A 67500-nucleotide genomic window follows, 5' to 3' on the forward strand; every position below is an offset into this window, starting at 1 on the left:
GTGTAACATTATAGACGAGTTTATGCCAACATTAAATGCTGGGATGATTTTTGTGGAAGTGCATGCTTTACTAACGTTTGTGGTGTTTTCGGACGCAAATACAAATGGCTACATCAGGAAATATTCATCTCCTTTGACAGGCCGCCAGTGTTAGAGAGATACCCTCCAGTGTTAGAGAGTTACATGCCAGTGTTGGAGTTACCCGCCAGTGTTATAGAGTTACCCGCCAGTGTTGCAGTGCAGAGTGGGAGTTTCCGCTATAAAGGATTGAACATTTAAACACCAATATTCAACGTATTATAATTTCACAGCAGTTTTATCGTATATTAAATTGTGTGCTATCATGTGGCGTTTCTAAACTAATATTTGAGGCTACATCCGAGTTGAAATACCACTTATCGGGAAATAACACAAAACCTATGTTAATTATGTGTGTGGACCGTGACCTGTTAGCATGTGGGGTCAGAGTCCAATGTACGGAATTATCTAGAGCAAAAAAATATTACCTTTTAATAAAGTTTAATCTGCAAGTGGCCATGCAGTGGTCTGGGTGGTTATTTATAGAATACATGTGTGGAATAATTCCTCCAGATGCACCCGCGGCAGCTGTGTGATCAGATGCTGGGCGGAGGAGCTGGCGCTGGGGGTGAAGAGGGGGAGTTGGAGACGGGGGGAGGGGTGAGGGGGGTGAAGAGGGGGAGCTGGCCCGGGGATGTGGTGAGAATTTTGTCAACATGGGCATGGCTGAGAAAGGTCAGTTGCTTAACATATCAGGAGGAAATAGTTTGTTAACTTAACAGATGGAGTGAGTGCTGCAAGATGATGCAGCGGCTAATTCAGTTCAGAAGCTGAGGTTGCATGCAGTATGTCGGAATGTACACCAAACGTAGACACAAAAAGCTGGAGTAAATCTCTGGAGAAAATGAATAGGTGATGTTCCGGGTTGAGACCCTTCTTCAGGTGCATGCAGCACCCCCCCCCAGATCTGTCAGGAGTGCGTGATGTGAACTACAAGGTTAAAGGCTGCAGTGAAGCGGCTGTCTAAAGATAACAACTTTTCACAGATCACATTGCGATGTTTTTCTTTAGTAATACCACATTAAAATAATAAGATGCGAGGAAGAATAGTTGACAAAAAGAACCAAGAAATGGCCCTCTGTCCCAATACTGTTTTGAATGTAGAACAAAATAACGCCATGGTGTACACAGAAAAACTCAAACTTAAAGCCAAGAAAAATGTCTTGCCTTAAAATAAGGTAAATATACCAGCAATTAAACTGAGTTTATTGACTGAAATTTAATGTACATTAGTGCAGGCTTATTCGATCTGCAATATTCTAGAACGACAAAAATGGACACTGGGATTCTGTTAATGATCTCCCTACCGTTTCTAGACCTCGCTATCTCCATCGCAGGTAACAGACTACTGACCGACATCTACTATAAACCCACGGACTCCCATGGCTATCTGGACTACACTTCTTCCCATCCTGCTTCCTTTAAGGACTCTATCCCCTACTCCCAATTCCTCCGTCTACGCCGCATCTGCACCAAGGATGAGGTGTTCCACACCAGGGCATTGGAAATGTCCTCATTCTTTAGGAAATGGGGGTTCCCCTCTTCGACCATAGATGAGGGTCTCACCAGGGTCTCTTCCATATCCCGTAGCTCCACTCTCACTCCCCATCTCCCCACTCGTAACAAGGACAGAGTCCCCCTCGTCCTCACCTTCCACCTCACCAGCCGTCACATACAACAGATAATCCTCCAACATTTTCTCCACCTCCAACGGGATCCCACCACTGGCCACATCTTCCCATCTCCTCCCCTTTTGGCTTTCCACAGAGACAACTCCCTCCGTAACCCCCTGGTCAATTCGTCCCTTCCCACCCAAACCACCCCCTCCCCTGGTACTTTCCCTTGCAACCGCAGGAAATGCTACACTTGTCGCTTTACCTCCCCCCTTGACTCCATCCAAGGCCCCAAGCAGTCTTTCCAGGTGAGGCAGTGTTAAATTACATGTTAATTCACAATCCCTATTCCAGTACAATATTAAACATACTGTGAATGCAATGTAATCACAACCAATGCTTTCCTATCAGTGATCAATATAACCTACCACTTTTCTTCAGTCTAGCTGGATAGCAGTTAAAGGATCGGTCCGAATCAGCATGGATTTACGAAGGGGAAATCATGCTTGACTAATCTTCTGGAATTTTTTGAGGATCTAACTAGGAAAATGGATAAGGGAGAGCCAGTGGATGTAGTGTACCTGGACTTTCAGATAGCATCTGATAAGAGGTCCCACATAGGAGATTAGTGGGCAAAATTAGGGCACATGGTATTGGGGGTAGAGTGCTGACATGGATAGAAAATTAGTTGGCAGACAGGAAACAAAGTGTAGGGATTAACTGGTCCCTTTCAGAATGGCAGGCAATTACTAGTGGGGTACCGCAAGGCTCGGTGCTGGGATCACGGCTACTTACAATATACATTAATGATTTAGAAGAAGGGATTCAAAGTAACATTAGCAAATTTGCAGATGACACAAGGCTGGGTGGCAGTGTGAACTGTGAGGAGGATGCTACGAGAATGCAGGGTGACTTGGACAGGTTGGCTGAGTGGGCAGATGCAGTTTAATGTGGATAAATGTGAGGTTATCCACTTTGGTAGCAAAAACAGGAAGGCAGATTAATATCTAAATGGTGTCAAGTTGGGAAAAGGGGAAGTACAACGGGATCTGGGGGTCCTTGTTCATCAATCAATGAAAGTAAGCATGCTGGCACAGCAGGCAGTGAAGAAAGCGAATGTAAACAATAATAATAATGCATTTTAGTTATGGGCACCTTTCAGGACTCTCAAGGACACCTTACAGTTTAAAAAAGCATGAAACAAAAACAACATATACAGCAACAATACACAATTCGGAGAGAGTTGGCCTTGATAACAAGCAGAGTTGAGTATGGGAGCAAAGAGGTCCTTTTGCAGTTGTACAGGGCCCTAGTGAGACCACACCTGGAGTATTGTGTGCAGTTTTGGTCTCCAAATTTGAGGAAGGACATTCTTGCTGTAGAGGGATTGCAGCGTAGGTTCACAAGGTTAATTCCCAGAATGGCAAGACTGTCATATGCTGAGAGAATGGAGCAGCTTGGCTTGTATAATCTGGAATTTAGAAGGATGAGAGGGATTCTTATTGAAACATATAAGATTTAATAATGGTTTGGACACGCTAGAGGCAGGAAACATTTTCCCGATGTTGGGGGAGTCCATAATCAGGGGCCACAGTTTAAGAATAAGGGGTAAGCCATTTAGAAACACTTTTAACACAGAGACTTGTGTCTGTGGAATTCTCTGCCTCAGATGGACGCCGGTTCCCTGGATACTTTCAAGAGAGAGTTAGATAGGAGTCTTAAAGATAGCGTTGTCAGGGGATATGAGGAGAAGGCAGGAACGGGGTACTGATTGTGGATGATCAGCCATGATCACATTGAATGATGGTGCTGGCTCGAAGGCCTACTCCTGCGCCTATTGTCTATTGTCTCCCAATTCATTGCCAGCTCTTCCCATTCCTTCCAACTCTTCCCATCCCATCCCATCCAACTATTCCCATTGCTTCCAGCGGTGCCCTTATGGAGCCGAATCCATTGAAGGGTCTGGGGGAGTTGAATAAGAATGAAGGGAGCGAGTGTATCCCTCGCTCCTGCATTCCATCATGCCTAATGCTTCCGCCACAGTACTTACTGGTTTTGTATTGGCAACCGCAGGCCATAATTGCAAAATTAACCGTGTTACATATCTGATTTTGCAATTCCAGCCAAGTAGATTCACAAGTGCATTAAAACCATTTATTTTAGCTCCATCCGTCTGTATGAACCACTGTTAGTTTATTGCTTTATGCTACTTTATTATAAAATGAAGCGATTAGCTGCAACCGCATAATGTAGGCACTATACACCCTGCTGTTAGAGACCAGAATATAATGACACTCATGGAAACTGATCATGTACTTAAAGTGACAAACCAGAGCTAACCTCAACCAATATGAAAATAAAGGTGGATCTAAGTTACTAATTTGACATGCGAGGAAATTAAACTTACAAATTAACTAAAAAAAAGCCGGGTTAGCACAATCACCTGAGAGAAATTACATCACAGTGAAGGGGCGAGTGAGTTCCAGCAATATGGAGCGGTGTACAGTAAGACAAAATCCTATGCGATACTTCACTGTGGTAATGGACTCGGTAAGATAGAGAAGTCCTCTATAGGCAGCTTGGTATAACAAGGCCTTCAGCACTTGGTGAAATACTGAATGTGTATGTGCAACTTCAATATAGATACTCAGAGTCCTAGGAAAATAGAATACATTTCACATGAGCAAGAGCACAGGGATGCAGCATAGAAACAGGTGCTTCAGCCCATCGAGTCTGCACCGTTCACCCAGTTACACCAATCCTATATTAATGGCAGTTATTAATCTCCTACATTCTCAATCACCGCCAACCCCCCCACCCGATTCTGCCCCTCGCCCACAGGCTGAGGGCAATTTACAGTGTCCAATCCAGCGACCAGCCCGGGCGCCTTTGGGATGCAAGAGGAAAGTGGAGATCCGTAGGAAACCCACGAGGTCACAGGGCGAACATGCAAACTCCACACAGATAGCACGGTGTCAGGATTGAACCCCGGTCTCTGGCTCTGAGGCAGCAGTTTTACACAACGCACAGCAATAGGATGGCCTTTCAGCTCATCTAGATACACGTTTTACTGCGTCTCCAGGTACAGTCTAACCTACATTTGCCAATTATAAACCGGCACTCCCTCAACCTGCAGATCCTGATCTCAGCTTCGGAGATGTAAAGACTGACCACCCACAGGGCCCTTTCGGGAATTACTAGAATATTAACACAGTCCGTGGAGTTAATCCTTGTACCTCTCTCCGGAAACACTGCCGAACACTGTCGGCATTTTTATTGTCCCGCCGTTATCGAAAAAATACCATTTCTGTCCAGACTTTTACTAATAATGAGACAATATAGAAACATGGAAAGATAGAAAATAGGTGCAGGAGTAGGCCATTGGCCCTTAGAGCCAGCACCGCCATTCAATATGATCATGATCAACGGTTAAGGCAGCACCTCTGGAGGACAGGGATGAGCAACGCTTCGGGACAGGTCCCTTTTACTCAGTGTGTTTTTTTTAACCAGAATACTTGATAGCATATATCTAAAGGCAACAGTCAATTGGCATTGTGATCGAATGCAGTGCATTGCAACCTAGCAGAAGAAAGATGTTCTTAAAATGTTTTAATTTTGTACAGTAAAAACCAGGAGCTGCAGGTGCCGGGACATTTCAAAGGTACATGTGATATTTTAACTTAATAAACAGATCAAAAAAATCACAATACCGCAATTAATAACATTTCAATGCAAAAGATTCCAAGTTATACAGTATGCATCAATTCCTGGCAGCAGCCATCTATTTTAAAAGGGCTTCATCTGCAGAATGTAAGATGAGCAAGCTTTGATCTTTTCCCTGTCAAATAAACTCAAAATGAAGTATAGCATCAAGTCTTGCCTGCAAAGCCCTGATGTGATACAACTACAGATACTTCCAAAATAAAATGATCAAACACAAGTTTACAAAGGTCCAGCTCTAAAACTCTGGTAAGATTCTGCTCCGATGCCCACCTGATACCGTACAGCTCACTATGTTGCACGGCTACGCTCTGCGTTTCATTGCAACCTCAAAGGGATTAGTAACCTCAGTTTGTATAAATCTTTGGAAATTCCCTTTCTTGTCTGCAACTGGCTTTGGTTCGTACCTTTCATACCTTTCATTCATATGTTATTTGTATCCTTTCCCTTCTCCCCTGACTCTCAGTCCGAAATATCACCTATTCCTTTTCTCCTGAGATGCTGCCTGATCCGCTGAGTTACTCCAGCATTTTGCATCTATCTTCAATATAATTCAACAACTTTTTCATATACCTTTGCAGAATTCACGAGCACAGTGTAGCAGACAGAATCCCCATGCTTGGTCTGGAGCTGTCCTTGGTCTAATTCCATTGACTGTAATGGCAGTAAGATCAATTGATGATCTAAGTGGGGTGTAGGATTCAGTCCCTTAGATACTGCCTGGGTGCAGATTGACTGTTTTATGATAAAGCTGTCAGATCAGAGGCACCCTCACAAGGAATGTGCAGCCGCATGTAAGATCACAGGGAATATTTAGGCATCTGAGCAAGTTCTGACAGTGACCTTGGCTTTTAGACTTTACTTTAGCCTTCAGAGATACAGCGTGGAAACAGGCCCTGTGGCCTACCCAGTCTGTGCCGCCCGCTGATCATCCCATATACCAGCACCATTCTGCACACCAGGGACAATATGCAATTTACAGAAGCCAATTAACCTACGTCTTTGGAGTGTGGGAGGAAACTGGAGCACCCGGAGAAAACCCACGTGGTCACAGGGAGAACGTACAAACTCCGTACAGACAGCACCCGTAGTCAGGATTAAACCTGGGTCTCTCGAGCTGTAAGGCAGCAACTCTACCGCTGCGCCACCGTGCTGCCCTTTTGTTTGCTTGAAGGAAATGCTTTGAAAAACTCAAACAAAAGCAAGAATTCAATTTGAATGTAAGGGGTGAGTGAGACGTTAAAGTTTGAATTAGTACATGTAGTACAGTTATTGTACCCACATTGACATTCATGTTCATTTTAGCACACTGCAGCAATTCCTGAAAATCACACCAGTTTGGTTCAGAATATAACAGAATGGTATAAAACAATAAGACTACGCCAGTAACTGATGTCCATGAACCAAACACAATGTGCTCTTTTAATCTTCTTGTCAAACTTTGCAGCCATCAACATAGAAACATAGGAAATAGGTGCAGGAGTAGGCCATTCGGCCCTTCGAGCCTGCACCACCATTCAATATGATCATGGCTGATCATCCAACTCAGTATCCTCTACCTGCCTTCTCTCCATACCCCCTGATCCCTTTAGCCACAAGGGCCACATCTAACTCCCTCTTAAATATAGCCAACAAACTGGCCTCCACTACCTTCTGTGGCAGAGAATTCCAGAGATTCACCACTCTCTGTGTGAAAAATGTTTTCCTCATCTCGGTCCTAAAAGATTTCCCCCTTATCCTTAAACTGTGACCCCTTGTTCTGGACTTCCCCAACATCGGAAACAATCTTCCTGCATCTAGCCTGTCCAACCACTTAAGAATTTTGTAAGTTTCTATAAGATCCCCCCTCAATCTTCTAAATTCTAGCGAGTACAAACCGAGTCTATCCAGTCTTTCTTCATATGAAAGTCCTGACATCCCAGGAATCAGTCTGGTGAACCTTCTCTACACTCCCTCTATGGCAAGAATGTCTTTCCTCAGATTAGGAAACCAAAACTGTACGCAATACTCCAGGTGTGGTCTCACCAAGACCCTGTACAACTGCAGTAGAACCTCCCTGCTCCTATACTCAAATCCTTTTGCTATGAATGCTAACATACCATTCGCCTTCTTCACTGCCTGCTGCACCTGCATGCCTACTTTTAATGACTGGTGTACCATGACACCCAGGTCTCGTTGCATCTCCCCCTTTCCTAATCGGCCACCATTCAGATAATAGTCTACTTTCCTGTTTTTGCCACCAAAGTGGATAACCTCACATTTATCCACATTATACTGCATCTGCCATGCATTTGTGCCCACTCACCCAGCCTATCCAAGTCACCTTGCAGCCTAGCATCCTCCTCACAGCTAACACTGCCCCCCAGCTTCGTGTCATTCGCAAACTTGGAGATGTTGCATTCAATTCCCTCGTCCAAATCGTTAATATATATTGTAAATAGCTGGGGTCCCAGCACTGAGCTTTGCGGTACCCCACTAGTCACTGCCTGCCATTGTGAAAAGGATCCGTTTACTCCTACTCTTTGCTTCCTGTCTGCCAGCCAGTTCTCTATCCACATCAATACTGAACCCCCAATACCGTGTGCTTTAAGTTTGTATACTAATTTATTATGTGGGACCTTGTCGAAAGCCTTCTGAAAGTCCAGATATAACACATCCACTGGTTCTCCCTTATCCACTCTACTAGTTACATCCTCGAAAAATTCTATAAGATTCGTCAGATATGATTTACCTTTCGTAAATCCATGCTGACTTTGTCCAATGATTTCACCACCTTCCAAATGTGCTGCTATCCCATCTTTAATAACTGATTCTAGCAGTCTCCCCACTACCGATGTTAGACTAACTGGTCTGTAATTTCCCATTTTCTCTCTTCCTTCCTTTTTAAAAAGTGGGGTTACATTAGCTACCCTCCAATCCTCAGGAACTACTCCAGAATCTAAAGAGTTTTGAAAAATTATCACTAATGCATCCACTATTTCTGGGGCTACTTCCTTAAGTACTCTGGGATGCAGCCTATCTGGGCCCTGGAGATTTATCGGCGTTTAATCCATTCAATTTACCAAACACCACTTCCCGGCTAACCTGGATTTCACTCAGTTCCTCCACCTCATTTGACCCCCGGTCCCCTGCTATTTCCGGCAGATTATTTATGTCTTCCTTAGTGAAGACAGAACCAAAGTAGTTATTCAATTGGTCTGCCATGTCCTTGTTCCCCATGATCAATTCACCCGTTTCTGACTGCAAGGGACCTACATTTGTTTTAACTAATCTTTTTCTCTTCACATATCTATAAAAGCTTTTGCAGTCAGTTTTTATGTTCCCTGCCAGTTTTCTTTCATAATCTATTTTCCCTTTCCTAATTAAGCCCTTTGTCCTCCTCTGCTGGACTATGAATTTCTCCCAGTCCTCTGGTAGGCTGCTTTTTCTGGCTAATTTGTATGCTTCATCTTTTGTTTTGATACTATCCCTGATTTCCCTTGTTATCCACGGATGCACTACCTTCCCTGATTTATTTTTTTGCCAAACTGGGATGAACAATTGTTGTAGTTCATCCATGCAGTCTTTAAATGCCTTCCATTGCATATCCACCGTCAACCCATTAAGAATCAATTGCCAGTCTATCTTGGCCAATTCACGCCTCATACCCTCAAAGTTACCTTTCTTTAAGTTCAGAACCCTTGTTTCTGACTTAACAATGTCACTCTCCATCCTAAAGGAGAACTCAACCATATTATGGTCACTCTTGCCCAAGGGGCCAAGCACAACAAGACTGCTAACTAACCCTTCCTCATTACTCAATACCCAATCTAGAATAGCCTGCTCTCTCGTTGGTTCCTCTACATGTTGGTTTAGAAAACTATCCCGCATACATTCCAAGAAATCCTCTTCTACAGCACCCTTGCCAATTTGATTCACCCAATCTATATGTAGATTGAAGTCACCCATTATAACTGTTTTACCTTTGTTGCATGCATTTCTAATTTCCTGTTTGATGCCATCCCCAACTTCACTACTACTGTTAGGTGGCCTGTACACAACTCCCACTAGAGTTTTCTGCCCCTTAGTTTCGCAGCTCTACCCATATCGATTCCACATCCTCCAAGCTAATGTCCTTCCTTTCTATTGCGTTAATCTGCTCTCTAACCAGCAACGCTACCCCACCTCCTTTCCCTTTCTGTCTATCCCTCCTGAACATTGAATATCAAGCTCTAAGGTGCTGCTCAGGGTCTCTTCATTGCCACAGACGGCTTTAGAGGCCAAGTTAATGGTATTTTTAAGGCGGGGATTGACAGATTCTTGATCAGTACGGTGTCAGGGGTTATGGGGCAGAGGCAGGAGAATGGAGTTGGGAGGGAAATGATTGAGTGACGTTAGTAGAGTTGATGGCCCAACTCTGCTCCTAGCACCTTATGAACTGATGAACTTTCAGTCAATTGGACTCCAGTGTGTTTAAGAAAATGAAATCACAGATTTCCATGATTTGATAAGGGGAATTCTGTGCAGTTAACAATGAGGGAGTTCTATAAAGATCATCACGGAATCGCAATAACTTGGCTTGTGCTGTGTGAAAGCTTCTCGCCCACAAGATCTGGGAAACTCAATGTTCTCATGAGTTGAGCTTTCATATGAGGTCAGTACTGCAGTAATGAGGTTATTGCAAGGTTTGTGTGACTCGCTTGAAAGATCAAAGAAACTGCGATGTAATACAAAATGGCATATTCTGCACTTCTTCTCTTGCGGACTTGATTTATTTTCCAGATATTAAAGTAGATACTTGAAGCTCCAATGTCCCAGGCAAGGAATGCCACCTTATATCCAAATCCATACTACAATCAATTGTAATCAACCCGACTTTTCTTTTAGTGGCAGCCTGCTTAGTGGTCCCTTCTGAGACTATGGAGAGATGCCTGGTTCAGTATTGGTTGCATGCAGTGATGCTCATTTCTGCACAGGAAGGTTTAAATCAGTGTTGGTCCCCATATTTCCACCGGCAACGCATAAATTCTGAATACTGATAGGTCTTATACTTCTAAGCAGGAATTTCTTGTTGTACAACTTGCTGTTTAGCTTGTGAAGAATGGGAACTCTTAATTTCTAAACACGGCCTTTAGCAGTCATGGTTATTTGCAGAATTATTACTGCACCCATGAGGGGTGCAAATGTCCTGCACTTTCACCTCTACGACATGCCAACCTCCACTGATTCTCAAGAGTGTGGTTCCCAGTTTAGACAATCCCTTCTCCCAATCCTGGGTCAGCTTCCAGATATCAATGGGGCAGGAAATATCAAGGAGAGGATCTGCCCTATCCAGCACTAAATTGACAAATGCATTGCTATTTTGCCAGGACATCCCCTGCTGGATTTATATACAACAACTTCCATTCACTTATAGACACTCAGTTCCTCCCAAACATCTTAAAGAACAATTAAGATGTGGTCTGGTTCAATATATCATCAAATGTTTTTTTTTGTTTGTTCCAAAACAAAATGTAATAGTCAACAAAATGTAACCGGTGGTCCTCTTCCTTCATCACGGCACCATCTTCAAGGCTTGTTTTGTGATGTTTGTTCCAGTAGGGTCTTCCTGTGAGTGGCATCAGTAACACCCGCTTCTCGTAGATCATCATCGGTGATGTCGCTGAGCGAGGGAAGAGATTGTGTTAATGATTTTCAACTGCAGACATCTTCAGTAAAATTAAAACCATTCTTGCAATATTATTCCTCAACTGCTTGTATTGATCACACCACACAAACCCCATGACCTTCAATATAGATCAGCAGATATCACGTGTCTCTGTGCCTCAACCAGGCCTGCAGAGAGAGAGAGAGAGAGAGGAAATAAGAACCCTTCCCGGTATTAGGTGCTCAGTGAAATGGCTGATTGGAGTTGGGGTGAGGCCAGAGGCGTTTCAGAGGCGAGGGAGGGAGTCCACGCTTCATTGCAATGAAAACGCCCCGTGGGTCAACATCGCCATTTATTCTTCAACACATGTTGAGCCCAATATTTATGGCATGATGGTGTTCCGTATGTGTGGAAACTGCAGGCCAGAATAGCAGGATTTGGGAAGACGTTATGTGTAGAGATACAGCATGGAAATGGGCCATTCAGCCCACCGAGTCCGCACCGACCACCGATCACACATACACTCGATCTACCCCACTCACTAGAGACAACTTACAGAACCCTATTAACCTACGAGATGTGACAAGATATGAATGTCCACAACCTGCAGGATGGGATATCAAAGACAAATGGACATAGGTTTAATGTCGGAGGAATAAAGTTTAAAGGAGGTGTGAAGGATAAGTTATATACACAGGAGATTATGGGGGCCTGGAAAGTGCTGGCATGTGTGGTGGTTGAGGTAGATATGATACTGGTGTTTTTTGATAGGCGCATGGATATGCAGGGAATGGAGGGATATGGATCATGTCCAGGCAGATAAGGATTTGTCTTGGCATCATGTTCGGCACAGACATTGTAGGCCACAGGACCTGTTCCTGTACTGGACCATTCTCTGTTCTATGAAGCTGGTGGGTGAAGGATATCCTCATCCCAAGTTTCATGACTGAATGCCAGTATTGAAGAGACCATGTGCTGGTGCACAGAAAAAAAACCGGTCGGGACCAGCCTGCAACACATGCCTTCAAGGTCGGTAGAGGATCGCAGGTGAAGGAGTGAGTGCAGGGATTGGCTGAGGGATTTAATTAGCAAATTGGTAAATTAGCGAATTAGTCAATTTATCAGCGAATTTAAGCAAGGTTTTCTCCAGGGGAGAGGCCTATCGGGAGCGACCTTGTCGAGGGAAGTGCCTTGTGAGAAAAGTGCGAGTCTTTGGCTCGAGAGTCTTCGGCGAGGAGGCTGAGGGAGGAGACTATGCCAAAGGTTGGAGAGGGTGAGAGGCAGTGAAGAACTGACAGGTAGCTGAGTCAGTGTGATGCGTGCAGGATGTGGGAGGTCAGGGACACTGATGGTGCCTCTGGCTGCTACAACTGTGGAGAGTGTGTCCAGGCTCAGCTCCTGAAGGACCGTGTTGGGGCACTGGAGAGGCAACTGGATGACCTCAGGATCACCGGGAAATTGCAAGTTTCCTGGACAGGACCGGCAGAAGTCTGGGGCTCACCCCAAATGGGCAACATGATAATAACTAAAGCACGGAGTGGACTGAAAATGGCGCCAAAACATGGCAACTATTGCATGCGGGATCAGTGGACTATTTGTGTACACTTCCTAACAGGGATGTGCTTGGATATGGCAATGCTCTACTGGAATATTTGTAAGAAAATAATTTCACTGTGCATTTGCACTTCACACATAAAAGCACCATTGAACCATTGGTGTTTTCAAAGTCATTACCTCCAGAATTCCAAGTTATCCCATCCATTCTCAATCAGACCAGCTTCATACTTCTCCAGGCCCAAGTGGTTCAGAAAATCTGAGATGATACAAGAACTATTTCGGTTCTCAGAAGTCTAAAAGAGACAAGGAAACATATTTATAATCTACTGGAAGAAGAAAGATTAACATTTCATAAAAGCAACTTACTTTTTGCATACAAATACTGGTGATGGTTTTTGGTTTATGCTTCAAACAATATTGCCGAGGTTTTCTAAGCACTGTCAGGGTAAAGAGATCTAGAGAGTTAAGGATGTTTATTTGTCACTAGACCAAGTGGGACCCATTGGGTCCTGTCCTCTCAACGCGCGGTTACGGGGGGGGGGGGGGGGGGGGGCTCGTTGAGGGGACGGTATCACACACACACACTAACCACCCCCCACACACACAAGAAGGGGAGGGGGGGGGGGGGGGGGGGGGGGTGAGAGGGCGAGGGAGGGTGGGAGAGGGGGGTGTGGGGGGAGGGGGGGAGTGGGGGAAAGCGGGAGGGGGAGGGAGAGAAGGGGGGAGGGGAGGGAGGGATAGGGGGGGGGGCGAGGGAGGGGAGAGGTGGGAGGGGGGTGGAGAGAAGAGGCGACCAAGGAGCCGAGAGAAAGCTCGGGAGTTTTCTGGAAACCTGAGCCGAGGCGTGAGCGTGCAGCGCGTGGGACCTCGGAAGCGTTCGGGAGCTGCAGTACAGAGCACACTTGCTCGTTCTTTCTGTGTCTTTTAAAGAACTGGGGGGGAGGGGGTGACGTCGCTCGCTGCGCATGGAACATAGGGCAGCAGGCCGCGAGGAGCAGAGCCATTGTGACATCATCAGCGAGACCATCTCGTTTATTTTCCAAGTTATTTGACATTTTTGAACATTTTCATCAATAACTCGAGAAATAATGCACAACATTTTCAGTTAAGGCGAGTTTTGACATCACGGCGTAAATCTCCATCGGAATATGTAAAAATTTCACCGTTATCGTGTTGTGTTTTCGAGGAGATGGGAAACGCACATGAACATCGCACAAATACACACACATCCAAGATCAGAGTTTTATAAGTATAGAGATTTGCACCGTGCTTGAACTGGACCAATGACATTCTTCCCTGTGGTAGCTTTACTGGCACGTTCGAATGCAACAGCAACAAACAAATATACAGTAAATTACATCATTCTAAGTAAATCACACCTTGATATTGCAAGACAATTTGTAGGAAGGAACTGCAGATTCTGGTTCAAACTGATGATACATCTCTGGAGGAAAGGAATAGGTGACAGCATCTCTGGAGAAACAGAGTAGGTGACGTTTCAGGTGTCGACCCAAAACGTCACCTATTCATTTTCTTCAGAGATGCTGTCTGACCCGCTGAGTTACTCCAGCTTTCTGTGTCTATCTTCATACATAGAACAATGCTGGTTGTGCAAAATGCATAATGGTTTGGCGCTGAGGTAGGGTAGTGGTTAGGGTTGTGCTGGATAGTTTAAGAGCCCAATAGTTGATGGGAAGGAAATGCTATTGAACGTAGAGATACAGTTTTCAGGCTCCTGTGCCTTCTTCCCAATGGTAGCAGTAAGATGAGAGCTGGGCCAGATCAACATGAGTCTTTGATGATAATATCTGCGTTCTTGAGACAGTGCTTCCCATCGACAATGGGGAGATCAATATCCATGAAGGACTGAGCAATGTTCACCGCTTTCTGCAGCCTCCTTCATTCTTAAGTGTTTGAATGACTGAACCCAGGCCATGAAGTCTCCACCGTCTGCGGAATTTTGATAGCAAATTTGTATTCGTTAGCAATGCCGAAAATCGTCAATCTTCTGAGAAAAGCGAGTCATTGGTTAGCTTTCTTCATAATGCATCAATGTACTGGGGCCATGACAACTCAGCAGAGATGGAGACTGCCAGGAACAATGAAGGCAGGTGCAGGGTCCCTCAGCTTTCCCATCCTGAAGTTAATAAACAATAAACAATAGACAATAGACAATAGGTGCAGGAGCAGGCCATTCGGCCCTTTGGGTCAGCACCGCCATTCAATGTGATCATGGCTGATCATCCCCAATCAGTACCCCGTTCCTGCCTTCTCCCCATATTCCCTGACTCCGCTATCTTCAAGAGCCCTATCTAGCTGTCTCTTGAAAGCATCCAGAGAACCTGCCCCCACCGCCCTCTGAGGCAGAGAATTCCACAGACTCACCACTCTCTGTCAGAAAAAGTGTTTCCTCGTCTCCATTCTAAATGGCTTACTCCTTATTCTTAAACTGTGGCCCCAGGTTCTGGACTCCCCCAACATCGGGAACATGTTACCTGCCTCTAGCGTGTCCAAGCCCTTAACAATCTTATATGTTTCAATAAGATCCCCTCACATCCTTTTAAACTCCAGAGTGTACAAGCCCAGCTGCTCCATTCTCTCAGCATATGATAGTCCTGCCATCCCGGGAATTAACCTTGTAAACCTCCGCTTCACTCCCTCTATAGCAAGAATGTCCTTCCTCAAATTAGGGGACCAAAACGGCACACAATACTCCAGGTGTGGTCTCACTAGGGCTCTGTACAACTGCAGACGGACCTCTTTGCTCCTATATTCGATTGCTCTTGTTGAGTTTAATAATCAGTTCCTTGGCCTTTCTAATGTTGAGAGCAAGATTGTTGTCCTGGCATCACTCAACCACGTTGTTGATCTTCTTCCGGTACTCTGACTTGTCATCATCCCACGATGGTGGTATCGTTCGTGGTTTAAAGGTGATGATGGAGTGGTACCTGCAACATAGTCTGGGGCATGACAGTGGGCAGGTGAGTTAACATGAGTGAGAGACAGAACTGACGTGCCCCTGTGCTGATGATCAGTGAGGAGATGTTGTTGCCAATCTGTGCTTGTTACGGCCTTCTGATGAGGAAGTTGAGAATCCAGTTGCAGAGGCAGGAGCAGATCTCCAATCCTTGAGCTTGACAATGAGTTTCGAAGGGATGATAAATTGAATGACAAGCTAAAGTTGAAGATCAGCAGCTTGATATCAGTCTAAAGACGGGTTTTGGCCTGAAACGTTGCCTATTTCCTTCACTCCATAGATGCTGCCATACCCGCTGAGTTTCTCCAGCAATTTTGTCTACCTTCGATTTTCCAGCATCTGCAGTTCCTTCTTGAATTGCTTGATATATATATTCTAGTTGTCCAAGTAATCGCTGACCAGGTAGTCAGATCAGAGGGTGACGTCCCGGACTCCATGGTCATTGTTTGGGGGGAACTTTAACAAGGCGAACCTCAGCTGAGACCCTCCAAAGTACAGACTTCATGTTACCTGCCCCACCAGAGGGGCGAGAACACTTGATCACTGTTACACTTCAATCAAGAACGAATATCGCTCTGATCCCCGGTGGCTCTGGGTCTCTCTGATCATTGTCTAGTTCACCTTATTCCAACCTACAGGCAAAAACTAAAATCTGCAATGCCTATGGTCAGAACAACGAAAAGGTGGCCATTGAAAACCTACAGTCCTGCTTTGACTGCACTGAGTGGAATGTGTTCAGGGAAGCAACCACAAGCCTCAATGAGTATACAGACACTGTAACATCATATGTCGGCTTTTGTGAGGACAGTTGCATTCCCCCGGGTCAGTTCGAACAACGCCAAGCCCTGGTTTACAGCAGAACTCAGACGGCTCCGCTAGTCTAAAGATGAGGCCTACAGGAGCGGGGATGCAGACCTTTACAGGCAGGCCAAGTACAAGCTGAGAAGACGAATTAGAGCTGCCAAGGAAAGGTTGAGGAGCAAGTTCTCAGCTAGTGACTCTTCAGTTTGGAAGGGCTTGCAAGAAATCACCAGCTACAAGAGGAAAATCCCCCACTCCTTGGACAATCGTTCGTTGACCAACGACCTGAACGAGTTCTACTGCAGGTTCGATAAACTTAAGCCTGATACCTCCTCCCCCCCTCCCCAACCAACACTTCACGCCTACTCACAGCCTGACACCAGTCTGCAAAGGGAAATGGGCAAGGGAGAGCCAGTGGATGTAGTGTACCGGGACTTTCAGAAAGCATTTGATAAGATCCCACATAGGAGATTAGTGGGCAAAATTAGGGCACATGGTATTGGGGGTAGAGTGCTGACATGGATAGAGAAGTGGTTGGCAGACAGGAAACAAAGAGTAGGGATTAACGGGTCCCTTTCAGAATGGCAGGCAGTGACTAATGGGGTACCGCAAGGCTCGGTGCTGGGACCGCAGCTATTTACAATATACATCAATGATTTGGATCAGGGGTCGGCAACCTACAGCCCGTAACCCCAAAACATCCGACCCGCAAGCAAATTTTTTCCAGATGGGACAGAGGGCAGGGGGAGGGGGAAAGAAGGGGGGGGGGGGGGGGGGGGGGGGGGGGGTTGTAAATGATGACCAGGGGATCTCTAGCTTTGTTCTGAAGATAGACTAAAAATTGCTGGCTCAACAGGTCAGGCAGCATCTCTGGAGAAAAGGAATGGGTGATGTTTTGGGTCGGACTGCTGTAGGGTTTGGGTTGGGTTCTTCAGATAGTAGAACTCCTGTCGGAGAGAACTTCTTCAAAGTAGACATAAGAAGAGGAGATTTCACAGTGGAGCAGATAAAATGTGTAGAAAGGAACTGCAGATGCTGGTTTATACTGAACATACCTGTCATTGTTCAGTCTGGGGGGAAGGGGACTATGGGACACAGAGGAGATGCAGGAGTGGGATCTATCTCTGACACCAGGTAGGGGAACCCATGTTTACTAGAAAAAGAGGACTTCTCGGATGTCCTAGAATGGAAAGCCTAATCTTGGGAGCAGATGCTTAAATTTAAGATTATCCAGTCCAGTTGTTAACAAAATGTCACCACACTACAGTGCTATGTTTTTTCACCACTTTACAGGAAGCAACCTCTCTGATGTATATTGCGAAATAATAGCATTTACTCTGTGATATTCTCATGCGTCATGGAGTGATGCAGTGTGGAAACAGGCCCTTCAATAGGAATTCATACTGCTGGGGTGCAAGCTGCCCAACTGAAATATGAGGTGTTGTGCCTCCAATTAGAGTTTGGATTCACTCTAACGATAGAGGAGGCCCAGGACAGAAAGAGAATGGGAGGGGGAGGTGAAGTGTTGAGCAACCGGGAGATTCGGATAGGTAGGTAGGTAGGCTGCGCGGAGGTGATCAGCGAAACGATCTCCGAGCCTGCGCTTGGTCTCGCCGATATTTATAGGGCACACCTGGAACGGCGGATACAGGAGATGAGGTTAGTGCAAGTGAACTTGTGCCTCAGCTGAAAGGATTGTCGGGGACCTTGAGAAGGACTCTGACCCCGTTACAACTGGGGGGAGAAGGAGCAAGAGTGGGGCTGTGGGGTACCGAGGAGACACCTGTGAGGGCCTCATATATGATGGAAGAACGGAACCCCCATTCCCTAAGGAATGAGAACATCTCGGATGTCCTGGTATGTAACACATCATCTTGGGCGCAGATGCAGTGTAGATAGAGGAATTGGGAGTAGGTAATAGCTGTAGCAGTCAATCGGTTTATAATGGACATCGGTCGATAGTCTCTCTCCTGTGATGGAGGCCATGAGATCAAGATCCTGCACAAATAATCTAGTGAAGCTGGTTAAGGGCTAAATATAGTTGGATATTAAAAATCCCCCGATGGACATAAAATGCTGAAGTAACTCGGGGGTCTGCCAGCATCTCTGGAGAGAAGGAATGGGTAACGTTTCGGGTTGAGACCCTTCTTCAGGCTTCAATAATTGCCTAATAGTTTTTAAACCAATGTCATGGAATTTTCTGCCTCCACCTAAGTGGCCAGGAGGTCATTGTGTCATCTAAGTATTGGCAGACATAAACAGACAGTGCAGCACTCCACCAGTGCTCCTGGTTCCATGTTTTGATAAAGGGAATGAAAAAAGGATGAGTTATATTAAAAATGAACAAACAAAAAACATATTCAAACACGTCGTTATGTAGCGGAAGTAACTGGTGATGCCGGTTTAAACTGAAGATAGACACAAAATGCTGGAGTAACTCAGTGGGACCTCTGGAGAGAAGGAATGGGTGATGTTTCGGGTCGAGAGAAGGGTCTGAAGAAGGGTCTCGATCCGAAATGTCACCCATTCCTTCTCGCCAGAGATGATGCTTGTCCCACTGAGTTACTCCAGCATTTTGTTTCTCACGTGGTTATGTAGAGATTTATTGACATTAAAAACAATTTGCCAGATACACACATTTACACACACACACACTAGGTGCATGCACACACAAACTCACACTACAAGTGCACAAATGCGCACACACACCTATACAAACGTGCATGCACACACACACTTACACACACAAGTCATGCACGTAGACACATGCACATCATGTCGTGACCAGGGATAACAAGGCTGCATAATGTGACTTCTCTCCAGCCAGCACCTTTGAGTTAATTTACTGCATCCAAGTTGTTGATAATTTTGCTTCTTCATTCACACGATGTGGGCGTTGCTGGCAGGGCCGGCATGTTCACCTACTTACTGGGTTACTCAGCTACTCAAGGAGGACATCTTATGAGTCAACCTTATCTGCGTCAGATAGCCCAGGTATGTTGGTGACGTTTTACAACAACCCAAGTGTGCAATTGTAATTTACCTGATTCTAGGAACTTGATTCTAGATTTATATCATTACATTTATAATTCCCCAACTACTGCAGCAAAGTTTGAGCCATTAGTCCAGATCTCTGGATTAACCCAGTGATTTGATGGCTTTCCCACAACATCATTATCCTACTGTGATCTTCAATTGATCTCAAATTAGAGACTGCAAAGGGTACAGAGAAGATTTACAAGGATGGTGCCAGGATTTGAGAGCTTGAGCTACAAGGAGACGTTGAGCAGACTAGGACTTTATTCCTTGGAGTGCAAGAGGATAAAGGGTGATCTTCTCGAGGTGCACAAAATCATGAGGCGAATAGATCAGATGAATGCACAGAATCTTTTGTCCAGAGTAGGGGAATCGAGAACCAGAGGACATAGGTTTAGGTGAAGGCAGAAGGATTTAATAAGAACCTGAGGGGTAACTTTTTTACAAAAAGGAGGGTAGGTGTATGGAACAAACTGCCGGAGGAGGTAATTGAGGCAGGTACTATTGCAACGTTTAAGAAACATTTAGACAGGTACAAGGAAAGGAGTGGTTTAAAGGGATATGGGCTAAACACAGGCAGTTGGGACTAGTGTGGATGGGGCATGTGTGTTGGCGTGGGCAGGTTGGTCCGAAGGGCCTGTTTCCACACTGAATGGTTCTATGGCTGGTCAAATTGTTTTGCATGTTAGTACTATCTGGGGAAGCACACACACATCCACAAGTTATTTGTGGAGTTACATTTTAATTTCTAAATGTTATATAAATTTGTGTCTGGATGGAAGACAGATTCAGTGGGTAATATCGTGCTTGATTCCAATCCTACCCCAAACTCCATGGTCCTGCTCTTGACGGGCAGTGGTGGAGGTACATTCAGGTGCCCGTGATCAGCCCGTGCGGGTCGAGGTTGAACCTCGGGCGCTTTGTTCCTCGCCGGCAGTCGGGGGCTTTTGGCCGGACGTTCACGAACTGGAATGGGTAGCTCGCTTCTGTTGGTCTGCCGGTCCTTATCGCTCAGTGACTTTGCCGTGGGGCCCACAGAATGTTCCTCTGACCTCCTGTCACTGATCTTGTCTCTGACCTCGCTGATCAGGGAAGCCTGTGGCATGTTCTTCGCCGCCACTGGGGGCTTGATTCTCGGGCCTGCCGTGCGAGATTTGAAGTCAATGAGGTCCCTAACTGGTGCCGTGTTCTTCAGCCTCTCTTGCCCCACCTTGACCGTGGCAGCTTGGGCTGATTTACCCCACACGTCTTCAGAACTGGCATAGAGGGGATTGTTCTGCATTTCCACCTCCACCATTTTGTGGAACATGTGTTGGTTTTGATCATAAGGGCCTTCATGCTCAGAGGAAGCACCTTCGTTGATTAGATGTCGGAGTGAGTACTCCTTAGGCTTCTCCATTGGCGTTGGAGGAAGAGGGTGCGTTTTATTCCTTGGGATAGGTTTCGACACCGGGTTCCCTGGATTTTCCTGACAGCCCGTTCCAGTGTGGGAGTAAGAGAGCCCCTCGAGTACAAAGTAGGCCGGGTTGTTGAAGCTGTTTGCATGGGGATCATCATCGGCTGTGCAAGTTGGTTTCAGCCTGAAAACACAATATAAAAGTTATTGTCCAGGTGAGAAACACCATCTTCAAGGAGCGTAGTTATCAATTCCCCTTAAGTCAAGATAGTCTTGAGGGAGCGGAAGAGTTTTGCATCAGTTAAATGAATTTTAAAGGAGGTCTGGTAAGTAGACAAAGACTACAGTGTGGGGTAGAACAATAGTACAGTTGGAGGAGCTGCTGTTTTACTGCGTCAGAGACCCACGTTCGAACCTGACTTTGGATGCTGTCTGTATGAAGTTTACATGTTCTCCCTATAACTCTGGAGTTTCCTCAGGGTGCTCCAGTTTCCTCCCACATCCCAAAGACATGCAGGTTTGTAGGTTACTTGGCCTCTGTAAAATAAAATCCCTCTAATGTGTAGGGTAGGGAATGGATGGGAAAATGGGATAACATAGAAATAGTGTGCATAGGTGATCAATGGATGCCCTAGACTTGGTGGGCTGAAGGCCCATGTTTCCATGCTGTATCTCCAAACCAAACTAAACCAAACTAAATACCAGTGGAAAGCGCTCCTGCATACCAATCCTGAAATACTTGCCAGAATGCTGGCTAGTGTATGACCCCTCATAATGCCTCATAACATCAGCCCCATGACAACCTGCCGAAACCCAACATAACAAACATGCATTGCTGCTGCTTCCTACCACTGCTATCTAAAGAAGAATATTGTCAAATTCTCAAAGAAAACGAACTCAATGTTAGCATTTATTTCAAGGTGGCTTGTATACAAAAACAGGGATGTAATGCGGAGGCTCTATAAGTCGCTGGTCAGGCCGCATTTAGAATATTGTGAGCAATTTTGGGCACCGTATCTGAGGAAGGATGTGCTGGCTCTGGAGAGGATCCAGAGGAGGTTTACAGGAATGATCCCAGGAATGGGTAGGTTAATCTATGATGAGCGTTTGTCGCTGGGCCTGTACTTGCTGACGTTTACAAGAAGGAGGGGAGACTTCATTGAAACGCACAGAGTAGTGAAAGGCTTGGATGGAGTGGATGTGGAGAGAATGTTTCCTCTGGTGGGGCAGTGTAGGACTAGAGGACATAGCCTAAGAATTAAAGGATGTTCTTTTAGGAAGGAGATGAGAAATGTCTTTAGTCAGAGGGTAGTGAATCTGTTGAATTCTTTGCCACAGAAGGCTGTACAGGCCAAGTCAGCGGATATTTTTAAGGCAGAGAGAGATAGATTCTTGATTAGTACAGGTGTCAGAGATTATGGAGAGAAGGCAGGAGAATGGGGTTAAGAGGGAGAGATAGATCAGCCATGATTGAATGGTGGAGTAGACTTGATGGGCCGAATGATCTAAATCTACTCCTATCACTTATGACATGAGAATGTATGGTTACTTAATGTTACTACATCTTCAGCATTGTAGTAACACATCAGTTCTCCGAAGTACCCGTTTACTCAGTATGCGATCAACGCTTGCCAGGCAATTTAAAATGTGAAGATTATGTCAAAATATAAAACTTTGTTTCGATTGACTTTGCTATCACAGTTCTTGTTAAATGCACAATGAGGTACATCTAACAAAAGCTTTGCTTATTCTGACCATGGTCTCTTCGGATTTAATCATGTCAAGGTAGACCTTGCCTTAATCTGCATTAGTTAGTGTCAGCTAGCAGTGAGGAATCTTATCTCTGATACTCATCCAATTATTTTTGTGGGAAATACATGTGGGCTGCAAGGGAGCTGATGAGTGCACTCTGGGCTGGGAGCCGCTGAGTGCAATAGGCGCCAGTGACGGGAGACGTTGAATGAGTCCGGAGCCGGGTCCTGGAGCCGGTGAGTACGGTGGGAGCCAGGAGCTGCTGAGCCCCACCCCCCCCCCACCCCCCCCCCCCCCACCACACACACACACCCCCCCCACCACACACCCCCTCCTCCCCTCTCACATTCAAACACCCTCCCTCCCCCATACCCCCCCTCCCCCACATCTTCTTCTTCTTGCGTATGGTGTGCACAGCCTAAAGTTGTAGGATTGATTGCATTCGTCGACACAGGGCGGACCACGTGAAGGTTGCAATCTCCCACCCCCCTCCCCCACATCATGGTGGAATATTGCATTAGGGGATGGGCTGCGTTGACCTCCCGTGTGGCAGGGACCCAACGGGTCCCACTTAGTCTAGTATGGGTTAACAAGGAGCTACCCAGCCCATCTCACCTCCCAACCCCTGTACCATGGCTCTGCACAATTCTTCATGTGCATGTCCATGTACTTTTGCAAACATTTTCTCAAAAACAATGTTATTGATTTAGTATTAGCAGAAAGATACATCTTGGGGGGAATCTAGTCAATAGATGTAATTGTAAGCAGGTACAAGACATCATCATGTGGCTTGACATAATGAAGTTATGAATATGTCCAAAGGCTTGTGGTGTTTTCATATATCTGCTCTTAGGACATAGACTTTGTTAGCTCGGCCAACATAATTGCCCATCCTTCATTGGCCAGAATAACCAATCCTGAGAACAGTTAATGATCAACCTCTTGGGCTGAATTCACAATTACCAGCCTGGCCAAAAACACCAAATTTTGTTCTCTAAAGGGTATGAAGTAATCGGATGTTTTCTATTCATTCAATGGCAATCCAATAATTCTGTAGACAAAGTTACTTATAGATATACTCCCAGAGGTCCGCTGGCATGCAGGGCAACAGGGAGAGCCCACCAAGCAGGGCCCTGCTCCTCCTCCAAAGACCAGAGGATGGAGCCGGTGAAGGGGACGGACGCGATCAGCGCAGAGCGTGAACGGCAGGAGAGGGAGGGAATCAGGGACGGGCCTACCAAGCACTCATAAGGTCATAAGTGATAGGAGTAGAATTAGGCCATTCAGCACATTCCGCCATTCAATCATGGTAATCTATCTCTCTCTCCCAAGCCCATTTCTCCTGCCTTCTCCCCATAACGTCTGACACCTGTACTAATCAAAAATCTATCTATCTCTGCCTTATAAATATCCACTGGCCTGGCCTCCACAGCCTTCTGTGGCAAATAATTACATAGATTCACCACGCTCTGACTAAAGACATTTCTCCTCATCTCCTTCCTAAAAGAATGTCTAATTCTGAGGCTGTGACCTCTTGTCCTAGACTGTCCCACTAGTGGAAACATCCTCTCCACATCCACTCTATCCAAGCCTTTCACTATTCTGTATGTTTCAATGAGGTCCCCCCTCATTCTTGTAAACTCCAGCAAGTACAGGCCCAGTGCCAACAAACGATCATTCAATGTTAACCTACTAATTCTTGGGAACATTCTTGTAAGCCTCCTCTGTGCCCTCTCCAAAGCCAGCACATCCTTCCACAGATATGCTGCCCAAAATTGCCCACAATCCTCCAAATGTGGCCTGACCAGCGCCTTATAGAGCCTCAGCATTACATCCCTGTTTTTGTATACAGTAGTTGTCTAGAAGTAAATGCTAGCATTGAGTTTGCTTTCTTTACTGCTGATTCGACTTGCAGATTAACTTTTTGGGAATCCTGCACCAGAACTCCAAAGTCCCTTTCCACCGATTTCTGGATTCTCTCCCCATTTAGAAAATAGTGTATGTCTTTATTCCTACTACCAAAATGCATGACACTCGAGGTCGGTTGCTGGAGGCTTCCCTGGGGAACAATGGTGGACGTTCACTGGTCGATCCACATGTCCAAGGGAAGGTGACAGCTGGAGGCCCGCAGAAGCCTGGGGCTCACCTGGAATTCTCATCAGCATTAGGTGCAGATTGCACTTTGAAAATGGTGCCCAAACAAGGCACCTCTTGCAGGCGAGATCAGTAGACATTTTCTGTACCATTTGCTAATTGGGGATGTACTAAGATGTAGCAATACTCTACTGGACTGTTTGTAAGAAAATAATTTCACTGTGCGTTTGCACTTTGCACAATAAAAGCACAATTGAACCATTTTGAGATTTATTTCATTAATGGAATTTAAATTCCCAAGATGAAGTGGAAGGCTTCAAATTCATGATCCAAAATCAAAAGAGCAGTCAGTACATTGCCAGCTGGGTTAGGCCATAGGTGTGACATGTACAGATCACCATGTGACTGCTCAGTTTCACACCAAGGAGGTGCCAGTGCCTGTAGTTCAAATGACTTTTTATAAATGTTAAGCTGACAGCAGAGAGTCCGGGGGAGGTTCGGCACCCAAGTCGGGGCGGCCCAGCCCGAGGCTGAAGGCGGCACAGTACTCACGTGAGGGTGGCTGGGACGGTGTTCTGGCGGCGGTGGCCTGAGTCCGGGGTTCGGCCGCGGGCCAGCAGCTGCTTCTGCAGGACTGGTGGGCGGCAGCTTCAACCACCCCGGGCCGCGGTGTTTGAGCAGCGGGACTGTTCTTAACATCGCCCGGGGGCGGGGGGGGGGGGGGTATCGCCCCAGCGCAGAGGGAGAAGAGGAGGGAAGAGACTGCGACCTAAGACTTTTGCCTCCATCACAGTGAGGAGATGCTGGGTGGACTCACTGTGGTGAATGTTAATGTGTGTTTATTGTTGTTTTATTGTATGGTATTATATGTATGACTGCTGCAATTTCGTTCAGACTTCGGTCTGAATGACAATAAAAGGCTATCTATCTATCTTTTAGAATTATTTGAAGACATTCTTCAAATCTGCTCTGTGTTCTTGTCCCTGTGTTAGTTCCCTCTCCTCTGGGGTGAAATCATGGACAAATCTGAGGCCGTTTCTGTGAACATTTCACATCATTGTATCTTTTTTTTTTTTAAATGGTATTTTACATTCACTATATTCATGACTTTCTGCACCCAACATCACTGTCACATGTCAAATAAAGTCACAAAAGGATGGTTTACACTGCTCCACTGATGTTTGATCTCTGGAGCTCAGGAATATATCAATTTTTCTAAGACCATGAAGAGAAATGGAAATTATCAGATCGGTTTGGTGTCAAGTATTGGGTAACCTTGTGCTTAGAAATTGCATCTATAGGAAAAATGCAAAGACTATTTATTCAACTCGACGCAAAAAATATTCCTCATTTTCAGTCGGGTTTGCTGTCAATTGTCAGAGGTAAAAAGGCAGGATGTTTTCTCCAGTGATGCTGCCTGTCCCGCTGAATTACTCCAGCATTTTTATCTTTGTGCTCAACTATACCATCCATTAGAGTCATACAGCGCAGAAACTCAGACCCTTCAGCCCACCACATCCATTCTGAACATCAAATATCTATTTATACTAATCCCATTAGAATGGCACCAAACTGTGGTGACATTTTGCAAGCAGCATTTACCAACAGCATTTGCCAACACTGTGTAGGAAGGAACTGTGGTTTATACCAAAGATAGATACAAAGAGCTGGAGTAACTCAGCAGGTCAGAAAGCATCTCTGGAGAAAAGGAATAGGTGATGTTTTGTGTCGAGACCCTTCTTCAGACCCTCTGTCAGTCGGTCTGAAGAAGGGTTTCGACCTGAAAGGTCACCTATTCCTTTTCTCCAGAGATGCTGTCTGACCTGCTGTGTTACTCCAGCTTTTGATGTACTTCTGAAGATTTACCAACACTTGGTTCTAGTTTAGTTTAGCCAAGAGATACAGCGCAGAAGCAGGCCCTTCGGCCCACCGGGTCTGCACCGACCCGTGATCCCCGCACATTAAAACTATCCTATACATGCTGGGGACAATTTACACGTACACCAAGTCAATTATCCTACAAACCTGGTCGTCTTTAGAGTGTGGGAGGAAACCGAAGATCTTGGAGGAAATTCTTGCGGTCGCATGGAGAACGTACAGGATCTGTACAGACGACACCCGTGGTCGGGATCGAACCCGGGTCTCCCGCGTCTCTGGAGCTGCAAACTCTGTAAGGCAAACTCTACCGCTGCGCCACCGTGCCGCTCTTCTGTCTACCGAGCCATTCTCCCAACATTCAATTTTTTTACGTGAAAGTGTCAAAGAGGTGAGAAAACAAAAGGCTCTACTGATGTGGAAATGATTACTGTACCTTGGCTGAACGACCTCTTCACTTCCTTTCCCTTTACTTCCTGGGGCAGGCGTCCCTTGATCATCGGGGCAATTGGAAAACATGGCACTGACATCTTCAGAGAACGCTGAGCTCTGGCCTGCATTTTTCCCACTGCTTCTTCTTCCAAATCAATGAACAAAAGTCAAGAAAACACACATTTAGACCTGCAATACATGTTACAAAAACCCAAACCATGCGATTTATTTTGCCTCATGTGCATTTTAAGATATAAAGAAATATAATTTTTGGATGTTTTTTTCCAATCCAAAACATTTAATTTATTTTCTAATATCTTCTCTTTTCTCTGTGAGTAGCAAGTTCCTTGGGCTTCTGCACCTGGTTCCGAACTGATTCAGTGTGGTTGTTCCCTGGCATTGGTCAAGCTGGTTAAAATTCTTAAGGGGTTGGACAGGCTAGATGCAGGAAGATTGCTCCCGATGTTGGGGAAGTCCAGGACAAGGGGTCACAGCTTAAGGATAAGGGGGAAATCCTTTAAAACCGAGATGCGAAGAACTTTTTTCACACAGAGAGTGGTGAATCTCTGGAACTCTCTGCCACAGAGGGTATTCGAGGCCAGTTCATTGGCTATATTTCAGAGGGAGTTAGATGTGGCCCTTGTGGCTAAGGGGATCAGAGGGTATGGAGAGAAGGCAGGTACGGGATACTGAGTTGGATGATCAGCCATGACCATATTGAATGGCGGTGCAGGCTCGAAGGGCCGAATGGTCTACTCCTGCACCTAATTTCTATGTTTCTATGTTTCTATATTAAAAGGATGGCAGCAAACAACTATCATGTCACTGTTTACTCCAGAGATTCAGCATGGAAACAGGATCTTCGGCTCACTGAGGCCGTGCTGACCAGCACGCACCCGTATTCTAATTCTATCCTACACACGAGGGACATTTTACAGAAACCACTTAACCTTCAAACCTGCCTTTCTTTGGATTGTGGGAGGAAACCTAAGGACCCATATAAAACACAGTTGTTCACAGAGAAGATGTACAAACTCCATAAAGATAGCACCCATAGTCAGGATCAAACCCAGGTCTCTGCTGTCGTAAAGCAGCAATTCTACTGCTGTGCTGCCCCTCGATCTTAACTCTGTTTAAGAGGTTTTTGTGGCATTTGAGGCTTTAAGTAGACACATGGATATGCGGGAAACGGAGAGATATGAATCTTGTGCAGGTAGATGAGATGAGTTTATCTTGGCATCATGTCCAGCATAAACATTGTGGGCCGAAGGGCCTGTTTATATGCTGTACTTTTCTACGGTCTATGAACGGAAGAGATAAATAATCAGCTGAGGCTCCTGTTTCTAATCTTAAGAGCAGAGCATGTATGTGAGAATATCAGTCTGTCTTCACATATCTGTTGCCTAGGAGCTAGCAAATGTTCACCATCTGGATGTCACTTAAAGACTATTTGTTGTGTCATGCTGTGTGCAGAACATGCAAGATGGTTGCTACCAGCTGTGAAACCATGGCCAGAATCAATCACTAGCTTCAGAAACACTATGTAAATAAACAAGGACACTATCTTTTTCTCATTGACTCCTCCACATAAAATGTCCCCCAAGTGTCATTGACAGTTACGCACTGCTATGCAAGAATAACCTGTCTTCCTCTCTCTCTCCAGTGTCCCCATCAGGAGGCTGACATCAAGAACTTGTACAATGCATATCAGATCTGAAAAAACACTCGTTATACAGAATCTAATTCCATTTATTCTTGGATCCAAGTCCTATTAACCCACCACCCCTGTGGCTGCTGATCAACATTGCACCGGCTTAAACTATGCCAATGTTTCAAAGTTCTTGTTTTCTAACAATCGTCTCCACGCTCTCGATCTCTAATTTCCCCCTGGTCTGTATCCTTTCTGACACGTTCTCACTCATGAATTCCTTTGACCTGAATTGCAGCACCACTGGGGAGCTAAAGCCTCAGGTGCCAAGGTATAAGCACTGAAATTCTCCTCCTTTCAAGCTTTTAAAAAAAACCACTCCTTAAAGCCTCGCTGTCTGACAACCCTTCTGGCTGTCTTTTCTAATGTCACCTTATAAGGTGATTTTCTTTTTGGATAATACATTTGGGATGTGGCTTGTAACATTCTTCCATATAAAAGGTGCTAGATAAATGGAAGTTGATGTTGTTAATGTGCTGCCCCGTAATGCTCTATAATGTTTGCTATGGTCCTCATTACTGTCCGTGTATAACTGCAAGCCATGCCTCTTACACATGCTCCGCATTTAAGTCGCTTTATGTCAAAGAGCTTTCATTGATAATGGTCCTTCAACAGTCTATGTCATTTAAAATAGCCTTAGAAACATAGACAATAGGTGCAGGAGGACGCCATTTGGCCCTTCGAGCCAGCACCACCATTCATTGTGATCATGGCTGATCATCCACAATCAGTAACCCGTGCCTGCCTTCTCCCCTTATCCCTTGATTCTGCTAGCCCCTAGAGCTCTACCTAAAGGGCCTGTCCCACTTGGCAATTTTTGTCGGTGACTGCCGGCATCATTGACTGACATATCAGGCCACCGAAAGAGTCGCGGCGTGATGCGGAGTAATGTGGCAGTGAGGCGGTGTGGCGTAGCGTGACGACGTATGGTGTTTCCTCAAGTGTCGCAACATTTTTTTTGTCACTGCTGGATTTTGAAATATTCAAAATCTTTTGGCGACCCTGATATGTCGCCGAAAAAATCGCCAAGTGGGACAGCCCTTTAAAACTCTTTTAAATTCATCCAGTGAACTGGCCTCTACTGCCTTCTGTAGCAGAGAATTCCACAAATTCACAACTCCCTGGGTGAAACGTTTTTTCTCATCTCCCTTTTATTCTTAGAATCTGGACTCCACAACATAGGGAACAATTTTCCTGCATCTAGCTTGTCCAGTCCTTTTATAATTCTATATGTTTCTATGATCCCCTCTCAAGCCATCATGGTGATACCACTTCAACAACTGACTTAAAACAGGAATGGTTGTAAACGATTCATGAGTCACCAAAAGGGGGAAATAGTGTAATATTTTGGATGTCTATTTTGTTCGAAAATGCATCCATGACTACTTGGGCAGAGAACTTTGGGTAACGACCATTATCTCCCTTCCATTGACTCCATTTACACTTTACACAGTCTCGCCAAGGTCAGCAGCATCAGCATCATTAATCAAGGACGAGTCGCACCCTGGCCATCGGGATGCGCATGACAACATGGCATTGGGAACAGCTCCATCCAAGGACTGCAAGACATTGCAGAGAAATTGTGGATGTAACCCTGACCATTGCCCAAACTAATCTCCCTTCCATTGACTCCATTTACACTTTACACAGTCTCGCCAAGGTCAGCAGCATCATTAATCAAGGTCGAGTCGCACCCTGGCCATTCCCTCTTCTCCCCTCTCCCATCAGGCAAGAGTTACAGAAGTGTGAAAATGCACACCTCCAGATTCATGGACGGTTTCTTCTCAGCTGTTATCAGGCAACTGAACTTCTTTATCAACAACTAGAGAGCAGTTCTGAGTTACCATCTACCTCATTGAAGACGCTCGGATTATCTTTAATTGGACTTTATCTTGCACTAAACATTATTCCCATTAACATGTATCTGTACACTGAGGATAGCTTGATTGTATTCATGTATAGTCTTTCCGCTGACCAGTTAGCATGCCACATGCCACAAAGCTTTTCACTGAACCTTGATAAAACCTGACAATCAACTAAACTAAACTAAACTAAACTAAACTAAACTAAACTAATCTATGAACTAAACTAATCTAAATTAAACTAAACAGGGTTCTGTTGAGAGGATCTGGAAATTAAGTTAAAATGCCATTCAAAGTGGCTGAGACTGTGACATGTTCAAACAGTGACACCAGGCCAACGGGGAAAGCAGGTGATAGTTGTTCATTTAAACATAGACAATCATAATAACAGGCTTATTTCAAAGGATAGAACCTTTGCGATTCAGGAGAAGAATGATATGGAAGATATAGCAAGACTTAGAAAAATTGGTAGCCTATAGTTTCCAAGGACTTGCATCACTTTCCCATCTCCTCGATGATTTTCATCCTTAACAACTTCATCCTCTTGTCAGCTCTTTCCCCATTCCTCCCAGCACCTTTTTTGTTTCTCTACTCCGTCAGTCTGAAGAAGAACCTGACCCAAAACATCGTCGATTCATTTACCTCCACAGATACTACCTAGCAATGCTGGTTTGTTTTTGCTCAAGATTCCAGCATCTGCAGTCTCTTGTGACTTCATTATTGCTGTTTTGTGGGTCTATCAGAGGCTGATCAGGCAGACTGCATACCAGTCTAATGAATAAACAATGGGCTCCCTCTTCATAGATTGACTGAAGATTCCAGTATCTTCTGTTTACATTTCAGATTTGCTTCATTATCCCAATATTTTTATCTACAATATTTTGTTGAAATTTGTCCTCAAGAGATATTAAGTGTTTAAGAAGGAACTGCAGATGCTGGAAAATCGAAGGTAGACAAAAGTGCTGGAGAAACTCAGCGGGTGCAGCAGCATCTATGGAGCAAAGGAAATAGGCAACGTTTCGGCCCGAAACGTTGCCTATTTCCTTCGCTCCATAGATGCTGCTGCACCCGCTGAGTTTCTCCAGCACTTTTGTCTACCTTGGCAATTAAGATATGTTGGATGTGGTGACTGGTGAGGTGGTGGGTGACAACAAGGAAACACCAAATCCTGTTCTTTGTGGGAGGAGATGGAGTGAGAGCAGAAGTGAAAGGAATAAACCAAAAATAGTTGTTGTAGAAACAAGGAATTGCAGATGCTATATTTCTTTAACCAAAAAGAGGCACAAAGTGCTGGAGTAACTCAGTGGATCAGGCAGCATCTACGGAGAAGAAGGATGGATAATGTTTTGGGTTGGGATCATTCTTCAGACTGTAGGAATGACAGAGGGGGAGCAGAGAGGTAGGGCTTTGTAGACCTCCTGCTGGAGAGAGGAAGAGAATTTCAAAATAGGCACACGTTGCAAAGATTTTGCAATGATGCAGACAAAATGTAGAAACAAGGAACTGCAGATGCAGTTTATACCAAAGAGAGACACAAAGTGCTGGAATAACTCAGCGGGTCACTAGAGAAAAAGGATGGGCGGCGTTTTTCTGGTCAGGAGCCTTTTTCAGACGGGTCTCAACACGAAACATCGCCTATTTATTTTCTCCAGAGTTGCTGTCTGACACGCCAAGTTTACTGAAACTTTTTGTGTCTATCTTCCTTTTCATTTCAAAGTGCTGGTATGGGAAATCTCATCATCAGAGCAGATACATTGGAGATGGAGAAACTGGAAGGATGAAGTGAAGTCCTTCAGGAAGTAGGTGGGAGGAAGTATCACATACAGTATGGGCTGGACATAGATATTGGTCCATAATCGTGAGGTGAAGCAGATGAAGTGAAAGAAAAAACACTTGAAAGTGAGATCAAATGTGAACAAGTAGTGTTGGATGTTGAAAGCCCAAGACAGTCATATTCTCATCCCTTCACCTATAGACTACCTACGTCCCCCTTGTTGCAGTTGGATCTTGACATTTGATAATGCGATAAAAATGTATTTACACAGATCATCAGCAAGTAAAAAGGGGTCATGTCAGGCTTTACAAATAGCTTGTGTTTAAGAAGGAACTGTAGATGCTGGAATATCGAAGATACACAAAAATGCTGGAATATCGAAGATACACAAAAATGCTGGAGAAACTCAGCGGGTGCAGCAGCATCTATGGAGCAAAGGAAATAGGCAATGTTTCATCTGAAGATGGGTTTCGGCCCAAAACGTTGCCTATTCCCTTCGCTCCATAGATGCTGCTGCACCCGCTGAGTTTCTCCAGCATTTTTGTGTCCTTTACAAGTAGCTGGTTGATCCTCACCTGGAGTATTGGGATCAATGCTTAACACCTTAGGTAAGATATAAAGGCTTTGGAAGGAGGACCAGCAAGCATTTAGCAGAATGTTGCCAGAGATAAGAGCTTTGTTTATGAGCACGTTGAAAAGCTGGAAAAGCAGTCCTTGGAATGGAGAGGTGACCTTAAAGAGTTTCTAGTTGGAAGGAAAGATGATTTGCTGTGATAAGGGCAAGTAATGCAGTGACATTGACAAAAGAACATTTAGAGTGATGTAATGCTTTCCCAGCCAGATTGTTCTAAAAAGTTGGACATGAAAAATTGCTGGAAGATGATTTAAAAATGATTTAAAAGTAGACTTGAGTGCATTTTAAAAGAGCCAGCGCAGATATAATTGTCCAAATCGGCTGCAGGCATACACAATGTTTTGCAAGCTATGAATGATAATACCCTAATCACCATAATACCTTAAAACCACAATGCCTTAAACCATAATATATTTTTCTTTAAAGTGTTGGCGTTACTCAATGGCTCAGGCAGCATCTCTAGACTACGTAGATAGGTGATGTTTTTTGATATATAGTTCTTCAGACTGAACCATAAAACCTTAATTTGCGGAGTAGTATATCAGCATTTGCTGCGTGACTTCATGCATGGGGAAGGACCATTGGAGCAAAGTTCTGTAGGAATCAGCGTTGGTGAGGTATTAACTAGTGAAAATCTTCATACAAGTAGAAGGGAAAAATGTTGGGAAAATACCTTAAGATTCAGGTGCATTTTAAGGAAAGCTTCCTAATAGCTTCCTAAATTTCCCCAAAGTATTCCGCGGATCCTACTGCTTACCCAGTGAATTCCTGCATCGTTTTAGACACTTGAGCGGCATCTTTTGAAGTTTTGCTCCCATCCCTTTCGGAACTGATCCACTCTGCAAGAAAAAGAAACATCAGTGGGTTGTGAAATGAACACAGCCTCTCATTGACCTGTGCCAATAATGGAATCAATTTGAACATTTCATTCCTGTTCTATACAGTTTTGGAGAAACAAAACGGACTCAAAGGGGAATGAAGATGGCTTGTTGGGGAAGGAATAATAAGATGACTATGCCTAAGATGGAACTGCAGATGCTGGTTTACACCGAATATATACATAAAGTGCTGGAGTAACTCAGTGGGCCAGGCAGCATCTCTGGGGAAAAGTAATAGGGGACGTTTCGGGACCATTTTCAGCCCAAGATTTCACAACCTAACTGTTGCCCCTCCTATCACTCCCTGCAAGGGCTTTATTCCATTCTCCCAGCTTCTCCAGCTCCAATGTATCTGTGCTGGTGATGACATTTTCCACACCAGTACTTCGGAGATGTCTTCCTTAACCATGGCTTGGCCTTTATCATAATTGACAGGGCTCCTGGCTGGTTCTATTCCATTTCGTTCACCTGCTCTCACCCCATGTGCTCCCAGGTAGAGCAAGGAAATACAGTTTCCTTGCCCTCAAAGATCACCTCACCAGCCACCACATTAAAGATTTTGTAATTCCTGCCACCTTCAACGGGAATCCAACAATAGATACGCTCTCCCTTCTCCTCCTATCTCTTTCAGCATTCCCTCTGTGGCATACGCAACCATTTCCAGCATCACGCATTCCCCTTCTCATTGCATCAACCCTGTAACCACAGGAGTTCCACACATGGTCTATATCCCCCGCCCTTCTCAACAATCGAGGAACTACAACATGCCTTAGAAACATAGACATAGAAACATAGAAAATGGGTGCAGGAGTAGGCCATTCGGCCCTTCGAGCCTGCACCGCCATTCAATATGATCATGGCTGATCATCCAACTCAGTATCCTGTATCTGCCTTCTCTCCAAACCCCCTGATTCCTTTAGCCACAAGGGCCACATCTAACACCCTCTTAAATATAGCCAATGAACTGGCCTCAACTACTTTCTGTGGCACAGATTTCCACAGTCTCACAACACTCTGTGTGAAATTTTTTTTCCTCATCTCGGTCCTAAAAGACTTCCCCCTTATCCTTAAACTGTGACCCCTTGTTCTGGACTTCCTCAACATCGGGAACAATCTTCCTGCATCGAGCCTGTCCAACCCCTTAAGAATTTTGTAAGTTTCTATAAGATCCCTCCTCAATCTTCTAAATTCTAGCGAGTACAAGCCGAGTCTATCCAGTCTTTCTTCATATGAAAGTCCTACCATCCCAGGAATCTGGTGAACCTCTCTGTACTCCCTCTATGGCAAGCAAGAATGTCTTCACAGCAGAATCTGCCTTACAGCAGAATCAGTAATTCACTGACTCGTTATTCAATTGAGTGTTCTGCATTTGGTGTACACAGTGTACTCTCATTGGAAAACCAAACATAAATTAGACCATGAGACCACGAGACATAGGAGCAGAATGAGGCCATTCAGCCCATCAAGCCTGCTCAGCTGTTCGATCATGGTTGATCTATTTTTCCTTCTCAATTCCATTCTCCTGCCTTCCCCCTGTGATGTTCGTTGCCCTTATTAATCAATAACTTACCAATCTCTGCTTTAAAAATACCCAATATCCAATTTCCTTTTGCAGACTAAGAATGTTCCTCAACACTACCTGCCCCTCTACCTAGGTTTGTATAATTCACAAATGTGGCCATAAAGCCATCAGTTCCATCATCAACAACAACAACAACCCCTGCAGAACATCACTAGCCAACCAGAAACAGCCCCCCATTAATTCCACTCTTTGCCCTCCTTGTGGGACTACTTCAAAACACTTCCATTTATTCATCGATGGAAATTGAACAAACTGGAAATTTGAAATCAACATAGAAAGTGGTGGAAGCACTCAGCACATCAGGGAAGAGCAAGTCAATGTTTCAGGATGAAGATACTTTGATGGATCTGGAGAAAAGAGAAGAACAGAGCAGTTTTGAGATTGAGAAAAAGTGTTGGATGGGAATGATAGGGCAAAGGACTTATCCATGATACGTTGAGATCAGGGTTGACCTTCTAATTCTCTAATCCCCTCCCACTTGGACCTCTCTATATTTGGTCTTGCAATTTATTATAAAGCAGTGTACAAAATCATGAGAGGAATAGATCGGGTAAACACACAGAGCCCCTTGCCCAGAGTCTGGCAATCGAGAACCAGAGTTCATACGTTCAAGGTGAGGAGGACAGTATTAGGAACCTGAGGGATTTTTGTGCACAAAGGGTGGTGGGCATATGGAAGGAGCTGCCGGAGGAAGAGGTAGTCGAGGCAGGAACTATCACAACGTCTATGAAAAATTAATACAGGCACACAAATATGACAGGTTTAGTGGGATATGGGCCAAACGCAGGCAGGTGGGACTAGTGTAGATGGGACATGTTGGCAGGTGTGGGCCAGTTGGGCTGAAGGGCCTGTTTCCATGCTGTACCACTCTATGACTCCATGACTCTAAACCCAGCACTGATCTCACGTAACATCACTGCATCTTCTGTCTGACTCTTGGGACTCAGTAATAAGTTGGATGATTTCAGGTTGACCAGCCTTTCCAGTTTGTGTCAGAAGAGGGTAGTGCTGGCAGAAAGTCAGCAAACTGCAATGTGAAGTTTTTCTTTGTTAAATCCAGATGTTGAAAATCAGAAAAAAAACCCCAGAAATGCAGGTTTTTTTGGCCTTCCATCACAGCTATGTGATGGATGTTTATGTAAAATGTAATTATGTTGTGTCTGGGGTCTATTTGTGTGTAATGTATGGCTGCAGAAACGGCATTTCGTTTGGACCTCCAGGGGTCCAAATGACAATTAAATTGACTCTTGACTCTCTTGACTCTTGAGAAAATACTGGAGGGGCTCAGCAAGTCAGGCATGAAGAGAAACAGGATTATTATTTCAGTTTGGAGAACCTTTGGCAGAAATGAATGTATAAGGTGAACTCAGTTTTACTTCCTCCACAGTCGCTGGCTGACCTGCTGGGTGGTTCCAGCATTTGTTTCAGATAAGCAGCAAGTAGTGTGATGCATAACTCACATTTTTGGCAATTATTTCCCTCTCTTAACCCTTCTTCTCCCTCCATTCACACCTACTCCAGTCCAATTACATGCAATTTAACAAACCTTCACCACCTTCTCTCAACCAACATCAACATGGAGGAGGTCTGAAGAAGGGTTTTGGCCCGAAACGTTGCCTATTTCCTTCGCTCCATAGATGCTGCTGCACCGCTGAGTTTCTCCAGCATTTTTGTGTACCTAACATTCATCTCTCTCTTGGTCTCACCCGCTCACTGATATTTCCTTTCTTCTCTTCACCTGTCCCCTTTCACTGCAACTTGAAATGATGATTTGAATATAAATGTTTTTTAAAGGTCTCCATTGGTGCTGCCTGACCAGCTGGGCGATTGTAGCTTTTGCATCTTTATCTCAGAAATCTAGCATCTGCAGTGTTTTTCTCGTGACGGCTGCTGTTCCACTGCAAGGCTGAGAAACCCATGAACTCCAGCAACAATGTGAAGCGTTAGGAATGCTCTCCCTCTCCCACCCTAGAGAACGCACCATAGAGACGCTCCCGAGTCCGTTTACGCTCCGCGGGAACCACAACCCTCATCGTCACCCGGATAGACCCTGACTCATCTCCCAGGTGAGATAGTCCCGTCTCAAACATCTGTGGCGTGCTTCCTATCAAAGACTTCAGTGCAATACAGCACTCTCCTGCAACAGATCAAGAGGCAAGGTTGATTCAAGTGGAAATGTTGACTGAAAGATTCACATGTACTTAATGGTATTAGACAATAGACAATAGACAATAGGTGCAGGAGTAGGCCATTTGGCCCTTCGAGCCAGCACCACCATTCAATGTGATTATGGCTGATCATCCTCAATCAGTGCCCTGTTCCTGACTTCTCCCCATATCCCCTGACTCCGCTAATTTTAAGAGCCCTATCTCGCTCTCCTTTGAAAGCTTCCAGAGAACCTGCCTCCACCGCCCTCTGAGGCAGAGAATTCCACAGACTCGCCACTCTCTGTGAGAAAAAGTGTTTCCTCGTCTCCATTCCAAATGGCTTACTCCTTATTCTTAAACTGTGGCCCCTGGTTCTGGACTCCCCCAACATCGGGAACATGTTTCCTGCCTCTAGTGTGTCCAAGCCCTTCTCTTATATTATACTAGAATTTCTGGTATTATACTAGAATTTCTGCAATTAATGGTCACCTTTACATTCTTTGGAGCATATAGATTGAAATACTTTTGGGGTGTTTATTTTATGTTCAATGGAGTGAGAGATACTGATCAACTAAGATGGGTGCTTGGTAGTGGGTATATATCATTAACCTGGCTTAAGCTAGTGTAGTCTGAGTTATATGTCAGGTCTCTGAAGGGAGATTATCCATTGCCAAAATAAGAAAATCCTTCTCGCCTGGGTCCATCTATTACCTACCATGCTGTGTCCTGCCTCTCCCCTCCTCCAACTTGCTTCTCCCCCCAAACAATCAGTCTAAAGACCGGACTTGACCTGAAACGTCACCTATCCATGATTTTCAGAGAGACTGCCTGAGCCACTGAGTTACTCCAGTACCTTGTGTCCTTTTGCAAATCATCCCCTCTGGTCTCAGGCCTTGTGGGTGGGTGGGGGAGGTAGGAGTGGGAGATGTTGTGTGGGTGGACAACAGTGCAGAGTTTACTTTTGAAGTTAATTTAATGGTAACGGCCACCATCCCGTCAACCCAGCAGAAGAAAACAATGATTGGATGATGGCTACCCACCGAATAATGAAAGGCCGAGATAGATGGATGTGGAGAGGATGTTTCCACTAGTGGGAGAGTCTAGGACCAGAGGGCACAGCATCAGAATAAAAGGGTGTACCTTTAGAATGGAGGAGGAATTTGTTTACCCAGAGGGTGGTGAATCTGTGGAATTCATTGCCACAGATGGTGGTGGAGGCCAAGTCAATGGCCTAATTCTGCTCCTATGTTTTATGGTGTTATAAGTCCCCTCCCCCTTTATATTTCCTGTGCCACCCCATCCCAATGCACACACATTTCTCCCACCATCTCGCTCCACTCCCTCCCATTTCCTTTCACTCGTATCCCTCACTCACTCATCTTCTCTCTGTATCTGACACTCCTTGAAACCGTTTCAGCTTCTTCCTTCTTTTGATACCTACTTCTCTTCCACTCTTATCCCTCCTCTGACTACATTTCATTCATCTTCTCTCTTGATCTGACACTTTTTTGTCTCCTTATTACCTTAGCTTACGTTACTTACTGCATCCATTTCCCAATCAATTCCCTCACCTTCATCCACCTTGCCTGGCCTTTTACTGCTTCCAACTCTCTTTTCCAGTTTTCTCCTCCATACTACAGTCAGCCTGAAGAAGGATCTCGACACAACATTTCACCCATCCATTCCCTCCAGAGAGGCTGTGTGATCAGCTTTAACACCAGCACTGTGTTTAGCTCACAATCGCAGCAACTGCAATTCCTTGTCAACAGCTCACTTGTGGTTATTTTTGGGACCATCTGATTCCAGGCAGCTGGCATTCTGCTGAAAGTCTCCAAACCCCTTGGCAATAGATTCTAATGGGGCACTTTGGGACCTTTACTCCATTCTGGGTATCACCTATAGTGACAGCCAGAGTTATAAAATGACCCCTTGTTATGTTTCATTCCTGGCTTCTGTAGTCCAAAATGTAATCATTTACAATGGTTGGATGGCAGGGTATCTCAAGGGGGAGAATGACAAGGCTGCTCAAACAAGTCAGTACAATGCCTAATCTCAGGCAAGCTGTCAGATATTGGTCATAACATATGTCCCTTTATAGTTCACTAACACGCTCGTATCCCAATTCATCCCTGGTCACCAGCAGGAATTTTTGCAGAATGGTAGTGACTGTAGTTGCTGCTGAAACACATTTTGAAGGCAAATTCCAAGACGATGGCTTTACCATCTTGTACACTGAGGAGGAACATCCACCTCGACATCTCAAAGTCTTGTTCCCATAAACACAAAACCTTGCAATAAAAGCTACAGCAGCTCCAACTTACCATAGGATTCATATCCATCTGTGGATTTTATGGTCAATAGCAGATGCTGATCTTGTAGATACTCAATCTCAGACAGAATTGGAGACAACTATTAAAAGCAACAACAATATTAGTTAAATAAAGAGGAGGAAACATTTCTTCATTAAGAGGATAGTGAAACCTCACAGACAGGGGAGACACAGTCATTGGGTTTATTCAAAAGAGATTTCCCGGTATTCGGGGAATCGAAGGATTTAGGGCTGATCCAGGAAAATAGAGCTGAGATAATAGATCAGATAATCTTGATGAATGACAAAGTAGGCTGGAAGCGCTGATGGACTACACCGGCTCCTAATTCTTATATTCTGTTGATCTTAAGAAACTGCAGAATCCAGTGAATACCAGAGGGAATAAGTTTGAATTGAGAAGGGCAATATTTAAAGGAGATGTGCAGGATATGTTTTTTTACACAGAGAGTGGTGGGTGCCAGGATCGCACTGCCAGGGGTGGTGTTGGAGGCAGATTGATAGTGGCCTTTAAGAGGTTTTTACATAGGCACGTGGATATGCAGGAATGGAGGGAAATGGTTCATACACAGGCAGTGGAGATTAGGTTAGCCTGACAGCATGGATCTAATGGGCCAAAATGCCTGTTCCTGTGCTGTACTGTCCTATTTAGTTTAATATAGTTTTAGTTTAGAGATACAGCACAGAAACAGGCCCTTCGGCCCATCGAGTCCACGCCGACCAGCGATCCCCGCGCACTAACACTATCCTACACACACTAGGTACTATCTGTTTAAGAGGGAACTGCAGATGCTGGAGAATCGAAGGTTACACAAAAAAGCTGGAGAAACTCAGCGGGTGCAGCAGCATCTATGGAGCGAAGGAAATCTGAAGAAGGGTTTCGGCCCGAAACGTTGCCTATTTCCTTCGCTCCATAGATGCTGCTGCACCCGCTGAGTTTCTCCAGCTTTTTTGTGTAACCTAGGTACTATCTACCTGTATAGCAAGCCAATTAACCACAAACCTGTACGTCTTTAGAGTGCGGGATGAAACCAAAGATCTCGGAGAAAACCCACGCAGGTCACGTGCAAACTCCATACAGACAGCACCCGTAGTCGGGATCGAACCCGGGTGTCCGGTGCTGCAAGTGCTGTAAGGCAGCAACTCTACCGCTGCGCCACCATGTCGCCCTATGTTCTATGCTCTTTATTTTGTTTCTCACTATAATTATAATGGAAATTACAGTACATGGTGCCTCTGATACAGAGCTGGTAGTGAGCCCTGAATCAGAGCTTGAATCTGGGGGCCAAGTAGCTTACGATTTGGTGCAAGGTAATTTCCCAGCACATGTTTCCACTCTGTCTACAACAGTGGCCATTCAATCCCATCTGGATTTAAATAGAGCACAGGAAGATTTACTCTACTCATTGTCGAGAATAAAGCTTCCCCTAAGTATCATCGAGGGCACTGAAAAATGCTGAATAAAGTTGATACAGTAATCTGTCTTAATATTTTGATCAGATGGGTTTGATGCATTTACTGTGCTGTCATCAGTCAAGAAATATTAGTCAAGTAATCAAGTAGAATTTCACATCTATCAAATCTAATTATAATATTGAATACCCTGTTGAGCATCCTCTTTCTCGAATTGTATTATTATGTTTCATTAGGAAGGGCCTTAACCTACCATTGGCAACTGATGTGCAGACCATTCAATTCTCAAGAATCCATGTTGAATGCAGAGCTGTGTACCATTATCCAAACTTTTCTTAAATTCTGTGATGGGAGAATGCATTTTAGATCACCTTATATTATTAAAACACTAGACTATGTGGGACCCAGGGTCCAGGGGGGTGTGGGGGGGGGGGGATGTGGAAGGGGGTGGGGAAAGGGGGGGGGGGGGGGGGGGGGGGGGTGAGAGAAAGAGGGGAGGGGGGGAAGGGGGGGGGGGGGGGGGGGGGGGGGTGGGGGAAGGGGGGGGGGGTTGGGGGGGAGGTGGAAGGGGGGTGTGGTCGCAGCTCACACTGCTCAACCCGCACCTTAAGCTTTCGGCCTCACGTAGCAACTCCTGGTCACACTCCGACTTCACTCAGAGGCTTCCGGTTCAACTTAACAGCTCCCGATTCATCTTGCTGATCACCTTAAAAGCAGCCCGCACGCTGCTCTCTGCCCGCACGCTGCCCATGGACTCAGCCCCACCTCCGGGTGCCGGAAGGGGCATTACCTTCATGGTGACTGACAGCCGAGAAGACCAATCTGCTGATCTCATGATTTTTTAAACCTTCATAACCTTTCTGATATTTCACCAATCAGAACAAAACTTGGTGCGCTTGGTGCAGAGGAGAACGGTGAGTAAGGCAGCAAAAAATCCTAGCGATATAAGGTACCGTTTTTGCACAAATTTTTAAAAAAAGGACAAGATGAGAGTTTTAGTAAAAGTAGAGATAGATATAGATAGAAGATAGAAGATAGATAGATGTACAGTTTAGGGATGTTTTTTCCTGTTGAACCAAACATTTAATACGTCAGACACTAGGGACAATTACTTCATACTATAATTGCATTTTAGAGCCAAAGTTGCATTTGAAAAGACATTTTCTCTGAAACATCGAAAATAGGTGCAGGGGGAGGCCATTCGGCCCTTCGAGCCAGCACCACCATTCATTGTGATCATGGCTGATCATCCCCAATCAATAACCCGTGCCTGCCTTCTCCCCATATTCCTTGATTCCACTAGTCCCTAGCTCTCTATCTAACTCTCTCTTAAATCCATCCAGTGATTTGGCCTCCACTCCCCTCTGTGGCAGGGAATTCCACAAATTCACAACTCTCTAGGTGACAAAGTTTTTTCTCACCTCAGTCTTAAATGGCCTCTCCTTTATTCTAAGACTGTGGCCCCTGGTTCTGGACTCGCCCAACATTGGGAACATTTTTTCCTGCATCTAGCTTGTCCAGTCCTTTTATAATTTTATGTTTCTATAAGATCCGAGGTTGAGGTTGAGGGGCGATTTGATGAAAGTAAATAAAATGATGACATGGATAGATAGGGTAGACAATCAGAACCTTTTTCTCAGGGTGTAAGTGACCAATAGTAGAGGACATGGATATAAGGTGAGAGGGGTGTAGGAAAGAACTGCAGGTGCTGGTTTAAAGTGAAGATAGATGCAAAGTGCTGGAGTAACTCAGTGGGTCAGGCGGCATCGCCGGAGAGAATGAATGGGTGACGTTTCGGGTCGATAATCTTCTTCAGAGGTGGATAGTTTAGTGGAGATGTGCAAGGCAAATCTTTTACTCAGAGATTGGTTGTGAGGGATATATTGCCAGAGGTATTGGGGGAAGCAGATACCAACGAGGCACGTGGAAGTGCAAGGAATGGAAGGATATAGATCATGTACAGGCAGATAAGCAGTTTAACCTGGCATCATGTTTGGTACAAAGTAAGGTTCATGTAAATAAAGTGTGGACTGGAAGTTCTCATTTAATGTATAAACAAAGAACTGCAGATGTTAGTTAATACACAAAAGGTCACAAAGCGGTGAAATGATTCAGCGGGTCAGACAGCATCTCTGGGCAACATGGATGGGTGATGACCCAAAACATCACCTATCCATGTCTTCAGAGATCATGCCTGACCTACTGAGTTACTCCAGCACGTTGTGTCCTTTCTCATTTATTAATTCAACAGGCTTGAGAAGACACATGGTTTGCTCCCGCTCATATTATAGAATCAGTTTGATACATTTATTTATGTATTCAGGTGTAACTGCGAGACCGGGTGCAGCAGCAGAAGATGCACCTGTAAAAGTATTCCCAATGACTGCACATGGCCGTGCGGAGTGTGTAAAGGTCTAAGTTGTGGAAATTCATCTCGGGTGGAGATAGATGACAGTAGTGTTGCTGAGTGATGTTGCCGGAAATTTCACAAAGAACACTAGCCAAGTTATAGTTGTGAAAACAAATGTAAAATATGGCTATTCTCATCTTGATTGGGTGACACCACCTTAAGGGGGCTGTCCCACTGCGGCGACCTAATTGGCAAGTTTAGAAGAGTTTAGGAGAGTTTGAAAAAATATTACAGTGGAATATTACAAAAAAGTTATGAACGTTTTAAAAATTGTGAGATCAGGAGATTGGTCTTCTGGCCTGTCAGTCACCATGAAGGTAACGCCCTTCCGGCACCGCTATTAATCAGCGGGTGGGGCGAGGAGAATAAAGTCCCGGAGGCGGGGCTGAGTCCGCAAGCCGTGCTAATTGAGTCCACAAGACGTGCTGATTCAGTCCGCTAGCTGTGCCAAGGAGAACGACCAGCGAAGCGGCCAGTGAAGCGGCCAGTGCCCGCTCTGAGTCCTCATCGTACCCCCAACCCATTCTCCACTGGTCCCCCTTGCTGGCTCCTAACTCCCTCCCCAGTAATACTCTCTCGTGGCTCTTCCCCCGTCTTTTCTCAGAGCTCTCCTCACTCTGCCCACACACCCCTCACAACCTTCCCCGTGCCCACACACACCCCAAGCTCTCTCCCCCCTCTGCGTCTTTACTGCAGCTGCGGAGGCTCTGGATGGCCAGACCTGGCCCGGCCCGGCCCAGCCCAGCCAACGTGGAGTCAGAGATGGGGCTGATCTCGCCAAATGGAAAGCGGAGACTCCCGGCGGAGGAGAACGACCAGTGAAGCGACCAGCACCCATCGCACCCCCAGCCTCTTCCCCTCTGGACCCCCTTGCTGGCTCCTGCCCCCTCCCTGTAATACCCGCACTCCCCCATGGCTCTTCCCCGTCTTTACTCTGAGCTCTCTCCCCGCCTGCCCCCATACCCCTACCCCCCACACCCCAACTCCCCCCCCCACACATCCCTCCCTCCCTCCCCTTCCACACCCCTCAGAATCCACACCTGCCCCTCACACCCCTCTCAAACACCCCTGCCCACACACATCCCTCTCCCCTTCACAACTCCTCTGCCCCCCCCCGACCACACCCCCCCACAAACCCCCCCCACCACACAACCCCCACAATGCCCCCCCACCCGCCACACCCCCCCCCACACCCCCCCCCCACTACCAACCCCCCCCACAAAACCCTCCTCCTCCCTCCACTAAACCCCCCCTCCCCCACACACCTCTACCCCACCCACAAACCCCTCCTCCACAACACCCCACTGCCCACAATCCCCCCCTCCCCTGCACAACCCCCCCTCCCACACCCCCCCTCCCACAACCCCCCCCCCCCAACCCCCCCCCACACAAACCCCCCCTCAACACCCCTCCCTACACACACCCCTCCCCCAAACCACCTCCTCCCCCTCCCACATCTTCCCTCCCACCCATACCCTGCCCACACCACAACGCCCCTACACCCCCCACATCCCTCCCCCCCCCCCCCCTGGCAAACCCCTCCAGCCCATAGACACACTTCCTCTCCCACCCATCATTCTTAAACCTATGATGCTGACATTAACGGCTGAAATGTAACTATTAATCATTCCTGTACCTTCTAAACAACTTGAATGGAATTCAATGAAAAACTTTGTTTTGCAAGTTGTCTTCAGGATGACCTCAATAATTTCAAACTCAATACAGGCTTGTCCAGAATTGTTACCAGGGCCTGTGAATAACAGGAATTAACATCATTCATTGGACTTAAAAACACCTGAATCAAAAGAATAACCCATTTTAATGTTGCATCTTTGATCAACCATATTATTATACATTAAGGCTGATGTGGTGATACATCAAATAGAGATGCTGCTTTACAACCCCTGTATTCTGGGATCATTGCTGATAGGGTGCTGTGTGTGTGAAGTGTGCACATTCTCCCTTTGACTAGGGTTGGGTTTCCACCAACTGCTCGGGTTTCTTCCCGCATGCCAAAGACACGCGGTTTGATCGGCTAATTGGCCACTGTATAATTTCCACGGTATACTGATGAACAGTCGAATCTGGAGTAGTCGATGAGAGTGTGGGAAGAATGAAATGGGAACTAGTACAGTGGTACAGGGTAAATGGGTACTTGATGGATGACACAGACTCAGTAGGCCGGAAGGCCTGTTTCCCGGCTTCATGACTCTCTGACCAAACTGACTAAAGGGCAGCACAGTGGCATAGAAACATAGAAACATAGAAATTAGGTGCAGGAGTAGGCCATTCGGCCCTTCGAGCCTGCACCGCCATTCAATATGATCATGGCTGATCATCCAACTCAGTATCCCGTACCTGCCTTCTCTCCATACCCCCTGATCCCCTTAGCCACGAGGGCCACATCTAACTCCCTCTTAAACTAGCCAATGAACTGGCCTCAACTACCCTCTGTGGCAGAGAGTTCCAGAGATTCACCACTCTCTGTGTGAAAAAAGTTCTTCTCATCTCGGTTTTAAAGGATTTCCCCCTTATCCTTAAGCTGTGACCCCTTGTCCTGGACTTCCCTAACATCGGGAACAATCTTCCTGCATCTAGCCTGTCCAACCCCTTAAGAATTTTGTAAGTTTCTATAAGATCCCCTCTCAATCTTCTAAATTCTAGAGAGTATAAACCAAGTCTATCCAGTCTTTCTTCATAAGACAGTCCTGACATCCTAGGAATCAGTCTGGTGAACCGTCTCTGCAATAATGTCCTGTAGGGCTGCTGCCTTACAGCACCAGAGACCCGGGTTCGATCTTGACCTCAGGTGCTCTCTGTGTGGAGTTTGCGTGTTCTCCCTGTAACTGCATGGGCTTCCTCTTAGTGCTCTAGTTTCCCACAACCCAAAGATGTGTGTGTTTGTAGGTAAATTGCCCATAGTATGTAGGGAGTGGATGAGAAAGTGGGATAAAATGAAACTGATGTGAATGGGTAATGGAATGTCAGCATGGACTCAATGGGCCAAAGGTTCTATTTCCATGCCCTGTCTCTAAACTAAACTAAACTAAACCAAGTATAAAAATGCCTCTTTTGATTTAATAATAGTGCATCCATCTCCCTTATTTACCCCATTATATGCAGTATTTTTCTATTGCCTTAATGGCAGCCCAGCTGGTGAAAGCAATTTGATATTTACCCATTGCAGCATTCCCAAAATCCCTGATCTGTTCAATGTGCCGAACATATTTTAAAATTAAAAGATTTGGCTTTACCTGCCTCTACCACTTCCTCCGACAGCGCATTCCATATATGTACTGGCGTCTCTGTGACAATACTAATCCTCAGATCCCTTTTAAATCCCTCCCCTCCCATCTTGAACCCGCACCCTCTGGGCATAACTTTATTCCAATACCTTTTTTTGACACAAACTGGGAAGTGACTCCAATTTCGAATGTAGAAAAAACAGGTGAATGGTCACTGGTCATGATGTCATCCGTGCAGCCTGCAGAAAGCAAAAGCAAGTGAATAAAATCAAAAGGTTCCTCTCCAGATTGGAGGAGGAAACAGAACCCACACCTAATCTGCTCATCAATTCAGAGCAGAAACTAATATTTAATTGGTATATTACTGGAACTTGAGAAAACAGGTGCAAGGATAAAAAAAAATCTCCATTAACCTCCTGACCAACCACAGATAATGACGTGGTTCACAATTTCTTTTATTGCTTTCAGTGCTAGTGTTAAACAGCTGTTGTGTTAAGCTGCAAGCTGTATTCATTATAGTTCTTAGATATGATGGCATTTGCAATATATGTCCTCATTGCCTTTTGACATGGGCCTCTTAAGAATATAAGAAGCATAACTGCTTGCATTGGAAAGGCTGATTGAGTTCAGCTTCCCAAACTTTGTGGAAAATGTCTGTACATACTGGTGAATGATAACTGTGGCACTACAGCACTTCACTTGCCGTTTACCCCTTTGTTTTTAGTTGTAGAGGAAACAGTATTGCCAATATGGAAAGATTGTACTCACCATATGACGTACACTGATTATACGTCTCTGGATAGGATTTCCACAAGACCCTATCACACCAAGATGGAACATTTATCCTTATCTATAACATAGACAAAGAGCAACAATATGATGGGTGTTTGGTTATGGTTTTCCTCTTTTCCCATGTGAATAATGAAGGGGAATTTACAATTTCTAGTCAAAGGTTCTAATTGCTGAATTGCAGAGGTTTGGACACTTTAAACCAATGCATCGAAACTTTCTCCACCGCTCTTTCAGTACTCTGCATTAATCATTAACTTAAAACGTTGACTGTTTCTCTCCCCATGGACACTGTATGACCTCTGATCTCCTGTTAATTCTAAAATAATACTGACTTCAAATGGAAAGTAAAATCTGATGGGGTGTGAAACCATGGTCGCACTTGATGCTGAATAACATTTAGAGAAAACATCCCAAGGCAGCAATTGTACATCAACAGCAAAGGCTTCATAGACACAAAAAGCTGGAGAAACTTAGCGAGTCAGACAGCATCTCTGGAGAAAAAGGAATAGGTGACGTTTCGGGTCGAGTCCTTTCTTCAGACTGAGAGTCAGGGGAAAGGGAAACGAAAGATATATATCTCTAGAGATAGAGAGATAGAGAACAAATGAATGAAAGATATGCAAACAAGTTACCATGATACAGGCCATTGTTAGCTGTGGGCTCGATGAAAATGAGTTACAGATAACGAGACACAACAAGATGGGGAGAAGGCAGGCACGGGTTATTGATTGGGGACGATCAGCCATGATCGCAAAGAATGGCGGTGCTGGCTCGAAGGGCTGAATGGCCTCCTCCTGCACCTATTTTCAATGTTTCTGTTTCTAAGATTACTTTGAAGCTAGCATGACGGATGGGGGAGGGATGAAGAGAGAGGGGATGCAAGGGTTACTTGAAATTAGATAAATCAATATTCATACCACTGGGTTGTAAGCTGCCCAAGCGAAATATGAGATGCCGTTCCTCCAATTTGCATTTGGCCTCACTCTGACAATGGAGGAGGCCTAGGACAGAAAGGTAAGCGTGGCAATGGGATGCAGATTAAAGTGTTTGGCAAGGCGGCCCCAGAGGTGAAGAAGGATGTTGGGGAGGAGGTCTTAGAGATTCCCAGTGTATATGAGCATCAATCTGTGTCCAACAAATGTACTGATTTAGTCCAACCACGGCAGGTTTGCAAGTTACCCGAAGCCACTGCAGGCACAGTCTAACAGAGAAACATTGATGGATATATGCAGCTCACAACCGATTTTGATTAATTATCCATAATGCTGACTAAAGGGCACTGAGGATGGCAGATGCTGTGTGCAAGACATTCATGTGGCAGTATATACTATACAGTGTATACTATCAATGCATCTCATTCCCAAACCCTGCTCGATATGCTCCTGATCTCTTTGTGAGTGAACATTGGAGGTAATATACTTCGCCTGGATGTTCCCTAATCATAGCAAGTTGACAGAATGTATGCTGGATGACTAGTGGCATCAGCAGTTAGCCATGCTAGTTCAGTTTAGTTTACTTTAGTTTATTGTCACGTATACTGAGGTACAGTGAAAAGCTTTTGTTGCTTGCTTGTCAACGGAAAAAACGATACATGATTACAATTAAGCTGTCCATAGTGTACAGATACAAGGCAAAGGGAATAATGTATAGAACAAACTGATGGACTGTAAAGTCCGATTAAAATAGTCCGAGGGTCTCCAATGAGGTAGATGGCAGCTCAGGACCACTCTCTGGCTGTAGGATGGTTCAGTTGCCTGGTGACAGCTGGGTAGAAACTGTCCCTGAATCTGGAGGTGTGCGTTTTCACACTTCTATACCCATTGCCTGATGGGAGAGGGGAGAAGAGGGAGTGGCCAGGGTGAGACTTGTCCTTGATTATACTGCTTATCTTGCTGAGGCATCGTGAGGTGCAGATGGAGTCAATGGATGAGGTGAACTGTGTACTGAGGTGTCTAGAAGATACGAAAGAGACAAAAAATGATGGATTAACTCAACGGGTGAGGCAGCATCTATGGAGAAAAGGAGTGGGCGACGTTTCGGGTCGAGATCCTTCTTCTAGAAGATACTATTCTGATGCACATCTAGTGAAGAAAAATAGTGTGCAAGTGAGTCTAATTCCTAGGCTTGTACCTTGACCCATATTGTAATTCCAGCCTTGTCCCGTTGTTTGCACAACTCCTTTAGGGAGAGATATTGATGTCATGTCCTGTCCAGCTGATGTCCAGTAATGTCCAGCTAACATCAAACTTCCGTAATGGTGATAACCTCTTACCTTTAGAACTGAATTTGTTTCTCAAACTCCCTTGTTCATTTCTAAATATGTAGATCTCTTACTTGTATAACCTTTACCAACACCATCCAGGTATTCCATTCATCCATCTCTATCTCAGTCTCTCTGACATCCTGCTAATTGCATGCTTGGGCAAGGAATAAGAATCAAAGGCAAAGCTTAGGAAAGCAAGGAGGTACATCACACTCACCCCAGTGGTTTTGTGCTTCTGCCATGAGTAAACGTCACGGGTGTTCCGTTCATATCGATAGGTGGGAGGGAAAGTGATCTCCTCCTCATCTGTCAGATACAGAAAGAAGGTTGAATACAATGTCACCAGGTCAAAGAGTGTATCCAACAATGGAACAGTTAATGATACATAACTAAGACACTTCATCAATGACTTTAAATCTTCTGGCTGTCCTAATGAAGAACCAAAAAGCATTCATCCTCTATGCAGTCAACGGAAAGGCAAGACATGATTATAATCAAGCTGTCCATAGTGTACAGATATAGGGCAAAGGGAATAATGTATAGTGCAAGATAAAGTCCGATTAAAATAGTCCGAGGGTCTCCATTGAGATAGATGTAGCTCAGAACCACTCACTGGTTGTGGATAGGATGGTTCAATTGCCTGGTGACAGTGGGTAGAAACTGTCCCTGAATCTGGCACTGCTAAAGTACATCAACCCTCTGTCCACAGTTACGCTCTGACCTGTCGAGGGTTTCCAGTCATTTTTGTTTTTATTGCAAATTTTTGGCATCAGTTCAGTATTTCTTTTTTTGTTTTAATACACAATGATGATGTTTGTTCAACAAGGTTGGAAATTAGGCAACAATTTTTACAAGGTTGAGCAAATAAAAAGGTAGGCATACAATATGAAAATTTTATACAATGATAATACAAGCTTATAATAACGTTGTAAACACCATAATAATAATAATAATAGCAATTTGATTAAAAAAACAAACATAGCTGCAACAAAGTGCTGTACATCACTAATCATGACAAAAAGTTTAACACACACCAAATACAATCAAAGAAATAGTAGGAAAAGATAAAATAAAGAACATCAAAAAAACACCAGCTTAAAGTCTCAATCAAAGGCCAACGAGTACAAATGTGTTGTAAATGGATTTGAGGGAGCTTGTCTGATGTGCAACGGCAGGGTGTTCTAGAGTGCCGGAGCAGCAACAGAGAAGGCTCTAAACCCTCTGAGCCTCCGACTAGACCTCGGTACCTCCAGGAGCAGCTGACCAGCTGACCTGAGGGACCGGGCATATAAGGTGAAGATGACCTGCTGAAGGGGTTCCTGACGTAAGTTGTTAGTTGCTGCAATCACTGAAGATGAGACAAATTAATATGAGTAAGAAGGAACTGCAGATGCTGGTTTAAACCTGATAGACACAAAACGTTGGAGTAATTCAGCGGGTCAGACAGCATCCCTGGAGAAAAGGAATGGGTGATGTTTAGGGTCGAGATAAAAAGTTTTGTTTTAAGGGTCGAGACATAATCATAAGGTTTTGCCTTTGATAGAATCTAAATACTACAGCACTCCTTGTCCTCCCTTAGAGTCATGGAGTGATATAGTGTGGAACCAGGACCTTCGGCCCAACTTGTCCTCCCTTCCCCCCAAGTGTCAGCAGCATTGGCTCAGTCACCAACCTCTTACCTATGGCTCCGAACTTTGTGGAATGAAGTCCACTCCAGGGAGTGAGAACCAAAATCATGGTCCACACCTTAGTGCAGCATTGAAGGGACTGAGCTGTTGGATCTACTGTCTTTTAGGTGAGATGTTCAAACAAACTCTAAGTGGATGTCAGGCTTTGGAAGGAGAGCGGGGAGATTATTTATCCTCAGACAGCGTGGACAATGGTGAACACATTAATTGGTTAAGAATCAGTGCTGCAGGAACTCAGCAGGTTAGGCAGCATTGGTGGAAGGAATTGGACTGACGACCTTGGGCGTTGGGACTCTTCAGTCTCTTGTGCCGATATTAATTTGTTGCTGCTATGCATGCATGCTTTGCATGAAATAAGCAGCTGCATTACCTACAATGCAGCGACCGCAGTTTAAACAAACCCCCCCCAGTGCTGGCTTTAAAGTGGTTTGGCATGTAAACCATGCAATATGAATACGTCCTTTATTTTCCTCATTTTCACAATTCCGACTCTCAATTTTAATGTCATTGGTTCTTCAGCTTGGTTTCGCTCAGGGAAGATATGAAATGAAATGTACGATGCACTAACCATTTCCTGCCCTATAAACTAAAGATGTCATTACTGATCAACAACGTATTGAGAGGGATAGGATTTACAGAACTCGAGATGAAGACAAGGTCCTTGTCTGTAAGTCGTCTTGTGGAGTCTCATTGTCTGTAACCCGTGCCTACACCTCGCAATGGCCTGATCCTTTATCATTGTTAATTTTCTTGCATATTTTTCATTCACTTGTTCCATATCACTGTCTATCTCTCTTGTTTCCTTTCCCCTGACTCTCAGTCTGAAGCAGGGTCTCGACCCAAAGCATCACCTATTCATTTTCTCCAGAGATGCTGTCTGTCCCGCTGAGTTACTCCAGGTTTTTGTGTCTATCTTCGGTTTAAACCAGCATCTGCAGTTCTTTCCTACACATTTTGTCTCCTTTAACACACTGGTTACAAAGGCCATTAATGCCATGGTGTCAAATCATTCATATATTTGAAAGTAATGCCCCTGTCCCACTTAGGAAACCTGAACGGAAACCTCTGGAGATTTTGCGCCCCACCCAATGTTTCCGTGCGGTTCCCGGGGGGGTTTTGTCAGTCTCCCTACCTGCTTCCACTACCTGCAACCTCCGGCAACCACCTGCAACCTCCGGGAACCGCACGGAAACCTTGGGTGGGGCGCAAAGTCTCCAGAGGTTTCCGTTCAGGTTTCCTAAGTGGGACTGGGGCATAACACATCACCAGCTTAATACATTTAGATCATTGGGGATTTACTCACTGAAGTTCAGGAACACTTTTCTTTTCTCTTGTTCCAAGTTCAGTTGGTCAACAGCCAGAATTGCTTCAAAGTCCTTTTTGGTGATGTAATTCAAAATATCCTGGAAGATAAAGTATTATAAGATTCTCTTACTGGCCTTAGTGATTAAAGAACAATTATCTAATGTCATCGACCTTCTGCCCCAAAATACACTCCATCCTGTCATCATTATTTTATCCCATCAAGTGGTCTTTGAGTTCTAGCTATTTACCATGGCCAATAATAGGAAAAATGGGTGTTAAGTCCTCAACACGACTCAAGAAAATTCCCATGACAATGGAAGGTGAGGCACCAAGAATCATCATGTTACATCACTCCATTTCTGGAGGGAACTTATAGACAGTCATCCTCAGTGGAGAGGAGAGGAATTCTACTTTGCTGTACATGATGATCTCAGCACAGCTCATGGCACTTGGCAACGAGCATCAAAATTACCAAACCAAGCAAGTTGCCCCCAAGCCTTTACCACAAAGCCTACTCCTTCCATTGAATAAATAAAGAGAGGAGATGTACCCACAGAGGCACATCTTCACATGGGAGCAACAATACACTTTCCCTAGCTGCAGATAAACCTTTCCCCGGCTCTGTGTCAAGGATCAACCCTGTGCCGAATGCAAAGGACAACTCATTCTGAATTGTTGCCCAGGCCCTGGGATATCTTCAGGCCAATGAGATATTTGAACAGGTGACAGTGCATTGAGGATTGTGAATAAGCACTGGTGTGTGAGTATGTTCCTGGGGGAAGGAAGAACTAAGGGAAGCATGTAAGAAACCAGGAGCGTAGAGGTTTTGAGAGATCTAAATATGGTTAGCCACCTTCTTTATTATTTCCATATTACATGTTCCCGAGAGGCTTCCAGTGAAGCAGAAAGAAAGAGATGAGTACCTGGATGTCCATATCAAGTCGATAGTTTAGGTCACCAAACCAGAAGATATGAGTGAAACGCAGGGCAATGTCAAAGGAACTGAGTTGTTTATCTCCAAGTGATAACAATCGGAGAATGTCCAAGTAGTTCTGGTTTCGCCTGAAATGGAATCAAAAGGAGATATTGACACTCAAGGTAACCTAGCTTAAAGTTGTTGAGACCATTAGGCATTGCGTGTAAGGTGGAGTCTCACATCCCATGCTGAGAAATTCAACATTCCCAAAACAAGTGCCAAATTATATAGAGAACGGTCCCCTCATAAACTTCCTTAGAAAATCTCTCCAATTTTATTAAGCAGTTTCTGGATCCATAAAATAACCCCAGCTCTCTTAAAATCTTCCCCTCTCTCCAGCCTATGCGCCAGGTAGCTCACTGTAAAATGCAACTGGTTTCTCCCTCTCTCTGATCTAACTTGCCATTATGGTGCCCTGCATTTGCTGCTAAAGCCTAACTAACCCACACCTCATGGCTATGCAAGTCAGATGTCAAGTCATCACTGCAAGAACATTAGGCCAAGCCTACGTACAGGTCAAGTTACCTGGGACAATGTTATATCTTGCAAATTCATCGCAGTTGTGGTCAACAGAGCCAGCTTTGCAAAATGATGATATTTTTCATCAGTGATATTTGTCATCGCCTGCCATTCATTCTCTGTGTAGGTTCATAATATTGAACACTTATCTGTATTAAACTCCATTATGCAATCCTCAGCCCTAATTTGAGGAAGGACATTATTGCTTTGAGGGGATGCAGCATAGGTTCACCAGGTTAATTCCTGGGATGGCGGGACTGGCAGATGATGAAAGAATGGGTCGACTGGGCTTCTATTAACTGGAATTTAGAAGGATCAGAGAGGATCTTACTGAAACATATAAAATTCTTAAATTATTGAACAGGCTGGATGCAGGAAAAATGTTCCCGATGTTGGGGGAGTCCAGAACCAAGGGTCACAGTTTAAGAATAAGGGGTATGTCATTTAGGACTGAGATGAGGATTTGTTTTTCACCCAGAGTTGTGAATCTGTGGATTTCTCTGCCACAGAAGGCAGTGGAGGCCAATTCACTGGATGTTTTCAAGAGATTTAGCTCTTAGGGCTAAAGGAATCAAGGGATATAGGGAAAAAGCAGGGACGTGCTACTGATTTTAGATGATCAACCATGATCATATTGAATGGCGATGCTGGCGCGATGGGCCGAATGACCTACGCCTGCACCTATTTCTCAATGTTTCTATGTTTTTATGCGTAACCTTGTCAAATTACTTGATGAAATCCATATATACAATGTCTACGGCTCTGCCCTCATCAACCTTTTTGGTCACATCTTCAAAAATCTCAGATTCGTGAGATACGTTTTCCCATGTACAAAACCCTGCTGACTATCCCTAATCAACCCTTGTCCACCTAAATGAATGTATATCCTATCCCTGAGAATAAATCTCGAGTAACTGCAACCACAATGTTAGATTCACTGGCCTCATATTGAATAATGAGACAATTTGTTAGAAAACTCTAATTACTATTTAATAATAAATTACCTTATACAATAAATTTAGTATTTGAAAAAGCTGCAGAAAACATCTGAGAAAAAGGCTGTAGAACTCAGCGATTTTGTTGTATCTCCATAGAAACTGGAATCCTCTTGGTACTTGCACTGAGTAACACCAACAGGACTGTTCCCCATCATGACTTAGCCTGACTTTAGCCATGTAAAGGGGCTGTCCCACTTGGGCGACCTAATTGGCGAGTTTAGAAGAGTTTAGGAGAGTTTGAAACAATGTCATGTTGAAGACCTCCTCCGACTACGTTGAAGACCTCCTCCGACTATGTTGAAGACCAGCTTCGACTAGCTACGACGAACTTCGGGAAAATTGGACACCAACTAGTGGAGAGTGAAGACGACCTCCTTTGATCTCCTTCGACCTCCCTTCGACTATGATGATGACTATCTACGACTACCTTCGACTACCCTCAATTACCTACAACTAACATGCTGACCTACTACGATCTACTACGACTAAACCTACGAGTAAAAAAAGTTTCGATTTTTTCCATGGCGACCTTTTTTTTCTTGCGGGGATTTTTCAACTTGTTGAAAACTACGCCGCGACCTAGCTGAGGCCTCGAGTACACGGGGACTACTCTCGAGCATGAAGGAGAGTTACAAAGGCCTCCAACACCTCGTGTCGACGATGCTGTGAGTATGAATTGAGGGCAAACTCGCAGAGAACTCATGGATTAGGTCGCCCAAGTGGGACAGCCCCTTAAGATAAATCTATCCACATACCTGACCACTTTCTCACTGCCCGATGTCAAGTGGCAGTTGACAAAACCCAGAGAGGTCCCATTGAAGAGGAATGAAACACCAACTGCTCCCTTATTCCCTGAAGTGAAAAGATACAACAGGAGAGGCATGAGAAACAGGTTTTGATCAGACACAATAACAAAAGTTGATGCCATCAGGTGGAAATTCTTTTTTTTTTTGCCAAAAGCATAGAGCAAAAGTTGCCAAATCGGCAGTTTGTACAAATCCTGTTCCCAAATGAGAACATTCAGCATTGTGCAATGCTGCCCATTAATTCACTACCAAGGCCCACATGGTGAGCTGCCTTTACAGTGAATCAGCCTCCCAGGAATATGCAAACTTTCATGCAGGTCTCTGCATTTACAGTATGGTTGCGTTGGTCACACAACTCAAACTAATTTGTGCCTGATTCACCTGGGACATTTGAAGAACATTTAAGCCATGGCATCATAGAACTATACAGCTCTGAAAAGGGACTTTTAGTCCAAAACATCCCTGTTGACCAAGTTGCCCTTCAAAAATACTCAGCTGCCCATATCCCTCCAAACGTTTTCTGCCCATGTACGCGTTGAAATGGCTTTGAAATTCCATAATTCTTCCCACCTCTACCACTTCCTCTGGCAGCTTGTTTTATACATACACCACCTTCTGTCTGCAAATGTTGCTTCTCGGGTGTTTTTAAACCTCCTCCATCACCTTAAAAATATGCCCTTTAGTTTTAGACCCACTCTACCCTGGGGAAATAATTGTCGCTATTAACCCAATACCTCTCATGATTTAAAAAAAACATTGATAAGAAATGCAAGAGGGTATTGTGAGAAACAGGATCTCAGTGTATTTGGAAAGATCAACAATAGCCGCTTGTCTTTGTGCAAGAGAAATTGTCTCTCAAGAACTTGAGTTTTTTGAAGAGGTGACCAAGAAGATTAATGAGTGCATTGCAGTAGACATTGTAAACATGGACTTTAGCAACAAAAAACAGGCTAGTCTGGAAGGTAAGATAACATGGTACCCAGGGTGAGCTAACTAATTGGATAAAAGATGGCTTGAAGGTCAGAGAGAGAAGATGGTGTTTGAGGACTGTCTTTCAAACTGGAGGCCTGTAACAAATGGAGTACTACAGGGGCTGGTGTTGGGGGCATTGTCGTTGAAGATTTACATTACCAATCTGGTTGTGAATATAAATGGTTTTAATACATTTGTGGATAGCACTAAAATTGGTTTATGGATGAAAGTGAAGAGTGATATCTAGGATTATAAGGGGATCATGTTCAACTGGGCCAATGAGTTAATGAATGGCACAGATGAAATTTAATTCAGATTAAAGCAAGGTATACACAATGCAGTGCAGGATTTACAGTAGGTAGTAAATGTAGGGACCTAGGGAGTGTTCTAATACAGTGCGATCTAGGGATACAGGTACATAGTTCCATGTAAGTGGTGACATGAATGGACAGGGTGGTGCAGAAGGCATTTGGTATGCTTGCTTTCATCAGTCGGGACACTGCGTACAGGTTTTGAAACATCATGTTTCAGCTGTTCAATATGTTGCTAAGGCCACACTTTGAGCATTTTGTACAGTTCTGTTTGTTCTGCTACAGGTGAGATGCCATGAAACTGGAAAGTGCACATAAAGCAATTGACACGGATGTTCCCGGTCCAGAGGTTTTGAGTTATACGGAGAGGCTGGGGCTTTACCCCTGGCGTGCACAAGGCTGAGGGGAGACCTTTTAGAGATTTATAAAATCATGAGGGGCGTAGATAATGCCATAGTCCATTTCACAAGGTAGTGGAATCCAAAAGTGGATTTAAGATGGGGGGGAGAAAGATTTTAAAGGGACCTGAGGTGTAACCTTTTCACCCAGTAGGAGCTACATTCATAGAGGGATCTGCCAGAAGAAGTGGTAGATGTGGGTACAATTTTGATATTTAAAAGATAGTTGGATAGGTGCATAGATAGCAATGGTTTGGGTCCAGCGCAGGCATCAGGAACTGTCTCGATTAGGCAAATTGGTCGGTATGGATGAGTTTGGTCAAAGAATAGGTGTCTGCAGTGTATAGCTCTATACTTCAATGACTTATTTGTCCTTCTCCAAACATTTTGTGGTGTTCTATTGCCATTAAACTGCCTTGCTGTTCACTATGTGTCCTCCACTGCCTGGCGTTCCTGCCACACCATCAATGGAGAATGGTGAGAAATATTAGTCAAACAGAGCACAAGGCAATCGGCAGTTTCCAAACTCAGCATGGAACAGATTTTGAGTAAAATGGCGTTTGTTGAATTATTGTTCCCTTCCGCCTGATGATCATTCCTCATCAGCTTTCCAAGACTTCGGCCAACTCTAATTCCTTGGAGGTTCCAGTCACTAGCTTCCCGCGATAGATCAGAACATGTTGCCAGGACTAGATGGTGTGAGCTACAAGGAGAGGTTGAGTAGGCTGGGACTCCATTCCATGGAGTGCAGGTGGATGAGGGGTGATCTTAGAGAGGTGTACAAAATCATGAGAGGAATAGATCGGGTAGATGCGCAGAGTCTCTTGCCCAGAGTAGGGGAATCGAGGACCAGAGGACATAGGTTCAAGGTGAAGGGGAAAAGATTTATGCCCCTGTCCCACTTAGGAAACCTGAACGGAAACCTCTGGAGACTTTGAGCCCCACTCAAGGTTTCCGTGTGGTTCACGGAGGTTGCAGGTAGTTGCTGGGGGTTGCAGGTAGTGGAAGCAGGTAGGGAGACTGACAAAAACCTCCAGAAACCTTGGGCATAGTCTCCAGAGGTTTCCGTTCAGGTTTCCTAAGTGGGACAGGGGCATGAATAGGAATCCGAGGGGTAACCTTTTCACACAAAGGGTGGTGGGTGTATGGAACAAGCTACCAGAGGAGGTAGTTGAGACTGGGACTATCCCATCATTTAAGAAACAGTTAGACAGGTACATAGATAGGACAGGTTTGGAGGGATATGGAGCAAGCGCAGGCAAGTGGGACTAATGTTGCTGGGACATGTTGGCCGGAGTGGGAAAGTTGGGCCGAAGGGCCTGTTTCCACACTGTATCACTCTATAACTCTATGACTCCATTCCAAAACCCCAATTACTTACCAAATGTATTTGCTATTCCAGTTTTCACACTGGATACGTTGACTTGACTGACTCGGTTCTCGTGGTCTGCTTTAATCAGCACTGCGATTTTAATGCTCCACAGTGAGTGCGTGGCTACCTATAAAACAGGCACATTAATGAGTGACGGCACCATTAATATGTTGTTTTTAAGTTTTCAGCCCATGTGTTGTAATGGTGAGATATGACTGGCATTCCCCAGTACTCAGGAATGGAATTCTTTATGAAAACCAAAATGTAATCTTTCTAGTCTGAAGAAGGGTCTCGACCCGAAAAGCGTTGCCTATTTCCTTCGCTCCATAGATGCTGCCTCACCCGCTGAGTTTCTCCAGCATTTTTGTCTACCATGTAATCTTTCTAATTTTCTATGGAGTGCTTCTAGTTGGCAGCGAGTGTGAAGAAACATTTAACATTTGTGTTCTGATTTGCTTTCATTGTGACGAGGGAGTTCTCCAGCCTCTGCGATGGAGAGGTAGAGGAGCTAAAAGAAACATCAAAATGATAAAGTGAAGCTGTTCCCCTAGGAGTTGCCACTTGGCTAATTAGAAACTGTAACATCTGAATTCTAACATTACAATGCAAAGAATGACAATTTCTGATCCATTTGAAGCATCTAGAGAGAAATGGTCAAGTTGCTCTTATATCCCTAATTATTGCAATGTCGTCCTGACCTAACTGTCTCTTCTTGCACACATTTAGGCTATTGTTCTCATATTTTGCACTCAATTCTAAGGTATTCATTTACAGAGAGCACTGGGAAGGCCATCATATATGGTCCATCTCCCTAAGGAACTCTAGAGGAGCCGCCTTCTGGAACCAAGGCCGGGCGCGGACGTGGCATCGAAGGACGAGAAGCCGAAACGAAGAAGTGGAACCAAACAACCGAACGGAAACGGCGCTGAAAAATCAAACAACCGAACGGACGTGGCGCCTAAAAGCAAAATAACCGAAAGGGCGCAATGCCGAAAAACCAAATAACAGACATGAAGTCGCCAGGGGGCGGGACTTGTCAGCAATTGGTCCAGACCCCCCGCATCCATCACATCACTGGCCGGGGGAGAAGGGAGGATAGGGTTCATTTTCCCACACAAGACTGCCCGGGGCTGGAAGGTGACTGGGCGCTCTGAACCCGAGCATGTTGAAATCAATCTATCATATATAAACTATCATAGGTCAGGAGAGATTGGACCGGGGGATTTAGGATGGAGTCGAGGTATATGGAAATAATTTCCGTGTGACAGGGGCAGGCAGAACCAATGGGTCTGCCAGGACAGCTGTGTTTTTGGATTTTGGGGCGAAGGTAAATACGAGCTGTGCGGGACTGGGATATGATAAGGTTGGAGGCTGTGGAGGGCAGACAGCCAGAAGTGATGAAATCAGCAATGGCGTTTGAGATTAAGGCCTGGTGCTCATCTGTGGGATCATGGTCCAAGGATAAGTAAGAGGAGGTGTCTGAGAATTGTCGCCCAGTAGAGATCAGCTCTCCAGACTAATGTTGGTGGGTTTGATGATAATGTCAGGGTTGCTGCAGAGTTGTACGTTCAGAGGGGGCGAGGTTAGAGTAGGTAAAGGGAGTGGAAAAGTTGAGATGGTTGATGTCACGCCGGCAGTTGGAAATACAGAGGTCTAGAGAGGGTAGAAGGCCATTCCGGGGAGTCCAAGGGGAGGGGGTCTGGTCATCACTGGGTGGTGAGGATTCCTTCCCTTAGAAAAAGGCATGGAGGCGGAAGAAAAGCTTTATGGCGAGGCGGACCTGAAACTCGTTGAGGTTAAAAGGAACGAAGGTGATGCCTCTGCTGAGGGCAAACTGTATCAGAAAGGGGGAGGTCAGGGGGGATGGTGAAGACACGACAAGGGTGGGGTGGGGGTTGTGGGGGGTGGGGTGGGGGAACGGGGAGTAGACAGAGGTTGAGGCGCCATCTGGTGGGGGAATGGTGGGAGTTCAGAGAGGAGGGGAGCGTGAGGACTATTGCATGGCTGGGGTGTTGCCGGGGTAACCTGGCTAACAGAGGGGGAAGGGGAAGACCCATCACTACAGGTGCTCTGTGGGAGGTGGGGACGACTGGGACCCAGCAGAGTCAGGCCACATGGTGTTGGAGTCTGCAGCGTGGAGGTTGTGGGCCTGGCGCTGAGCCTTCCCATCAAAGACCTTTCCCATCATGGTCATTCCTCTTATCCCGCTCCAGTCAGGCAGAAGATGCAGTAACTTGAAACGCGCGCAGAAACAGGCACAGAAACAGCTTCTTCTCCCCATGTTATCAGGTTTCTGAATGTTCCATCCATCGTTAGAGTATGGTCCGATTCACCTCTTCCCCACTGCAGACATTAGACTTTGTTTACGGAACTTGTGCACTACAATGTTGAGAACTATATTCTGCACTCGGTTTTATTCTCTTCACTCGATCTATTGTATATAAGTTTGTCTTGATTTATGTAGAAAAGTTCCTCGACTTACGAAAGAGTTACGTCCTGTGGACCCTTGCCCGAGGTGGATGTTGCATAAGTTGGATGTTGTGTAAGATGGAAATTAAGTGCTAAAAAATTAACGTGCACATGTCAATTTACTATTAGACGCAGAGACTACGGCGGAGCTCTGAGGTGGAGACAATAGACAATAGGTGCAAGAATACGCCATTCGGCCCTTCAAGCAGCTTCAATGTGGAGACCAGGGGGCAGCTCCAATGTGGAGACCATGGAGGAGCTCCAATACAGATCCCACGGGGGAGCTCCAATGTGGAGACCATGGAGGAGCTCCAATACAGATTCCACGGGGGAGCTCCAATGTGGAGACCAGGGGGCAGCTCCAATGTGGAGACCAAGGGGCAGCTCCAATGTGGAGACCATGGAGGAGCTCCAATACAGATCCCACGGGGGAGCTCCAATGTGGAGACCATGGAGGAGCTCCAATACAGATTCCACGGGGGAGCTCCAATGTGGAGACCAGGGGGCAGCTCCAATGTGGAGACCATGGTGGAGCTCTGATGTGAAGACCATGTGGTCATCAGTGGGCTTAAAGAACTGCTTACATCAGTGCAAATTTATGTAAGTTGCCTATAATGCAAGGCCAAGAGTGCCTATAAAGAATTATCTAAAATGATTGGATAGCATGTAAGACAAAGCTTTCTGCGGTGCCTCGATACACATGACAATAATAAACCTGAACTTAAACCTCATGTTAATGATAAACCACTTCTGATTACTTCCTACCATTATGTCCTTTCAAAATTTTCAGCACATCGTTCCTATCAGACTGGCTTGAGTTTGATTTTTTGTCTAAGGAGAACCTATCATTGTTATTTTGGAATATCTCGATTATTTACTTGCCCAGCATACATAAGTGCCATTTCAAGACACAAATAGGTGAGAATCAGATTGATTTAACATTCATTAGTTGAGGACACATTTTTGGTTATTCTAGTGATTGTTTCCCAGATATTGAGTTCCTACCACTTTGAAGTCCTGTTCTGTCACATCTTTTATCCCAGCCCGCAGGAAATCCACCCACTCCTTGTCACCAAGAGAGTTCTCCTGGGTGCCAAAGACATAGATATCGTGAGCGATAGTGGCTGTGGTTTCATCTCGTGTGCGTCCGAGACCCTTGGACATAAGCCAGGAAGCAAGGCTTTTCGGAGGATGAGCGGCACCTGTGAGATATTTCAAAAGGCCCTTTATCAATTACTCATTTATGCTTTTCTCATTACTTATTCAAACACTAGTCATGAACATCAAACAGCTCCTTTTAATAAAAATAGACACAAAGTGCTGGGGCAACTCAACGGGTCAGGTAGCACTATTTGGGAGGTGCTGCCTGACCCGCTGAGTTACTCCAGCACTTTGTGACTATCTTCGATACTTGCGTTCATCTTCGATGGCCCGGAGCGGCACGGTGGCGCAGAGGTAGAATTGCCACCTCACAGCGCCAGAGACCTGGGTACGATCCCGACTACGGGTGCTGTTTGTGCGGAGTTTGTACGTTCTCCCATGGGTTATCTGCGTGGGTTTTCGCCGAAATCTGCGGTTTCCTCCCACATTCCAAAGACGTACAGGTTTGTAGGTTACTTGGTATAAATGTAAATTGTCCCTAGTGTGTGTAGGATAGTGTTAAAGTGCAGGAATCGCTGGTCAGTGCGGACTCGGTGGGCCGAAGGGCCTGTTTCTGTGCTGTTTCTCTAAATTAAACTAAACCAAACTGGGTCTGCAGTTCCTTTCTATACAGCTCATGATAACACCTTGGATTCCTCCCACGCCCTCATTTTTGCCTGTCATTTCTTAATCTCTTTTGCCTTTGGAAATGCTGCAAATGCATTGAATTGGAATTCAGACGGATCAGTGCCATTTATTTGCTTTCATGTTTATTTGCCCATAAACAATCATAACCATTTATTTTATAGCAGAAGACCATTTTGCCAAGACCATATTCGACAAGAATAGAACTTGCTGGGTTTAGGGCCTGTCCCACTTGCATGCGATTGCATGCGTCTGCCGCGACCATACGTGGCCGCTTGAAGCGTATGGGCCGCGCAGGGCCGGTCCCACTTCCAAGCGTGGAGGCGTATGGAGTTGTGCGGGTCTGGTTCCGACATCGCGCGGGGCTCCGAAAATCCCTCACAGTCCGAAAATTTCACGCGCCAACGGCCTGTCGGCCTGCAGGCGTATTGAGGGTGTACACAGCGTCTTGGCGGCGTACGCCTAGCGCCTAGCGTGTGGCGTTGCATGATGACGTCAGCGCCTGATGCCGTGCGACGTCCAAATTCAGTCGGCCCGCCTCCTGCCCAGCTGGTTGGTAAGTATGACGCAAATTACGTCACGCGCGGACTTAGCACGTACTTACCGCAAACTTAGCGTGAACTTCGCTTCCGTTTGGTCGCGCCAAACGCATGCAATCGCGAGCAAGTGGGACAGGCCCTTAACTCCAACTTCTCATCTTTCATCCTGTAGTCTTCTCAATTACAGCTCTTCAACTGCTGATCCATGTCTTTTTCAATACAATGAGGCTCCTGCCTTCTTTTCCAGCTCAGTCAGCTTTCCAAAACCAGTCCAACACATGCTTCAATCCATGAACAACTGCTTTATGGCATTTGAGTTCTATCAAGATGTTGCCAGGCTCCTGTGATTAATATCATTCCTCAGCCATTTAGAACTGTCTAGTTCCTGCAGATTAAAGGGCCTGTCGCACTTGGTGACGGCGAAGATTTTGTGAATCCCAAAATCCTGGGGTGCTGCGCGCGACCGCGGGTCACTGCCTACGTCACCACGCACGTGTCGTGTGTCGTGATGCGTAAATTATGTCGCATAAATGACGCGCAAATGACGCCCAAGTGGGACAGGCCCTTTACATTAGCCCCAGGTTGTAGCCTGCTTTCTGTGCTTGACAATTTAGTTTAGTTTAGAGATTAGTTTAGTTGAGAAACAGGCCCTTTAGCCCTCCCAAGTCCACGTCGTCCAACAATCCCCACACACTAGCACTATCCCATACAAGGAACAATTTACAATTAGCCTACAAACCTGTACGTCTTTGAAGTGTGGTGGGAAAACAGAGCACCTGGAGAAAACCCACGCAGGTCACAGGGAGAGTGTACAAACTCCATACAGACAGCACCCGCAGTCAGGACGGAAGCTGGATAAATTATTAAACCACTTCTTAACCAAATAGCTGCTATTATTTTGTATCCTGTTGCCAGCTTATCTCACCTTTGTGCCTTTGCCATTAGGATTGGTTTGGAATTGAAAAAAAAATCTCCATCCCACAAATACACAACAATAATATTATTTTTCTGCTCCCACCTTTTCAAACTGAGCAACAACTGTTCCATAACTTACCCACGTTCCAGCTTCCAATGAAGATAGAGATCATGTCGGGCTCATCCTGCTGAGAATGGATGTTCTTCATCAGCTGCAGTAGCTGACAGAACGCCTCTCGCTTCTGAAGGGGGGGATAATTGGAGAGAAATAGTCTAAATCCTGATGTAGAGAATGACAGTGATTTCAATAAATGATATGTTTATAAACAGAGAGCAACATCATCTAATACAATTTAAATGTTTAGTTTAGTTTGGAGATACAGTGTGGAAACAGGCCCTCAGGCCCACCGAGTCCACACCGACCAGCGATCCCCGCACACTAACACTATCCTACACACACTGCGGACAATTTACAATTGTACCAAACCAATGAACCTACAAACCTGTTTGCCTTTGCAGTGTGGGAGGAAACCCACGTGGTAACGGGGGGAACGTACAAACTCCATACCGACAGCACCCGTAGTCGGGATCGAACCCGGGTCTCTAGCGTGTAAGGCAGCAACTCTACCGCTGCGCCACTGTGCTGCCCACGTTGTTGGAAGTATTGAACATTCCATTCTCAAGAGATTCAAACTGAACAAAATAAAGTAATCATACATAGATTCATCGAAATAGGTGCAGGAGTAGGCCATTCGGCCCTTCTAGCCAGCACCGCCATTCTATATGATCATGGCTGATAATCCACAATCAGTAGCCCGTTCCTGCCTTCCCCCACATCCCTTCATTCCGCTAGCCCTATGAGCTCTATCTTATTCTCGTTTGAATGCATCCAGTGAATCGGCCTCCACCACCTTCTGAGGCAGAGAATTCCACAAATTCACAACTCTCTGTGTGAAAACGTTTTTCCTCATCTCAGTTCTAAATGGCCTACCCCTTATTCTTAAACTGTGGCCCCTGGTTCTGGTCTCCCTCAACATCGGGAACATGATTCCTGCATCTAGCATGTCCAATCCCTTAATAATTTTATATGTTTCTACAAGATCCCATCCTTCTAAATTCCAGTGAATACAAGCCCAGTCTTTCCATTCTTTCATCATATGACAGTCCCGCCATCCCGGGAATTAACCTCACGTACCTTTACTGCACTCCCTCAATAGCAAGAATGTCCATCAAATTAGGAGACCAAAACTACACACAATACTCCAGATGTGGTCTCACCAGGGCCCTGTACAACTGCAGAAGGACCTTTTGTTCCTCTACTCAAATCCTCTCCTTATGAAGGTCAACATTTCATTAGCTTTTTCCACTGCCTGCTGTACCTGCATGCTTACTTTCTTTTACTGGTGTACAAGGACACCCAGGTCTCGTCTTGTTTATTTTCTGAAAATGCTTTTCTGCACTGTTTATTATTTGTGGCATCATGTTCTTGATGCCTTCAGCAAATATTGATGCTTGCAAAGACAAGGGTCACCATCCTATTGGCAAAAGTAGATTTGATGTGGAATAAAATGGATTCTATGCTGCACAAAGTTGCTTTGTGGTTTTAAAGGAAATCTCCCGCTGCACCACAGTGACTCTTCCATCATAATATTTCTTGTGATTAAAATGGACTATGTTTAAGTATGACAACATTTCACTATGCTTTTGTCCTTGTTGCTGCCAACACAACTTGGTCACTGAAACCAAATGCAATGGACTGTTAAGTTCATACATTAAAGCTCACTTAGCAAAGGCTCGATCACATATGTGATTTATTTTGGCTCTTGTTTTTAATGTATTTTTGACTTGTTGGCATTGAAGGCAAGGCTAACATTTATTGCTCCTTATTTCCATCTGACTAGAGTTTAAATCCCATCAAAGTGGCTGGGATACTTGAAATGATGTATTTAGAGAAGTCTGGAATTAAGATTATAATATTGATGACCGTGTTGGACAGTGAAGGCATACAAATCTGATTTACTGAAGGTAGACACAAAATGCTGGAGTAACTCAGCGGGACAGGCAGCATCTCTGGAGAGTAGGGTGATGTTTTGGGTCGAGACACTTCTTCTGACTGATGTCAGGGGAGTGGGCGGTACAGAGATAAAATGTAGTTAGAGACAGTAAAACTGCAAGGAGAACTGGGAAGGGGAAGGGATGGAGAGAGAGGAAAAGCAAGGGCTACTTGAAGTTAGAGAAGTCAATGTTCATACTACTGGGGTGCAAGCTACCCAAGTGAAATATGAGATGCTGTTCCCTTAAATTTACACTGAGCCTCACTGGCAATGGAGGAGGCCCAGGACAGAAAGGTCAGTGTGGAAATTGGAGGGGGTGTTAAAGTCCTGAGCAACCGGGAGATCAGGTAGGTTTAGGTTCAACGAAGCGATTGCCAAGTCTGCGCTTAGTCTTGCCGATAT

The 67500-nt window shown here is 45.1% G+C and overlaps 3 protein-coding genes across 3 annotated transcripts in view; 1 reads left to right on the plus strand and 2 right to left on the minus strand.

Annotated features, from left to right (window-relative positions):
* fhl1a (four and a half LIM domains 1a) overlaps nt 1-535 on the plus strand; it is a 26498-nt gene extending 25963 nt beyond the window's left edge. The window contains exon 6 of the mRNA XM_055644107.1: nt 1-535. This exon is cut by the window's left edge and continues 392 nt beyond it. The gene's annotated coding sequence lies outside the window, so the exon portion shown is untranslated.
* A 10385-nt stretch (nt 536-10920) lies between these two features.
* On the minus strand, nt 10921-36452 carry LOC129702346 (phosphatidylinositol 3,4,5-trisphosphate 5-phosphatase 2-like). Its single transcript, XM_055644108.1, has 5 exons — nt 33693-36452; nt 26962-27102; nt 20232-20988; nt 12772-12887; nt 10921-11052 (listed from the first exon to the last, which is right to left on the minus strand). The coding sequence occupies exons 1-5, from the start codon at nt 33857-33859 to the stop codon at nt 10959-10961; spliced, it is 1275 nt and encodes a 424-aa protein (XP_055500083.1). The 5' UTR covers nt 33860-36452; the 3' UTR covers nt 10921-10958.
* A 482-nt stretch (nt 36453-36934) lies between these two features.
* Nucleotides 36935-67500, minus strand: part of LOC129702347 (phosphatidylinositol 3,4,5-trisphosphate 5-phosphatase 2A-like) — a 109823-nt gene continuing 79257 nt past the window's right edge. The window contains exons 11-23 of the mRNA XM_055644109.1: nt 65184-65286; nt 62811-63007; nt 59346-59463; nt 56233-56329; nt 53908-54046; nt 52983-53082; nt 50209-50297; nt 47705-47786; nt 47086-47175; nt 45328-45441; nt 41535-41623; nt 39864-39951; nt 36935-37532 (exon numbers count right to left, since the gene is read on the minus strand). Of these exons, the coding sequence (XP_055500084.1) occupies nt 37339-37532; nt 39864-39951; nt 41535-41623; nt 45328-45441; nt 47086-47175; nt 47705-47786; nt 50209-50297; nt 52983-53082; nt 53908-54046; nt 56233-56329; nt 59346-59463; nt 62811-63007; nt 65184-65286 (1500 nt within the window). The 3' untranslated portion in view covers nt 36935-37338. The remainder of the gene's footprint in view (nt 37533-39863; nt 39952-41534; nt 41624-45327; nt 45442-47085; nt 47176-47704; nt 47787-50208; nt 50298-52982; nt 53083-53907; nt 54047-56232; nt 56330-59345; nt 59464-62810; nt 63008-65183; nt 65287-67500) is intronic.

Source organism: Leucoraja erinacea, chromosome 12 (assembly GCF_028641065.1).
Source record: "Leucoraja erinacea ecotype New England chromosome 12, Leri_hhj_1, whole genome shotgun sequence".
Lineage (NCBI taxonomy): Eukaryota > Metazoa > Chordata > Chondrichthyes > Rajiformes > Rajidae > Leucoraja > Leucoraja erinaceus.

Bases quoted from the DNA above. Each gene is read 5' to 3' on its own strand.
- LOC129702346 (XM_055644108.1), bottom strand. From the start codon at position 33,859: ATGTTCAAATTGATTCCATTATTGGCACAGGTCAATGAGAGGCTGTGT. The intron at 20,989-26,961 runs GTACAGTAATCA...TTGTGTTTTCAG, and splicing joins GAAGAGGTCGTTCAGCCAAG to GCTGAAACCAACTTGCACAG. The intron at 12,888-20,231 runs GTAGGATTGGAA...TGTCTCTTTTAG, and splicing joins GCAGGACCATGGAGTTTGGG to ACTTCTGAGAACCGAAATAG.